Raw genomic sequence first — 72089 nt, forward strand, 5'->3', positions numbered from 1 at the left:
TTTATAGTTTAAAAACTCTTTTCCCATAATTTAGTTTTCACTTGGTCATTAGTTTTCTTTTCCTTTTGTGTCATATTAGTTCTTCCCAGTACAATTATACTTCCCTGGTTACTCTTTGTTGCCCACTAGTGTCCTTTCCCCTTTTTTCTTATCTCGCTGCTTCTATCCACACCTGCTCCAAATCAGCTAATTACGCCATTCATTGTTCTTTCTCCCATATGCACGCTTCCTCTGCAGTTCCTCATTGCTAGTCTTTGTAATTTTTTTTATGTGTCTTCCGAGTATCTCAAAATTTTGGTCCCTGAGTTCCTTGCCTATATGCTTCTGTACTGTCTTCTTCATCATAAAATTGCATTGACAGGTCTCTGCTATCTCCTTATTTTACCGAAGGAACAGAATTGACTTTTTTTTATATATCAGATCAGAATCAGAATATGAATCAAGTTTATTGCCAAGTAGGTTTGCACTTGATTTGAATTTGACTAAGTGTTGATGGTGCACTTGGTGTAATTTATACACAGTAGGCTGTGCGTTAATGTAACGCAGGAGGTCTAGATATGCTATATTCGTGTAGCCTCTACGTCCTGAACGGGGGAGCAAGGCAGTATCAGTGGGACGGAGGTCTCTGGACCTTGTTGATAAGGCTGGTAGTGGATGGGAAGAAACTGTTCTTGTGGCCTGAGGTTTTGGTTCTAATGGACTGCAGCCTCCTGCCAGAGGGAAGTGACTGAAATAGTTTGTGGCTGGGGTGCAAGTGATCAGCATCACATCTCTCCTGCATGCCCCAGAGTCCTGAAAGCGAACAGATCCTGGAGAGATGAAAGATTGAAGCCAATCACCTTCTCTGCAGACTGGAGTCTGCCCCTGTCATTGGCGGTGGGACCAGCGTACCAGATGGTGATGGAGGAGGTGAGGATGGACTCAATGATGGAGGAGTAGAAGTGCAACATCATTGCAGCTGACAAAGGAAGTACTTCCTTTGCTGGTTTTCTTGATAAGGGATTAGATGTTCAGCTCCCACTATTGGTCCTTTAAAATGATAGTACAGAGGAAGCGGAAAGACTCCACAGTGTCAATTGTGGAGTCACAGAGAATGATGGGGATAGCCAGGGCTGAGTTGTACCTGAAGTCCAGAGCCATCCACACTGTTTTTAAAGCATTGAGCTCCAGGTTGTTCTGCCTCCACCAGGTCGCCAGATGGTCAACCTTCAACCTGTAAGCGGAATTGTCACCATCAGAGATAAGTCCACAGAGAGCGGTGTTGTCCGCAAACTTCAGCAGCTTGACAGACTGATGACTGGAGGTGCAGCTGTTGGTGTACAGGGAGAAGAGCAGAGGAGAAAGAACACAGCCCTGGGGAAAACCAGTTCTGATGAGCTGTGAGTCAGAGACAGGGCAATATAAAAAATATAACCGCGGATGTCTGGGGGACAGTGATTCGCCTACATGTTATGAATGCTGACGTACCATAACGAATACATTATGAACAGTTTAGTTTGTGCCTTCAACTCGTTGCCCAAAGGAAGACGTTACTTGGTTATAACAAAACCAAATATCTTCGGAACAGCTCCAAATGACACAAAACTCATGTGGGTGAGTAGAACATGATGTAATAACGTAAAATCAAGGGGCCAATGTAAAAAATTGGCATTCCCCTTTAAGCAGGGCCCAGTTATCGTAATAGGTTGAACATTTTTCTAATAGACTCTAGCTGTTGATTAACCATTGTAGTTGAAGAGGATGATTGCTAAAGCAGATACAGTAGTTAAAAAGCTTACTAACTTTCCACCAACTTCAACAATAGTAAGAACATTTTATTTGTTTTCCATTTTTTCACAGAAAGGTCTAACATAACTGAATAAAAAACAGTATTTAGTACAGAATATTACCAGTTGTAATCATAAATACATAAAAGCTCAAGTCCAAATCTTTTAAAATAAAATTTTAGATGAATTTATATTTCCAAGATGACTGTAATTATGATGCAGTCTTTCTAATACAGTTAAGAAAATCATGTTGGATGACTTACAGAAGCTCACTTTAGTAGGTCTGACTTAAGTATTGACTAAGTATTTACAAAGACAAAGTAATACCTTTGCACATGAGCTGTCTCAAAGTATTTTAAAAGTTTTGAGCACGATTTTAGTTCCTATGCCCTTGCTTGAGGCACTAACTGCAGTTATTGTTTTAAGTAATAAACAGGGCTGTTTTGAGCTTAGCAAACAGGCGAATGCAACGAATGACTAAGCATCTGACGCGCGTGACGCGCCGCAAACACGCTGCTGCTCGAGATGGAAAAATTGCTGCACTGCAGGAGCTGGCAGTGAGAGAGACACAGCGCTGATGATCAGATCGCTATGATCACTCCTCTTAAACAGTTTATTAATGCCTAAATTAACTTAAAATGCAGAAATCTGCCGGCAGAATATGTTTGCTTTTATTATCCTGCTGCCTGCAGTTTGGATTATTTAGATGAAAAACACCTACCAGCTGCCGCGGTGAACCGCGAGGAGGCGACCCGGCCAGAGGCTGCTGATGAAGGGATTCCTACTGTCAGCGCACCGCTGGTATGTGGGGGTCTGAGTGGCTCCGACAGAAAAAATATTGTAAGGCAGGATGATAATCTGAATGAACTGACTGCACTGATTACGTTTTCAGGTGTATTTTCTCACTTAAAAACATATTAAAACTACTTTATTCCCACTGATCACAGCAAATATAGCTGCAAGGCAGAGAAAGGATAGTGAAGTTCCGCCCAACGCGCGTCAGACACACTTTTGCACCGCACAGCCAGAGCAGCAAAGCTGCTTCAGCCGTGCGTCAGAACTAACTGGTACTAGCAGTAAAAATGAAGCAGCAGACGCGATTTTGCTGCTTTTGCTACGTCCGGTGTGAAAGCAGCACTGCACAAAGATTGCCACTGTGCTAGCAACGAGCATGCTTTTAACTGGGGGGTGTAGCAGTTCTCGCCGTAAAGCAAGACCGACTCTCGCGAGACTTCTGAGCCTGTGGGTGCGGGTCGGTGCTCCTGCAATTGCAAGTGCGGTATTTCCCCCACAGACCACCAGGGCGGCCGAGAATACCTTTGTTCAACCTGAAATGACTCATTTAATCATCCAAAACGTTATGGAACACATTAATTTTATAATTTTATAAAAGAGATTTACTGTATCTCCGAGCTTCCTGGAGGGTCACAAAACAAGACAAAAATTGTAGCAGAGTAGAAAACCCTCACCAATCTTCTTGTCTTCCAAAAACCTAATATTATTCTTTCTGTTAATAAGATTCAGAGTTACTCCCTCAAAACCAGCACATCACAGCTACCATTTAGGAAAGGACATACTACTGTCTGATTGTAGATGAGTCCGTGTGAAATGTGGAATAAATGATATTAGCTGTGAAGTGTACTATCAAAGTGTGACTTATATTAAGAGAGGACCTAAAGGTGAATTGGTGTAACACCCCTCACTATAAAATTAAATATAGAAACAAAAATAGCCCCTTGTATTCCATGACATAAAGATTTTTAAAATTACACTATAGACTGGACTGTATGGACACTCAATCCCTGTCCTTACAGTCCATGGTCCTACATGTTTTAGGTTTTTCCTTTTCTGCCTGATGATCAGCAGACCTCTGCAGCACTTAACGTCATGCTGAGATATTTGATCATGTGGCGTTCGAGCAGATGCATTGTAAAATCTGCTAGAAAACACTAATCATGGCCAGAAGGGGGAGTTTTGGCCTGGTGGTTAGAGCAGTGTGCTTGTGCTCTGAGAAGGTTGTAAGTACCCGGTTCAATCCCCACAGCCTCTACTCTGGGTTCCTGAGCAAAACCCTTAAGCCCTGATTGCTACCTGGGCACCACACAATGGCAGCCAGCTGTTCCCCAAGGGGATGGGTCAAAATGTAGAGAACGAATGAGGGACAATAAAGAGATTTACAATCTGGCTGGCTCGATGGACTCAGACCTGAATCTTCAGAGACACATAAACGTAGGTACTAGGTCAGCCTTTTAGCACCTGAAGAACATTTCCAGAATTAAAGAACTAATGTTCATGAAAGATTTAGAAATACTCCATCATAGTTTATATTTTAGAGTTGATTACTGCAACATTGGTGTTATAGGTTTGCCAAAAGAATCCATTAGATGGCTGCAGCTGCTCCAAAACAAAGTGGCCCCTGTCCTCACTAGAACTAAGATACTAGAGCACATTAACCTCATTCCAAGAAATTATAATTAAGTTACTCTAGCCCAGCACATCAATCCCTGCTTGTGGTTTTACTGTGTAAGCAGCCAGAGGTGGTTAATGCAGGTCCAGAAAGTAAAAACCCTGTACAGAGATTAGTTCCAAACATTTGCATATCCAATTCTACAACACAGACTCGCAGCTAATCACCTGGTTATTTAAAGGATCAAGAAAAACAAGGCAGTTTTTTTTTTACTTTCTGGGCTGGGATTACCCACCTCTGCAAGCAGTTCAGAAACAGTACAATACAATAATCCATACATACCAAAACAGGTTTTGCAATAATACTTACATTATCTTCAAAATGTTGAAAACCAAGGAAGCATGGTCAGACGTTTAAGATACAACCCTGCCTTTACATAAATGGGATCATGGAGACAAGCTGAAGGAACAGAGCAAACCCCTACCAACATGGTGTGTGTTTCTGTCATGAGATACAAATTTAACAGTCCTTGACAGGCTGCCCTGGGTTTGACACCCAGTCTCGGCCCTTTGCTCCAGGTTGTTCCTTTACCTGCCTAATAAACTGTCAAATACAGGCAGTGAGCTCAGCCAAAACCTTCTTAAAAAGACCAAGATACATGGAAGGGCTCCAATGTTTTAAGCGCCGCAGAGCAAAATGGCTTGTGTTACAATCCTAAAAGGAAAAAAAACAAAAACAAAAAAAAACACCCTAATCCCAAACATTTTTGGGACTTTTGCTTTCTAACTTTTTGAGGTCTGTTTGTCCTTAGAAGGTTAGTAAATATACCAACATAAACAGGTACATACCCCCACACACGCTGTCAGCATGGTTCTCTGTAGATGCAGAAGAGGGCGCTGTGACTCCATGATTCACACACTAAAGTCACTCTAGTACTAACTGACAATTTATTCATAAAGTCATAAGTCTATCTTCAAACCACAGTTCCTCAACAAGCTTTTAGGAAAGCAATGTGATCCCCCCTTTGCTATTTTTTTTAATCCTCATTATAAATTTTACAAATATACAAAATAACGTTTGGATAATAGATACATTAATCTTATGTTTCAATGAAAACAAAATTGTAGTAAATTTAGAAAACAACATTATTTTAGGACGGTCAAACTTCAACTCTCATAGGGATGTGGAGTTTTCTGACTTGTCTTTATTTTCCTTTATCTGATATAGCTTTAATAAAAAAATAATAACACAGGCATATAGAAATACAGTTATAGTAAAGTATTTGTGGCCCTCCACAGGTAGGAGTGTCGCTGAGAACACAAGCCCTACCGAGCTTGATTGACAGCTCTGTTCCCCTGCCTTCCCTTCTCATCTTGTCTTCTGCACACGTTCAACTTGTCCCTCGCTTCTAAAACCCAGGACTCTTTGATCATGATTGTGCTGCACTGCAGAGCACCACTAAAGACGACAGCAGGAGGAGAGGAGGTTTGAAAGAGATGGAAAGTGGAGGACAGAGAGAAAATATTCCACCTCTTTGTTTTCCTTTTTGTGGCATCTTGCCTTCAGGGAGCCTAGTTCTTTGAGCGAAATTCAAGAGCTTAGCATGGGTATGTGTGCGATGGAAAGCATGTTTGTAAGTCTGTGTGTGCGTTTCTGTATGTGCGTGCACTTGCAGGCATGTGGGAGAACCCCGGAGAGCACGACAGCCTCTCTCTTGTTGACTTCTAAAAGTCCTCCAGTGGCCTGAGACATGACGCTGAGCCACATCCTCCAGAAGCCCAAAGGATGTAAAGACAAAAGCACAGAGAAGAAAGAGAAAAAGAAAGGGAAACAGAGGAAGTAAAGAACTAAAGACAGCTGGGAAGGCAAAGAAGTGAGAAACGTATAAGGAAGAATTCATTAGAGCTAAATAAAGAATACAAGGGAGACCCGGTGCAAGAGGAAGAAATGAAGACAAATGAGAACAGAGGTTCAGGGGATAAAGCTGGCAGAAGAATGATGAAAGGAGAGATCTTCAATAGGATAACAAGGAGCAGTGTCATTCATCTGTCAAGGTGACAAGAAGTACAGCTGCCAGTTTCATTCACCTAAAATACCACTGCTGATTTATTTACTTTATGTCATCTGGAGTTCAAATAGAGGTTAAGTGTAAAGTTTGATGTGGTTACAGTTAAAGCCGCAGAGACTAACATCAGAATCAATTCTTTATGCATCTAGAAACACACTGGGACCTGTTTATGCTGTCCCAACCTTTTCGACCACAACAGAACACAGATGATGCCAAGATAGCAAGGCCCTGTGCAGTAGAGCAATGTCAGCTTTACATATTCACAAACATGGTGGCCTACTTTGTCGCCTGCTAGGCAGAGAGGTTTAACCGACAGAAATAGTTGTATGAACAGGTTGTAGGAGGTATGTAGGAGGAATGTAGGAGGAAGATCATCTTGTCCTTTTTTTGGGTTAATTTTTGAATAATGGTCTATAACAAGTGTGGATGTATATTACATTGCATACACATTCCCTTTAATTTGCATTTATTTATGCTGCATATCTATAAAAATAAAATTTTCTGTGAATTCCTGTTTAAATTCCCTGATTGTTTTGTATATGTCTCTGCATCTTTACCCATAAATGCATGGGTAAAGCATTAAAATGGCAGAAATTCAATATGCCAAAGGGGTCTTTCATCCACAATGATAAATTATGTAATGTTAATTTAGGTTGGGAGCAGGACCTTGACTCAACCACATCTCTACTCCCAGCACTCGACTTATAACCGGTTAACAAATCTTTCAGTCTGTCATGTATTTGAAAACCACTCTCTCTTTCCCAAAGCCATATCTCACACTTCAACCTCTTCATCTCATCTCATCACCCTCACTCTTTTCCCTATTTCCAAGTCTCATTCTTCATCTCCAAACCCTCTCTTTATGCCAGGTTGCATCTGGGAGGTTCTACTGTAAGTAGGCTCTGGAAAAGCCATTTCCTGAAAACGGTATCCCCACCCCCAGTCTTCTCATCCTCAAAAGCCTTTATCAACAAGGACCCAGTTGAAGGATCGTCACGCGAAATGCATCCATCTTCTTCACCTCTTCCTTTAATGAACCTCTAAGATCGTATCTTCGCAATAGGGTTCTTACTAATGAAATAATCTGACCTATTTTTGTCTGCTTGCTTGGCTTGCAAAACTACATTAGAGGCCATGTATATTATTTTGTTAATTTAATAACCTTTTTTTTTTTTTGAGAAGCACCACTGTTGTGGCCTAAAATATGATTAATGGCTGGGGACATATGCTTTGATGCATTAATGGGTAAAGTCTTGTAATTCCTTATTTTTCTCTTCTATCCAAACAAATGAGACCATGCCTGCAAAGCTTGCTACGGCAGTGATCTTGAGTTGTGCTGCTGATATATATACTTAATCTTTCAAACGCTGCAGAAAATATCAAGATTATCTAAGCAGCACAGCATCTTACTGCACTCTACATTTCATGCACTGATTCCTGCATGCCTGCTGCTAATGCTGCAAGCTTTAACTAGGTTCTCTACAGCACCTCCACTACCCCAGCATTGCTTTAGGCTCTGAGGTTTGAGACACTCTCCTCACTTTCTAACATACATTGGACAAGTTTAAAGTATGAGGGGATACGTTCACACATTGCGTTAAAAACAACAATTAAGACTTAATAAGCTGCTGCAAAAAAGCTGTTTACAACACTGAGGAAAAACAGCAAAAGCTATACGCAAGGCCAAAGCAGATTTTTCCCTCACTATAATATAACGTGCAAAAGGGGATTCCAAAACAATTTAAATCCAACTGAAAAAAAACTTGTAGGACAGGACACAAAAATTAAACACATTTTAGAAATTAAGATGAATGCACAAATTACAAATAACACAAAAAAATAATATTTTTTTATGAAAATCAATATTTTTTTTATTGAACCTGTATCAACTATTAAATATGTGCTTGACAAATAATTTTGAGCCAATCTTAAACCTACAAAAAGTCACAGAATCTGAAGTCTTATAAACACTTAAAGCTTCCTAAACTCGAGAAATATTTGGCTTAGATGTGTGCATGCTGAAATAACTCAGTTCCACGTTATTGACACCAGTAACTGTCACAGTCTTGGTTTTCCATTTGTTGTCCTCTGCTGCCCTCTTGTGTCCTCTTTCCCTAGCTCTGTTTTCTCCTCTGCCCTCACCTGTTTTCAATCCCCTCGTTAGCCCTCTCTTTGTGTCTGTCCCCTTTAAAAGCCTCCCTCTTCAGTTCCTGTTTGCTGGATCCTCGTCTAACATCTGTCTGCATACCTCGTCTCTCCCTGGCTCCTAGAGTTTGGTTTTCCCCTGATGTCTCCCTGGTTCTGGTTCATCTGTTATTTCTGTTGGATTTTTGATTCCTGCCTCAGTTCCTGTAAACCTCATTAAACCCACCTAAATTCACCTCTGCCTACCTGCCTCTGCATTTGGGTGTTCCAAAACCACACCACATCCTGACAGTAACCAGAATTGTCAATCTTTCCATTATTAAGGCAAAATGTCCAAGTTTGTGGAAGTTAGCTGCTGTTGTTCCATTTTTCAAAATTGGAGATCCATTGTCTGTGGACAATTACAGACCAATCAGCATACAGTGTCAAAAGTTGCAGAAAAACTGATCACCCAACAAATAATAACACATTTAAAAACCACTACATTTCCCCTTCAATCAATGCAATTTGGTTTCAGAACTCAACACTCCACAGAAACTGCAAATATATTTTTCATAAAAAAATATCAAACAATCACTGGATAAAGGTGGTTTGGTTGGACCTGTTTTTCTCTATCTAAAAAAAGCTTTTGACACTGTAAACCATAAAATATTATTAACCAAACCAAGCAAATTTACCTTCTCCTCAGATGCGATAAAATGGATAGAATCATATCTTTCTAATCGCTCAGTCAGTCAGGATCAGTAATTATCCCTTACCGCTTCTCGTCATGTCCACAGGGGTACCTCAAGGTTCTACCTTGGGGCCTCTACTATTTTCTCTCTATATAAACGACCTCCCCTCAGTTTGTTAAGATATCTGGATCCAGATGTATGCAGACAATACTGTAATTTATACCCATGGTAAAAACACAAAACAGGTTGTTGAAAAACTACCACAGTCTATTGTCCATGTCCAATGGCTGAATCAATCCTGCTTAAAACTTAATGTAAATAAAACAGTTTCAATGTACTTTACTAAATCCAACAGATCAAATCCTGTGGAAGATATTAATGTGACAGGGGAAAAAGGAAAAAAGTTGTGTCAGAATTTAAATAAGTAGTCATTCTTATAGACTCTAAACTACCTATTAAATCGCTGATAGAAAGGTGTTTAATAGGGTCAAATTAATTATTAAAAATGTCTGATTTCTAAAATCAGACTTGTCACTCCAGGCAGCTAAAATTTGCATATACAGTTTGGTTCTGTCCCATATCACCTACTGTCTTATAACTTGGTCACAGGCCAATGACACTAAAACATTTAGAATCTCTTCACAAACAGACAATCAATATTTTTGGATGGATAAATGATCAAAATATCACCATTGTGCCATTTTATTAAAACAGAAGCTTTTAAGCCCGGAAAATGTCATCAAGTATTCAAAGCTCGGTCTGTTTTACAAAATAATCCATGATCTGTCATCTCCTCCACTCAGTCAGTTTGTAAAGATCAGGAACACACAGACAGTAACATGAGGGTCGGCCAGAGGAGACTGTGTCGTTCCTCTGCGTAAAAGTGCTTTTAGTCAAAGAGCCTTTGTAGTCACAGCAGATCAGGAGTGGAACTCTTTCCCTCAGAACAACAGAGAACTCACAACATAAACTCTTTCAAAAAGCATCTAAAAACTGGTTCAAAACACATCAGTCATATTGGCATTAAAATTCTGACTGTTGTGTTTTTAGGTGGACAATTTTAAGATTTGTCCAGGGACAACAGATGAAAAATAGCCTTTTGGGTAATTCTGCTGCATTTGTAACAATGCTTATTACTGTACACTGTCCCGAACAAATAAATAAATCTAAATCTAAACCCCCTTGACTTGGTGAGCAGATTGCCTTTGGAGTGACTAGGCAAAAACCTAGAAATCAAATTCAGACTTTCACAATATTTGGTAATATTTTATTTTTTTTCACATAGAAAAGGGAGTATAATGCAAGATTTCCAAGAAACAACCATCACTGTTATGAATAACAAACTATAATTCTTTATTTCTTTGCTTTATAAGTTGCCGTGTCACTAAACTAATTATCATTTTCAACAAGGTAAATCAAAGTTTTGTACTTGAAAAATATTGGAGGAAATCCACATAAATCTAGCGCACAGGCAGAAAAGATTAGAGTGACTTCAGAGACAATGTCTACATCATGCTTTTTGAAAAACTACTAAATTCTCATTAGATAGAACATGATGGAACATGAATAAGATTAAATTCAAAACTCATTATTATGCCTCTAGCATTAAAACTCTGCTCCTATAGATTAAGTCTGGAGACAATATATCCACTTGCATTTCCCATGATTTTATGACTTCTCTTATTGCATTTCTGATATTAACAGTGTCTATCTTTTTTTCCACTCTGTTTCCCATCATGTGGGAGCAGCAGCAAAATAGAGGCTGTGATTAAATTGCAAACTCATCAAGTTTGTACTCCATACAATTTAAATGTGGCCCTAAAGTAGAAACAGCTAATTTCTGTGATTCAGAGAGGATAAAACCCATATTCCCCGGCTTACCAGGGATATTTTAGTGCCACATTTTTTACTCTTTATAATAGATAACCTTAATTTCCCTTTTTTCTTGGATTCCAGTAAGCCTATCTAAACATCAAGGAAATGGCTCTTTAAAGGATGCAAGGCTAGTTTGTGCTGGTAGAAGAAACAGAAGGAGAAGATGGCACTGTCTGGTTATATGCACAGTATGCATTTCAGCATTTAAAGCATTGGTTCCTTAAAGTTTTTTCTTTTTTACTTTTTTGACAGACTTAAATGTACCAGATAGTTAAATATAATTTAATTTGAAAGATTTCTCTGGTTAATATCAATATTTTAAATAATTTAATTAATTGAGGAAAGGGAATTTAGAAATTTACATGTCAACTCAGTCATGTGTTAAAATATGGTAGCCATTTTTGTTAGAGTTCAAGTGTGATCCATTTTTGTTCTGTTTTTTTTTTTTTTTTTTTTTTTTTTTTTTTAACCACATCTAGGCCTCATTAATAACAGACTTTAAAATAATAACAATAATAAAAAAAAAAATTGTCTGAGTATTTAATGTAGGCTTAGAGCCCATCCACACAGAGACGTGATTAGCTGTACCAGCAAAGTACTGTGGAACTAAATGGATCTGGTGTCTTTTGAGATGATAAATTACCATTTTTGAGAGTGAAAAAGTTTTAAAACTCAGTTTTTATGTTTCAGTGTGTGCAAGCAAGCCGTGTCTTTTTTCAAATGATGAAGCTTTAGCTCCATCCCTCTCTGTAACCTGCATTTGTTTCCATACCATGCTGCCGTGTTTACCTTGAATGAATTTTCCATTGATGCCAAATACTTTAGTAACAGAATTTGGTGTGATATTCTGGCAATGTCATAGTGCCACCATAGGACATAGGTGTCACATCTTCTTTATTGATGCTTTGCACATTAAAGTAGGTGTCAATTTTAAATGCAGGAGGTCCCAAAAAGACCCTTAAACATCTAAAACACTGTAGGCCTCATTTTTCACAGTTATGATCAGGATTTATGACTGAACAGTAACAAAGAAAAACTGTGCAAACATGGCATGAGATGGGGAGAGTTCCCAAGCAAAAAAACAAAAGCAAAAAAAAACACTGTTGTGACTGATCAGTTAAAAAAGGTCAAGATTCTACTCATTTATCCTAAAAACATATTGATGATCCTCCAAGGTTTGGGCAAAATGTTCTGTGTATTGACAACATTTTGCATATTAGGAGGTATACATTCCATTACATCTGAATTAAAATTGATACGGCATTTCAAAAAAGAACATTGCACCATCAGTCAAACATTGTGTTGGTAGGGTAATGGTATGTGCTTTTTTGGGCTGCACTGGCCTCTGGACAACTTGATGTTAATGAGGAAACTCCAGAAAATCTTTAGGAACATTTCTGGTCATCAGTGCGGGACAGGAAGACATTAACCACTACAGAGTTCAATCTGGCTCCGGAGGTCCAGTGTCCAGCACCTTTCAAATGTGTCTCTGCTCTCACACACATATATATGTCTGGAAAAACATTTTGAAAACGATTCCATGAGGATGGTATCAGGGCCCGACGTCAACAGATGGGGGTTGTGCTCACAACCCAACACCATGCAGGACGCCCCTCATTTCCCAAAGAACAACAGGATAGACAAACCTGGCAACCCGTGGTCTTCACAGATGAAAGCAGGTACACACTGAGCACATGTGACAGGCTTGACAGAGCCTGGAGACTCTTGGTTCCTCTTAATGCAGGACAATGCTAAATATCAATATATATTGCTGGAGTGTGTCAGCAGTTCCTGCTAAATGAAGGCATTTAAGCTATCGATTCTCCCAGCCGTCACCCAGACCTGAATCCGATTGAACACATCTGGGACATCATATCTCGATCCAGCTAGCAAAATCATGTTGCACCACAGACTGTCCAGGAGTTGGCGGATGCTTAAGTGCAGATCTGGGAGGATATCCCTCAGAAAACCTCTGTCGCCCCATCAGGAGCTTGCCCAGGTATTGTAGGGAGGTCATACAGGCACATGGAGGCCACACACAATACTGAGCCTCATTTTAAACTGTTAAGGATATTTTATCAAATTTGCAGAAGCCTGTAATCTGTTTTCCACGTAAATTTTGTGTGTGACTCACAACGAACGCCTCCTTTGGTTAATAGACTTAATTTCGACTTAGACTCAACTCTAAGTCTAAGTTGAAATTTGTGATGATTTTTGTGTGATTTTGTTGGGAGCACATCAACTTTGTACAGTACAAAGTATTCAATGTGAATATATTTCATCATTGAAATCTAGGATGTGTTATGTGAGTTTTGCCTGTATTTTTTGAACAGTCTATATTTGTCTGATATATGAAATTGGTTTTCATCACCTGAAACATTAAGTGTAAACATAAAAAGCAGAAGAAACATCCAAGGGAGGAAATATTTTTCCATAGCACTTCATAGAGTGTATATATTTGCTTTATGCATGTACCCAAATAAATGCAGAAGCTAAAGACATGCACACATGCAATCACTTTCAAACACAGGAAATTCAAGCAAGTCTTGTGGAAAGAGTTGCAAATGAAGCAAACTCCCTCTTTGAAAACCTCAGTTAGGGCACAGCAGGAGTTGGATAGAGCTTGCCCCTCTATCTATTTATTCACCTTTATCGTCATCCTTTATTTCCTAGGGTTTTTTTCTCTCAATAATGTTCAAAGTGAAAGGAGGCTAACATCCATAGCTTTGTTTGGAGATGAGTCAAGCAGAATAAAAGCAATGAGGCTGTTTGTGAGTGAGTTTTTGTATGCTGTGTTGCTTTGTTGACAGTTGATGCAGAGTTAATGTGATAATGACAAGCAGAGGTGCAATTTGTTTTCTCAGAATATGTGCTATTCAGCTGCTGTGTGGGGTCAAAAGGTCCACAACAAACAACTTTGGCAAATGCTAACATCAGCATTTTCTGCTTTCAGCTAAAACACTTCAACTGAACAAATTATAGCACTTAGTGCATCTATGGATGTCAGACTCCCATGTTACACTCTGTCTAGACCTGTCTATTGATATTTATTTAACCTCCCTTTTTTCCAAAAATGTCAAGTATCTAAGATTTCAGGATTAAGTGCTCACTGCTCATGAAAGTCACAGAAGATAAATCACAAGAAAAGTTTTTGAAATAATACGTTTTTATCAACACTAACTGGAATCAGTAAAATAATGTGCAATGGATGGAGATCAGTCATTCTAAACCTTTTAAAGAAAACATGTGTTCCCCTGCAGCTTTACCTTGGTTTTGCAATGTCACAGCAAAGATTGCTTTCTAAAATACTAATAGAAAATTCTTCTACTTTTGCCCCACCTCAACATAGAGGTTTGTATATTCGGCTCCATCAGTGCTGTAGGCACGTGTCACAAACTGGTGAATGGCTGCAACAAAATTTCATTTAAAAATGAAGGCAATACCTCAAAATGAGAAAAACATGGGAAATATGGTGCCTTGAGAAAGTATTTACTCTCTTTTCATTTTTCCTGTTTCTATATTATGTATCCTATTTTCTGTCAAATGTCACAAAATAAACCAAAATGCTGAATCTTTCCACTCACTTATATTAATGTTTCAGTATTGCAGTACAAAGAGATTTCTTATGTTTTGTCTGTTCTTTTGGTGCTTTCTTTATAAATATGTATTTTTCATTTCATTTTATATTAAAATTGATTTGATGAATATTTGAATAAACATTTAGGGGAAATTTCATGATGTAATAAATCTAAACAGAGACACTTTCATTAAATATAGACATGACATTTACTCACATCTAAATGAGGTTTACATACAGCACTATAGTTTGCACTGTTGCTTGCTCAGTAGGCAATGGTTAAGAAACCATCATATGGACATTTAATGATTTCTCTTATTTGTTCAAGTGTATCCGTAAGACCAGTGAGGTAGTATCAAATCATCTAATTAAAAAGTTGATTTGAATTGAACCATTAACAATTTTTTGTTTATTTCTAGGCCTTCAGGATGTGTCTTTTACAATCAAAAGACAGGGTTGTTTTGCTGTTGTTTTTAACTTGATGAGTGTGGTCCATCATGCCTTGAGTAGAAGTAAAGTTGACCCAGTTTTACGGTTCATTATTTTTCATTTCCAAATGTTTTTTTTTTTTGTGTGTTTGTTTTTTTCTCTTGAGGGTGGAACAGTATTCTAAAGAGGTATACAAAAATATTATGTTGCAAAACTGGCGGTTGTTAACCACTGACAATTTTCAGAGGTATTGAGATCAGGGTCACCACTGAGCAAAACATCTTCACTAATTTTTCTTCATTCTATAGGGATTGTTAGTTGGGGATTTTAAGATATTATCCTTAAATATGAATTATCCTCCTATGCAAAGCAAAAAAAAAAAAAAAAACTTTATCTAATTTTGCTGAACTTGAGGGTGTCAACAATGGGTGATGAGGTTGCTTGAGGACCCAGATGCAGAGACAAGTGAAGCAGAGATGAGTTCTGAGAGGTTTAATGGCAGACCAAAGGTAGCAGAGGCAGAAATCCAAAAATCCAACTTAAAATATTAAATAAACCAAAACCATGGAGACATCAGGGGAAAAAATGAGTCTGAGGAGACGAGCAGAGTAGACAATACAGCAACAAGAAGGAACCCGCACTGAGTGACTGCAGAGGTGGAGTATTTAAGGAGAACCAAACAAAAGGATGGACTAACGAGCTGAATGGGGAGCAGGTGTGGGTGGAACTGGCAAGAGGGAATCCAAGGAGAAAGAAAACAATCACAAGGGGGCAACAGAGAGTAACTAAAGAATGCTTGAAGATCATGGAAAATAAAAACAAAACAACTGATAACAGAAAACTGAAAACTCAGAGTCACAACAAATAAGAACCATAACAGAGGGCACATCTGCTATTATTAGTCAATTTTTGATAAAGGCGAATATAAAATACATCAATGATATATTAGGTCACAATAATTTTTATGAACATATTGTTTAAAAAATTTAAAACACTACTCTGTGTTGCAGCTTCAGGTTGATGGCAATTAAGCTATTATCGTCATTAGTTGGCTTCATCCCAGCTTAAGTTGAAAACAGTCATGATGGATAGAGTGTCACTTTGGGTAATGAATAAGTTAGGTTCCTGATTTTTTTTTTTTTTCTTAAGATTAGACTTTCAAAGGAAACACTGGTCTAAGTTTTATGAATATATTTTCACAGAGCGCTTGCAGTGAATTTAGCTTTTTACTCAGAGAATTGGGCTTCAAGAAGTCTGTTCTTCTGTTCTGCTGACACTGCATGAAAAGTGAGATTTTCGTCCCCGTAAACTCCCGCAGATCTGCCTGATTTTCGTCAGTTTCCGACAATTTGCAACCCGTGCTTGTCCGCGTTTGTCGTGCCACAAATTGTCGGAAACGGACAGTGACGTAGGTGGAGAGCGATCAGCTGTACTAATGGCCCTAATTAGCATATGAATGCAGCAAACCCGCGCGGCTGGCCAGGTCTGGCTTGAATAACCTTCTCAGTATTGGCTGAAACCACTATTCTCAAACAAATGAAATCGCTCGTGATTGGCAGCAAAACCACACGTGGCCACGCCAGGCTTTAATTTTCTTACTGAGTATTGGACGGAACCACTTCTTTTTAAACAAGTGAAGTCGCTCGTGATTGGTTGGCATATATATATATTTACATATATATATTTATTCATATATATTTATTCATTCATATATATATATATATTCATATATTTATTCATTCATATGCTGTGTATTTATGTTATCCTACACTACTACACAATTATTATGCTACCATCAAGGACATGAATGAATTTATACAGGAAATTAACATTTGCCAGGAAGCTGTTTATGCAAAGAAAGAGCTTTATTAAAACACACACAACTATATACAACGCGTATCCAAACACATGCGTATCTAAAAATTACAACTCCGTGAACGGTCCGTTTGCTTCCTCGGGGTTGGAGGTAACAGGCAGCATTCCCTCCGAGGCAGGTCCGATGTGCAGACGCATACTGTGCGTGGCCTTGTACTTCGACATCGCTTCTAACCGGGACTGCAGCTTAACACAGAGTTCAGTGAGATCCGGCCTACGAAATGGCGGCGACCGTACAATCCATCCAGAGACACCGCTGACGACGCCATCTTCTTCGTCGGACATGAGGTCGACGGTGGCGGACTTACAGAGTTCCACTTCCTCATCTGCCAGCACACTCTGCCTCGCCTTCAGCAGCTGAAAAAAAAAACATGAATCAGCGCACTGCATATGGACACAACACATCTATCAATGCACCTGAAAAATAGTCACCAAATAAAGTCTTACCCTCTTTCGTCTGGCCCGACTCCGAGCAGATAGCCTGGCGGCCTCCGCACGCAGCGTGCTGGCTAGCAGCGTGTATCTGAAGCTCCTGCATACCGTCTCATAATACGTCTTACAGGCAGCTGGAAACAATTAAATGAGAGTGGTATGAATAAAAAAATAAAAAAAAATCAAACGCAAGTCACAGTAACAAGGAAGGAGAAAACATTAAAACAAGTCACTTACACACAATGTCGTCTTTATCAACATCGTGCAAATCCAAACAAATAGGAGGTCACCGCCTCATTGTGAGGCGACTGTAGTCTTTGAAAAAAAAAAAAAGTACAGCTATGGTCGGTATCCATCCGTATCCATGTCCTTTTACCGCAGAATGAAAGCATATTCTTTAAACCTTACCCCTGCCGGTTCATAGCGCCTGCAATTAGTCTCCGAGTTGTTAAGACGGCATAATGCTTCCTGTGAATCACAAAAAATACACTTTAGTAAAGCTTTAGGCTAGGCTGCTTTTAGCTTACCTAGCTAGGCTAGGTTGTCTTTAGCTTGCCTAGCTAAGCTAGGCTGCTTTTAGCATAGCTACCAGTAATCGAACATATTTACCGCTAGCGTGGCGTTGTGCACCCGTCTTCTCTTCCTCGAGTTCGTATATATCCCGCAAAGTTGCTCGACTGCAGATAGGGTGGCCAGATGTCCGGCTTTAGGGCGGACAGTCCGGATTTTCATTGCACTGTCCGGCGTCCGGCGCTGCACCCAGCCGGACGTGTATTTGTCCTCCTTTACCCCCAGATTCCACATACTCCGTCAGTGCTCCGCCCCGCTCACGTACGGAGTACTTGTCTGTCTTCTTCTTCTTCTTGTCGAGTTTTATGGCGGTTGGCAACAAACTGTTAGTAGCATTACCGCCACTTACTGGTATGGAGTGTGGTTCGTGATGGTTTAAATATTGATCCTGATACATTCTACCCTAACTTCTTCTAAACATACATTCAAACATTCACACTTAAAAATATAAACATATTTGTGCACAGCTTTGTATATCATTCCTTCACTCACAAACACACTTACTATAATTAAATTCTATGGAATAATTTCGTTTTCTTTAGAAATCGAATAATTATTTGTATGTGTTTACTCCCTAAATTTTTCCTCAGTATATCTAATAAATTAACCTTCTCCTTAATGTCTTCAAACTCTCTTCTCATATATCTTCTCTCTTTTTCATATTTATGACATTCTAATATAACATGTTCTATGGTTTCATATTTATCACAGAAATCACATTTGCCCGTTTTATGTTTTTGTATTTTAAAAAGTGTATGATTAAGTCCTGTATGACCAAATCTTAACCTTGTTATCACTCTTTCATCCTTTCTATTTCTTCTTCCATTTCTTCTTTCTCCTACCATCTTCTGAATTTTATAAAACCATCTTCCTGTTTTATCTTCATCCCACCTTTTTTGCCAAATTTCCATAAGTTTCTCTTTAATAATACTCTTTCCTTCTGATTTACTTATTTTAACTATAAAACTAATAGAATGTTTAATTGCCCTTTTTGCCATTTTATCTGCCCTCTCGTTTCCTTCCGCCCCAATATGTGCTGGAACCCACACAAATGTAACTATCAGCCCCATGTTTCGTATTCTGAACAGTGTATGATTTATTTCTAATAAAATGTCCATCCTACTATCTGTATTACTTGTCTGTCATGTAAATCAATGAGAGCTGTTCCACATCCTCCGCTCGTCACCGCCCACGTACGTCTTCTCCGTCCTTCACCGTCAAAATACGGAGCTGAGCTATTTTTTGCTCCCCTCCGGTCCGTCCAGATCAAGACCCGCTATTGCAATCGCACCAAACAGAAAAAAGAATGTAGAGAAGACCCGGTTTGTCAAATTAAATTATAGTAAAAACAGATCGGTATCTAGAAATTAGAGCATAGTTTGTATATATTCCCAAAAACTAAAACAATAAATTTAGATTTTATTTCCTGGCAAAACATTCAATTCGGTTTATCCATTAAAGAAAAAAAAATTTGGAATTTTTAATCAATATTCTAATAATTGTAACAAAGTATTATATCCATAAATGTCGCTATGCAAAATGCTCCCTCCCAATCTCTGCTCTCAAAAATGAACTTTCCCTTTTCAAAAGATGTCTGAGAAAGATGCAGAATTTAAATGCAATTAAATTGTTTGAGTTAATTGAAGAATTTCAGTTGATAGTCCCCACTGATTAATTTACTTTAACTACTATTATTATTTTATTTATTTTTATTTATTTTATTTTATTTTATACTTTGTTCCAGCCTGTGCATTTAATTTTATTTTTCAAAAGCAGGAGTTGTGATATTTCTTCTTGTATTGAAATATTTGTTATTGACTTGTTATTTGAGATTGTTATTGTTTTCTTATATATTCAATAACAAAAAAAAAAAAAGTGGAAATCTAAAAAAAAAAATTAACCATTACAGCCAACTGATTCTGATTAAAACTAATTTTTGAAGTAAATTATTTTGTGTATTTTTTTTTACATAACATTTGCATACACAGTAATCTAGCGTACTTTAATTAAATAAATCAATTCAAGCTAAAATGTAAGAGTCTATAATTAGGCTATACTGAGCCTGATCTATACTGAGCCTGATCTATTTCTACCATCTATTTGGGGGATATTTATTGCCACACTTTGGGCCACGTACCAATCTTCTGATGGCTTCTTCCAACAGGATAATGCGCCATGTTATAAAGTGAATCATCTCAGAATCATTTCTTGAAACTTTTCCACTTAAGTAATCGTGAATTGAGCATATTGACAGACAACATTTTATTTTTTATCTTAAATGCAAATTTAAAAAAAAATAATTACTGCTCTAAATGTATTGCTCTGTCAGCTAAAGATCTGTTTTGGTCTCTATACTTTAATTAAATAAATCAACTCAAGCTAAAATGTAAGAGGCTATACCTGATCTCTTTGTGTCAGAGATTTTCTTACCCAGGGTTGCAGGGGGGGGGTAAAACCCCCCCTGCAACCCTGGTTTGCATTTGTATAGCTCACAGCATGTTCATTTACATGTTAAAGCCTCCCCTAGAATTCCATGGGGGGGAGGCATGGGGGGAACACTGCCTAAGAAATTCCACGTCAATTTCTGACAATTTACGGGAGTTTTCGTCAAAGCCTGCAAATTGCCGTATACTGCCGCTAACCTGAAGTTCCACGACAATCTACAGTGCCGTATATTGACGAAAATCCCACTTTTCATGCAGTGTGATCTGTGCTATAAACCTTAAAATATAGAATAATGTTTGGGTTATTTTGCATGGATGTTAGCAAGTCCAACACTGTAAACTTTTTTCCCCTCACCAAACATGGATGTTGTCCATTGCAAAATATTCTATTTACAAAGATTAGTATGGCTGCTTCAATCTACTCTCTTTCCCATGTTTCTATCTTACTACCCTGTTTATCTTTCTCCTTATTTCTCTCTAAGTCTGTCATTCTAAGGCTCTAATTTCCTTTTTGTAGTTCAAAGTCTGTCAAACTGAACAGGAATTGCCATTTATTGGGAACATTTCTTTGTGTTACTTGTCTCTCTCGCTTCTTTTTAACTCATGTTCATGTTCATCTAACATTATCCCCCCTCTGCACAAGGCTGTCTTGTTTGGGATTCCATTTTGACTGACTATATTTTTCTTGACTTCTCATAATAAAAAGGGAGGTTTGAGTTTGTTTACTCAATTTACCAGCTTATCCATCAGACTCAAATTGGATTAGCCTGTATTTTTGGGATGGATTTGCTTTTCTCCCATCAATCTCAGTCTTGCTCGCTACATGTCATATTCATGCACATGACTGTCACTCTTTTTGCATTTTCCTTCTGTCTGCCTTATTGCTGTGTTTTTAGGTTATTATTTAGTAAACCACAGATGACTAACCCAAAGCAAGTTCATTGCTCTCGCTTTTATTTATATTTATATAAGCTTTTAACTCCGTATTCATATCAAAATGTTCTTATTGTTGACAGGTACTTTGTCTCTTTGTCCCCCTGGAAGACTGACTGCTGTTAATGCATCAAAAACAGAAGTTAGGTAATTTCAGAAACACATTAGACCTTGAAATTTTGAAAGGCCACATCCCTTACATGAGGAGCCAAGCAAGTGGTGGAATTAGTCGAAACATTGTTGGACTTAATGTAAAGCATAATGCCACCAGGGACAACACATGTAAATGGGTTTTATTTCCATAATAAGTCCATTACCCTACTGCATGCTGTGAGACTTTGCTACAAGCTTTGCTCCTGAGGCTGAAAGATTTATGTATATAAAACTACTCCAGGGTGTTAAGCTTGTTGTTGCTCATGTTTTTATTTCATACTTGTGTTACTTGCTGGTTTTGCAACAGTTGATAAGGCAGCAACAATCCTTACTGTCACAGTTGTGGATAAAAAAAGATAAAAAGGACTACATCAGTTCTATTTTAAAATGGTATCATTTTTTTATTTATTTTATGAACTTTAATGGTCAAACAGAAAGTAAGTATCTACATTTACGTTTCTTACCTTAGCTGTTCATATAACTTAATAGCTATTAAATGTCAGTTTATTTTAACAAAACAAAGTGCGGCTAGAGACAGGTTTTCCAGTCAGAACTATGGGGGCCACCATTTTTGTTGGTTGCTGCTGAGATTTTCCGGTAGCATCTTGTAGAGCATTCTTTGGGGTGTGAGAGGGAGAGTTGGAGATCTAGCAGTTTGCGGTATATGTTCTTGCTTAATATATGAACTCTGTAAAAAACTTTATTTAACCCGTCTTTTAATCCGTCTTCTCCTGCATGACTCTAGCCCAAGTAAAACTCAGTGAAAGAAGTGGGTCACTTGGCCCTGCTAATTTCAGGTGTCATACAGGAGTATTGCGACTTGATTATTTGTTATGTTGGACCCATTTAACATGGATACATGCAACGTCATATACGCAAAAGAGCACAGGAACTTACAAAAAACCGTTCCTCTTTTCTTATTTCGCTCTGACTTCCTTTGAGCTCGAGGGGGGCATGCTCAATATTATTATTGTTTAATTCATGGGAGCAAAAATGCTGTAATCAACGCTTATAATTTAATATGACATAATTGAATAATTAATTTAAACTCACCATCAGCATCAATCTCACACATTTCTGCCCAAACTTTTTGTTGTGGGTCTTTTTAATAGGGATAACTAGGATCATACATAATTGGTTTGTTCTCTACTTCCAGACTCAGCGTCTCTTCATCCATGCCTTCGATAAGAAGTTTCTTTTGAAGTTGTGAGATGCATTCTTGAAAGTTGTTGTGACTGGATTGGATAAAAAATTTTATCTCTTTAATTTATAATCACAGTATAAAATAAATATTTTGATTGAAATGAGAAATCTGCTTCCTGGTATGTTGAAGTACCAATAGTTTGCATCCAATAATTTAATTAAACGATCTTAGTTTTTGGGAATATACTGTATAAGAATTATGCTCTAATTTTTAGTTAGCATAATTTAATTTTAAACCGGATCTTCTCAAAGTTCTTTTTCCTGTTTGGTGTGATTGCAATTGTGGATCTTGACCTGATCAGCTTTCAACGGACTGGAGCAGAGCAAAAAATAGCTTAGCTCCGTAGTTTGATGGTGAAGGCCGGTGGATTTAGAACACCTCTCACTGATTCACATGACTGCGCAAGCGCTCCGCATGACATACATGAGGGGGGCGGAGCGGAGACAGAGGATGTGGAATCTTGAGGTAAAGGCTTATAGATACATTGGCGTTGAACTACAGACGTGTCAGTCTGCCCATCAAACAATGTTTTAGTTGCTTCAAACGTAGTTACTACCTGTATCCCTACTGAGGATCAGGCTTTATCTGTTATGTAAGTTGGATGATCTAAAAGCCTGTCATGAATAGTTTATATCATTTACAATTTTGCCACTACAGCTCTGGATTTACAACTGCATTTTTCTAAAAATATTTTGATATTTGTGGAGAACTGTAGATAATAATTTATCTAGAAAGTCATAACCCCCATCCTCTGCTGCACAAGAGAGTTGTTGTTCCACTTTGTTTAAGAAGCACCAGAAAGACTACCAAAACTACCTTTTTCTTCCATTTGGTGACTTGTCCTGTATTTTTGCATGTTTGTTTACATCCAGTTTTACTTTGAAATGTTGTCAATTAACGAGTCATTCGAAATCTCCTCTTTCTCTTTGCATTTGTGTTGTTTTTGTCCCTTCTCCCATGTCTATTTACTGTAAATAAGTGTCTCTGTTTCTTCTAAATAATGTTTTTTAAATATAAGCTCAATAATTATAGTATAAGCTCAATAATTGCTATAGAAATTTGCTCATAACTAATTTCTTAACTTGATCTTAAATAAAAAATTGCAGGACGGACTTAGGAAACTGTTGTTCATCATGAATACTTGCAGCAACACAATACTTTTAATCCTTTCGTGCAGAAATCAAAATCGTAGGTTAAAAGGTTAAAATCTTCAACCTTTTTTTTTAAATCACTCAGGAATGCAGTATTCAAGGCTTTTAACAACACATTCCTATGGCATTCCCTTCTTCCAGTAACTTAGCATCTCTTCACTTGTATCATTACAATAAGTTTTCCTCCTACATGGTCTGCTGGGTATTAGCATGTATATATTTATGACTGTTTATTTTTGTTGTTTCCTTCTGTGCGAGGGCAAGCCCAGATCGTAAACCTTATCAAACATTCTGTCTGATCAAAATGTATGAATTATGAATACGGAGAGCAAACAAATCCATGTGTGTAACAGTATGTGTGTGTGGGTCGGTGCGTTTGTTTGTCTTTGCATGTCTGTTGGTGTCTACATTTGCCAGTAAGAACAAGAAAAGGAAGGAGGAAAATATACAGTGGAAAAGACAATTGGACAGGGTCTGATCAGGCTTAATAAGTTATTATAATGAGAACAAACAAGTAAACAAGGAAGCCCAGCAGTTATTATCAGCTGTATGCTTCAGAGAGAATACATACAAAAGACAAATGATTTGTGCACATTCTTTCCTTAGCAAGCTAGATGATCCAGCTGTTCTACATGTCTTGCATATTTTTCTTCCCAATTTAGAAATGCACGTATTAAGTTGCAGCCTGTTTATTTTAATTTAGCATTATCTTGGAATAACAATTGCATATGATAGCATTATATTATTGGATTCTTATATTTAGACACAATAATAAATATAATTTTCTCACTATTATAGAAATCTCAAACAAATGTTTAATTTATTATCTTTGAGTGTGTTGAGTTTTGTGAGTACAGCATGCATTATTCAGGATCCTAATAAGTTTATTTTCATATGAAAAGCAAAGTGTCAAATCATAGCATGTGGTTCATTGGGTTGTCATTTATCATGATGCAGTGGGGAGTATATATATATATATATATATATATATATATATATATATATATATATATATATATATATATATATATATATATATATATATATATATATATATATATATATATATATATATATATAAATTGTACTGTGAATTTCAATTAGCTGGAGAAAACTGATTTTCTCTCATTTTGCCTGTGGCCTATTATATAAGAACTCTTAACACTGAAAATATTTACAACAAGGCTGCTGTGTGTCACATCACAGAAGATGCTGTTCACTTAGAAGAGGAACAGACTAGCCTTCTGTTCAGGTTTGATATTGATGCCACCATCATCCGTCTCTCATTTTTCAACATCTCCCTCTTTCTCCCAGCCTTTGCAACCTTGCCCACAAAAAGGTTTCTGTTTCATTTACCTCACTCCCTCAATTATTTCTCAACTATTTTGTATGGGGATTTTTCCTCAAAGTTTAACACATGCTTTTCAAAAGCCAGCAGCAAATTGAAAAGAAGACCATTCATCATGTAACATATTGTGGTCGGTCTTCTAACTTGTGTCCACTAAATCACATCTGTGACTTTTATTCATCTTTTTAAAAGTGAAGAATCTAAGAAAGTTGTTAAAATTAAACCCAGACCACAGCATATTGTGGAAAACAATCTGATTTACCTCTGAGTGGTTCTCACAGTCATTGAAAATCTGTATACTTGAATGAAGATGAATGTTACGAATGTACAGTTTTCTGTTAGTTGCTGGGAAAATGTTTGTCCTGTCCCTTTACAATACAGGAAGCGATCTAAAATTTATATTACATACTTTCCTTTTGACATTCTTAGTTTTGTGCACGATAACAAAGACAAATGTATGTATATTAATAATGTATTAATGAATACATGCTTTTACGGAAGAGGATTAGGGCCACAGAAAAAAAAAAAGTTAACTGATTATAAAATTTTATTTCAGTTCAACATGGTCAGAAATTTTATTTCAGTTCGACATGGTCAGAATTCTGAGATTAAAGTCAAAATTCTGACTTTAAGCTCAGAATTCTGACTTAAATCTCAGAATTCTGACTTTTTTTTCAGAATTCTGACTTTAAAGGTATACTATGCAACCAGTGTTGATTTTCCAGAGAGGCTCCCCCCAGAGGGCGAAAGTAAAAGTGCACTGTCATAAATATGCACTGCTGTTCTCCTGGTTTCTCCGTCAAGCCAGGCGCGGTTGTTTTGAGCTTAGCAGACAGGCGAACGCAATGAATGACTAACACAGTGAAAGTATGAACATGCACACAGAGAGAACCATTCCAATGTTACTTACAATCGCATCAGCAGAAACGCAAGGTCCGCGTCAGCCTTGCAGCCATCTTTTTATTTTAGCTCTCGCCATTCGGAAAAAGCTTGCCCGATGTTCACCGGTGTACGACTCCTCTCTCTGTCCGGAGCCCTTTTCCTCTTTCTTGCCTGCTCCGACATGGGCTTTCACTATTTTCACGCTGGTTCCACCATGATAACTGCACAAACTACACTGTGCTAGCAACGAACATGCTTTTAACTGGGGGCGTGTAGCAGTTCTTGCCGTAAAGCAAGACATACTCTCGCGAGACTTCTGAGCCTGTTGGTGCGGGCCGAGGGCTCCTGCAATTGTAAGTGCGGTATTTCCCCCACAGACCACCAGGGCAACCGAGAATACCTTTGTTCAACCTAAAATGACTCATTTAATCATCCAAAACATTATGGAACACATTAATAAAAAAAAAAAATTTGCATAGTGTGCCTTTAATCTCAGAATTCTCACTTTTTTTTTAGAATTCTGACGGAAGAGGATAAGGGCCACTGGAAAAAAAAAAAAAAAAAAGTTAACTGATTTTTTTTAATTTTATTTCAGTATAGTATGGGAAAAAAGTCAGAATTCTGAGATTAAAGTCAGAATTCTGACAAAAAAAGTCAGAATTCTGAGATTAAAGTCAGAATTCTGAGAAAAAAGTCAGAATTCTGACTTTTTCCCCATACTGAAATAAAATAAAAAAAAATCTGTTAACTTTTTTTTTTTTTCCTGTGGCCCTAATCCTCTTCCGTACTTACTTCAGTTTGTTAGTTATTATGTTTAACCAGGATGCTACAATGAAAGTGAGAGTAGATTCAATCAGTGACCAGCAAGGCATGAACAAACATTTTTGTTGATGTTTAAAAATCTTCACTTCCTGAGAGGATAAGGGTGCTTGGATGACTTGTATTTATTATTGCTTTTTTCTGTTATAACCTTGATATATTCTCTTTACCTCATAAAGGTTTTAACTGTCAAGCTCACCCACATTATTCAGTGCTAAAGACTGTGAAGCTACAATAGAGGATGGATGGATGTCTATTAACACGTTGACTCTTTTTTCCTTTAGGGTAAACTAGATCGTGCCACAGATACAGGAGTTGGAGCTTTGTTTTGTCATTAGAAATGGAACTCAAGTAGCTGACATTTATGAGGCAGCAGCATCCACTAATTTCCAGGTTTGGCATCACAGATGAGGATTTTGTTAGTACACAAGAATCAGTTCAATGTATTTTGTGAGTCAGTTTGCCCTTCTGCCTCAAGACTTTTGCACTGGTCCAAGGTGCAGATAACAGCAGAGGCAGCAAAAACTTCAGCTAATTGATGAATTGTTCATATTTCTGTTCATGTTGCGGCCGGATTTCAGGAGAAAAAATTATCATCCATCACTGAGCTGATTTGGTCCACTGTTAGGCGTACTTCTACTTCAAGGTAACGTGGACAATTTTTATATTAACTTTACCTGGTTCTTGGCTTGATACCCCTGTAGATGCAAAGAGAGCAAGTTCAGGCCACAATGCCTAATACAGGGGTGTCAAAGTCGTTCCAGAAAGGGCCGTGTGGCTGCTGGTTTTCTTTCCACCCAAGCAGTAGCACACCAGAGTCCATTCATCCCATCAAGTCATCAGGTTAAGACTAGACTCACCTTGATGAGATGAATGGAGTCTGGTGTGCTACTGCTTGGGTGGAAAGAAAACCAGCAGCCACACAGCCCTTTCTGGAACGACTTTGACACCTGTGGCCTAATAAGTTCAGACTCTACTGCCCTAAGGTCAGAGTGATAATAGACTGCACTGAGATCCAGTGTAAAACAACATCCTCCCTCACACTACAGTGGGAAACCTTTCTAACTACAAAAATCACACCACCTTTAAAGGTCTGATAGGTTCCATCTGAGATAATCTGTATCTAAATTGTACACATGCTCACTTTCAGATAAAGAAATAACTTGGAAATCAAAGATGTTAGTTACTTCAGCCTGGAGATGGAGTAAAGGTTGACAAGAGAATCCAGTTAAAGAAGATTCTGTCACTCATCAAAGTGCACACTTCACAACAGTCCTCAGTACGACCAATAATATCTAACCTGCGTCTTGGGCCAGCGCCAGGTCTGCAGTGAACACATATCACCCAGTGTAACCTGTTATAGAGGATATACGTATTATTGTTAACATTCTTTTACTTATTTTTTTATACACATTGTTTTGTCCTCAAACTACTGCCTTTTTATCTTTTGATATTTCAGTGTTATTTTAATTATTTTAGAGTTTAGCTTGATACACAGTCATTTATATCAGACTGTTACATATAACTACATCAGGATACCGGAAAGTGCAGAAAAACGAACAAAAAGAAAACATAATCCTCTAATCATAAGGCTATAAAAACAGACATCTTAAAAACTTGAAAGTATCTATCTATCTATCTATCTATCTATCTATCTATCTATCTATCTATCTATCTATCTATCTATCTATCTATCTATCTATCTATCTATCTATCTATCTATCTATCTATCTATCTATCTATCTATCTATCTATCTATGGTGCTCCATGGTGTTAATTAGGGGTGTGCAAAATAATCGTCATATCGATGCGTCGCGATTCTAATTGTTGTGATCTACTGCATCGATTCTTGAAGGCAAGAATCGATTATTAAAAAAAAAAAAAAAAAAAAAAAATTTTTTTTTTTTTTTTTTTTTATCATTTCAGTTTTCAAGTTGAAACATTTTAATGTTTTCGTTTCATTGGTTTGAAGGACCACTGAGGCCATGTAAACGGCACTGATTATCCTTATTTTGTTATTTTAAGTTTGATGAATCCTAAGATCTTTTTGTCAGTGTGTCCACGCCGGTAATAGTAATATTTCTGTCCAGTATTTGTTTTCATGGCAACACCTCCAAAAGTCATTTCAATAAATACAGCTATGTATGAATTCGGTTGCTTTCAGTTATGTATCAATTGAAGACACTATCCAGATCATACCCAGCCAGTCAGCCACTGGTAAGGGCTGTATCCTTTTACTACAGTGTTCAGTGAAAATATTGCAATGCATCGCAATATTTCAAGTATCGTGATGCATCGTGATAGAATCGCATCGTGGCATGTGAATCGTGATTCGAATCGAATCGTGACTTCTTTGCCAATACCCACCCCTAGTGTTAATTCAATCCAAATGTCATGTATTGCATTAACGAACCTTGAAATGCAAAAAGACACAATGGGTGAAAATACCTGTTGTGAAGCGCTCTGAAATAATAAACTCCAGAAACCACAGTAAGAGTTCAGCACAAAACAACTGTTCTGACTGAATTTTCACTTTTCTGCCTCAACTCATGAGGAAAGCCTCCTTGCTGTCTGGCCACTGTCGAAAATGCTTAAGCATATTTGCTAATCAGCATAAAGCAGCCCGCTTTACGACCTGCCCCTTCTCCATAGACCCCCTTAAGAGGTTTAGCTCACAGGAAGTTTTGGTTTTTTGGATTCTTTTCCAATCAGTGCTACTTTCTCCCTGCTTCCCTTAATAGAGGGAGGCTCAAACCTCAACAGGGATTTCTCATGGAGACTTACAGGCAGCTTCCTGCTGCTCCAGAGTGGAGGGGAGATCATGTCCAGGAGCGTGCTCAACAGTTGATTAATGTGCTAAATACTCATGAAATCAGGCACATTTTAGTGCATGTTTAATGCAGTTCAATGACCACATTTTATATTAGTAGTTCGACGATGAATATTTGACTAATAATTTTACCAAAATTTACAGGGGATGTTTGTCCTCCTTACTATCCAATGAGAAATCTCCAGTGATATAAGTACTGTATATATAAGATATGCTCATAAATGTTGTTTGTAAACCAGAAATGCCATGTAATGTTAGCTTAAGCTATGGAGAAAAAAACAAAAACATGTTCCATAAGCGAACACATATTGTTCAATGAAAAATTAGTAACCTTTGTAGAGTTCTGAACGGGTTGTTAGTGAAAATTTGTCAACAAGTTATTGTATATCATCAAACCGTATTCATGAAAGCTGATCAAGTGACCGTGTAAACTCCATCCTCAGGAGGTTAAGAAACCCTGCTTCATAGCAGAATGGGAGTTGAATGACTCCATGTGAAAAGGGCTTATTGCATTTATAGTACAGTACCTAGACTTAGTCGAAGACTGTGCTGCCAAATCATTACCATCATGCTTCACTCCCATACATGTCTATCCACCGTCTGTGTCAGTATACAGTATCTCTACACCACGCTCGCAGACAAAGACAAAGACGACTATTATTCCTTGTAGCAAACACCAACACCCTCTAATTCTAACCCTTTTGTGATAGACTCACCTTCTTCTGTATTTTCTTAACTGGCTGTAAGATCTTATATTAAACTCATTTGACCAATATTTACTGCATACAATTATCAAACATTAAATGGTAGTCACAGTGAGTCACAAGAGTCACAACTCATGCCATTTAAGGTACTTTACAGAGACAATTCAACCAGATCATACAATCATTGATAAAAAAAGTTTCTATGTAATAAAAACCATCTGATTGCATCCAGTCACTAACTTGCAGGAAACGCTCCTCCTATATAATCATGCATTTATTGTTAACTCGACTGTAATTCCTCACACTATACAGTACCTACTCCCTATGTTGCCCTGCAGTTGAGTTCTAGAACAGAGAAGAATTTCCTCCAAAAAATATTTACTACATTCTCTGTTGTCCATAGTTGTTGTAGGCTTAAGAGTATATTTTTCCCACAACATGACCCCGTAAGTTTTCCCCATCACTTATAATTTTTTACATAAGCTTTTGGCTTATGTAAAAAAAACAACACTAAACTGAAAAAAGAAGATCTTTCTTCATTACAAGATTAATGTGTTACTATGGAAATCCCCAGGTTTCAGTCTCTGTGTACCGAAAACAGTTGTAAAAGAACTGGCTCTTCTTAAATTGCACTTGGCAGTACTGCATATTGATCTATAATGCATGATGCTGGCAGAACAAGAGCTGAACTGGAATCAGAAATGCTGATGGAATCAGAGACACAGTTTTTTTTTTTTTCCTTCTGTTTTACACAGCTAAAATCTCAGCCTCTCATTAATAACATGCATGCTTTTATATAGGGATATAGGAACATTTAGACATCCCAGCACAATGGAACACTGGTTGCTAAAGTTAAACTCTTAAAATATTGATGCATTTTAAAGCCTTGCTTCTATGGTTTGTCTTCAGAGTAGATCACTAAATGATGATTTTATAGGTTGGTAATCATATTCAAGTTACGTATACCTGCATTCACAGCTCATTCAGTAGTGGTCACTTAAAAAAAAACTTTATTGTCTGCAATCTTGACAAAATGTTAAAGTTCTCTTTTAAAGACCTCATTAGGATTGTAAAGCATTTGTAAATTTGCCCATGCATTACATGAATCAAGGCCAGCTCTTTGTATATTCTGAACAGCAGGGATGCATTGAGCCAAAGCTAACAGTCTGCTTTGCATTATGAAGAATGCACCACCTAGAAGCCAACAGAGGAAGAACAAATAGCTTTTTGATTTATGTTATTCTTAATGTTTTCTATTGTGCTCTTATCTGTGACATACATCGTAGCTCTAAAGAACACATGTTGGACTCCATGCTATAAAGAAAGCACTAGGTAGACTCCTCTTTCTTTATAAGAATATAAAAAAGCTGCTCTCTCACCCAACCTTCTTACTTCTGGGTGGGATGAATGGCTTCTTTATCCTGAGCTTGGGTCCTCTACCAATGGTATGGTACCTTGATGGTTCTTTTAAAGTTACTGAGTTCTGGGCCAAGGTGTAGGGATGCACCTATCCACAATTTTTAGACTTCCGATTCAATCCTGGTCCCAGATTTTGGGTATTTTCCGATACTGATACTTTTCCAACAGAGCTTTTTTTTCTTTAATTTTATTCTTGTCATATTGTTGCAGCAGTTTAAATTCTGCCGTCTACCGCCTCTCCCCGGTCCTGCTGCTCCTGTCAAGCTCCAGAATGCCATCTCATCTTCTCTCTATTGCCTTGGTCCTTCTTACTAACAGGGTTCGAACTGGGTCAGGAATACTGTAGGCAGAAGTATCTCTGAAAGCAACCATGAATTTTAAGTGTAAATATTACCATTAACCTGGATTTTCTGACCAGAAATAGGTCTCTTCATGAGAAGCAGAGGGAACTCCTTGAAGTGATTTCCGCAGTTAGCAGAAAGCTAGCAGAGCAGCCAACAGTGACTGGAGACATTTAAGCTGAAAATTTGATGTCAAAGGCACAGGTTATGGATCAGCAATGAGCACAGGTTGGATCAGAATTTTGTGATCCATAAAATAGTTGGCTATCGTAGGGCCCTATGATTTCCGGGATGCAAAAACTGTGGACAGAAATTAAGTTAGCAAAAAAATGGAATGTATTACAAAAAGAATAATAATAATAATAATAATAATATATATATATATATATATATATATATATATATATATATATATATATATATATATATATATATATATATATATATATATATATATATATATATATATATATATATATATATGCTCGAGATTGTTGTTGGTTAGTTATTTAAGCACAACACAATGAAAGAAGTTATCTAAAATATATATTTTTTTAATGTAAAATCTTTGCATGTCTTATACAATTTAAATTTTTAGATTAGATTCAACTTTATTGTCATTACACATGTACAGGTGCAAGGCAACGAAATGCAGTTTAGGTCTAACCAGATGTGCAATAGTAGCAAGTGCAGGATAAATAATGGTTCCATAAATACAGGACATGGGTATTTCTACTGAACGAGTATAGAGATGAATACTATTATAAATAAGAATATAACATATAGAGATCTAGTGTTATGAACTAAATTTACAGCTGGATATGTACTGAATATAATATACAGATGGATATTACTATTAAAAAAAGGTTTTTACAGATATGTACAATAGCATAATATACAGATGGGTTTTACTTTACAATGAATAAATAAAGTTTGGCCAGAAGCTATCTAAATTAAAGTGCAGTGGAAGGTAATTGCATATTACAGTTACAGTACGTTATTGCAGATGTAAAAGTAAACAATTGGTGTTTTCAACATATTTATGAGTAATTTTTTGTCAAAATGCTTTTGTAAGGTGAACTGTATGGTTAGTAATTATTCATGGATCATTGGTGATAATCTTTAGTTATTCTGATCCTAATTAAATGGTTAATGAATATAGTTGGAATGAAAACGAAATTGATATTGTTTTAGAATTTATATCTTCTAAAGAGGTACTTTATGTTATCACTCAGTCAGTTAATGCCAAAACTCAAGAAATAAAGCAGAACAATATCGTTTCACCTTCAAGTTAGATATAGGTTTCAAAGTGACAATACTGATCTCAGTAAATACCATGTTTGTGGTGACTCTGATTATCTAATTTTGGTGCATAAAGAATGAGAGATTATTATGATCTTTTAGTACGTTCATCAAACTTGAGATATTCAAACAGTGAATCAAGCATGTTTTGAAGGACTGAAAGAGAGAGAAGTTGGATTTTGGGGAGATAAATGGAAAAGAGAGAAGGAAAATTCTTTAGACAGAGCAGTTCAGGCCACTCTGAGGGAAACATATTTTCAAAGCAGGAAAAAGATGTAAGTTTGAGTCAAACTCAGGCGGTTTGTTTTGTGGTACTGCAAAAGCAAAAAGTGATGCAAGGCAGTGTAATGTAGATATCCACCCACACAGCAGCACACAAAACAATAAATTATTGACTTGTCCATATCTTTGACAAAACATCAAGCTTAAAGATTAGACACAGGAAATGTTTGCAAACTGCTGTAGTTTCTACAATGACATGTCAATATCAGTTTGATGTAGCGGAACACGCACCAAACAGCACAGCCACTGCTATATCACTTTGGCAATTAGCTTGTTTCTCATCCTACACACATGTCAACAATACATAGTGTCAAACTTTCCATTACAAGCTGCTGTGTAGGCCTTAGTGTCATTAGACCTGAACCTAAAGGGTCTTAGAAAAGGCAGGTATTTTTGTGAAGATAAAACTGAAAACTGAAAGATTTTTTATCAGTCGAAATACCTAACTCCTTTCTGTGTGAAAGATAATGGTGTCTGGTAGATATTGATACCCTGATCACATTTTAAATACAAAATAAGAAAAGCAAAATAATGACATTTACAAAACTCTTAGCAATGCATCAGCCTTTCTGTCACTTTAGGTTTATACAAAAAGTATTTTTTTAAAGTGACAAAATAAGAAAATTTCAGATGCATTACAGGTTCTAATACCGTACATCTTGAAACTAAAGAAAAATGTAGGACTGTCAGTAATGTATGTATAGCAAGTTTATTCAACACGCCCCTTCGTAAAGTGAAGAGATGAAAACGAAGGAGAAGGAAGCCTGAAGGCAAATGTCAGACGGGGTCAAAGAAAATCTTCTCAAGCTACTGCAGCAGCATAATAAACTCCACAAAGTTATCCAAATATCATGCTTTAATTATGTCATCAACATAGGCCTCGAACATCAAAGAGAGCTTTTCATTAAAAAGAAAAGTACACGGGTGGCCTTTTTTGCCTGGCTCCAGTTCAAGAGTGGTCTAATCAGCCAACTTTCATGAAAATTTTACTCATGAGGAACTTGGAGCAAAACCAGAACATTTCCATTGTACCTGTTTACCATTAAAACAAGTTATATGTAAAGGGTATTAAATTTGTAACCTTTCATTCAAAGTTCTGCATAAACCCACATATATATATATATATATATATACAGTATATATCTCCAGCAGTCTTGGGATAAAAGGCGGGGCACACCCTAAACAAGTGTACAGTCCATTGCAGAGCAAAACAATGAAATATACTCATACACACTCACAAACACTACCATCTTTGTTCTCATGTCATATATAGACATTTCATTGACTTGCATTAATTTTATATGGCCTAACCCAGACCTTTTCCCCAAACCTAACTATTACCGACGTATACCTAACCCTAACCTTCCCCCAAATTGTAGGTAAAACAAGACCTTTCCTACACACACATATATGCCTAGCTTCACTATTCCTTATCTGCAAGAGAGATATGTCTTGATAATCAAAAACAAAATGAAAAAGTATAATTTTCCTTTTATGTGTATATGGTCTTTAATTGTTCTCGACCTCTATATGTCTTGGCGTTTTCTTAGTCCCATGAAGGTGAAGAATGGGCACACTCCATGCAGAAAGACCCTGGGACCTTCTTGTTGAAATACAACAGTGCTACAACAAACTAAGCCCCTGCACAATTACAAAATGTAAAATAAACCCCTTAATATAAAATTAAACATGTGTGGATGTCCATCTGTCAGTTTAAACATAAATGACTACCACTACAGATGCCATTCAATAAGTATTGCATCAGCAAAATTATGGCCTACCATTAATTATATTGGAATTTACATCTGTTCTTATCTCACCTGGTCTCTCTCTTCACATACACTGCATGTAATTTTAGTCTTATTCCTAAAACAGCTACTTTTATTAACAGATAACAATGCTTTTAGCTTAAAAAAGTAAAAATGAATGTAAAATATTGAATGGTAACTTATCAATTTTAGCTGTTTGTAATTGTTGTCACATTTAAAGCCCTAGGGTTAGTTCTCCACTTGAATTTACTGGCGATCAAGATCTTCTATCTAAGAGAACATCTGTGTTGTTTAAATTACTTACATATATTATCATCTGACTGCAGGTTGAATTACAGTAACTAAATGTAGCTGTAACATCTCTGATAGTTTCTGTTGTATTTCCTGTGCAAAATAGATATAGTGTAGATAAAAAAAAAAAAAAAAAATCATGCTTAGTCTATTAGCTTTGTAAAGGCATGAACCTTGAGTATGGATATAAACAGAATAGAATAGAATAGAATAGAATAGAATATTCCTCAGTTACTCTCACTGGGAAATGTAGCTTTACCAGTAGTAAAGTGAAAGACAGATTCAATATTGGGTAAAATATTCAAGAGGAAATGAGAGCAAACTTACAACACAGAGAAAAAAATGGAAAAATTATATAAATGTACGCAGATTAAATGAAATATGACACAGAGAAAAGTAAATCTGCATATATTTGTGCATAATATAAGTCAAAATTACTTTTACAAGGATAGAAGAAACTGCATCTAAAAGCAGTGATGTAAATACTTTTTGACTTTTTGTTTGCTGAGTTTGCAACTGCTGGGATGAAAAAATGTGATAAAGTTCCTTTAGGCAGCTGCAAAACCACTATGTAACTAAAGGAGAGTTTTAATGTGTGGTTCATGCATACCGTGGACTGTAATGTCATGAGGAATGTCACAAGCAATACTGTTTTTGATAAAGTTCTCCTATCTCCCATCACTTGCACTGTGTATTCTGGCCAACTCAGATTGCTTGACTGGTTATCTTACTGCCTCCAACTAACCATATCAAAAAAGATGGTTGATGTCCCCACAGAGTAAAAAAAAAAGAAAAGAAAAAAAAAAAAAAACCCTCTTGATGAGGACGCTCTGTACTTTAATTAATCTCAGTCTTTTTAGCAGATAGAAACTGCACTGACCCCTTCTTTAAATAAGATTGGTCTTGTTGTATAAGTTTATTTTTAAGCAAACACTCAGACATTTATAAGAGTGCATTATTCTAATGTTGATTGTCTGGATATTTATTTATAAGTGTCTATGAGGTGGGTCTGCACTTGCAGAAATGTACCACCAGCTACTTGGTTTTCTTGGTTTATACAATGACATCACAACACTAGCTGATAGACAATTACGAGGGTGGGGGAGCATATGTCATTTTTTCAATAACATAAAAAAATTAAAAATGATAAAAAAAAATGAGCTCATTGTCTTAACTGCAGGCAGTCTCCTTGGGAGTTAAATGTCTAGAATGTCACTTGTTATTACTCACAAAAAAAAAGCCAGATAGTATTTTCCTTCATACTGAAGAAAGTAGATGAAAATCATTCACACTACATATGTCCAAAGCTATAAAGCTCTTTACAGACATATAAGCATAAATGGTAGCAAGCTTTTTAAATCTGCGGGGGATGCTGTTGATCTTTTGGTGGGCAAGAACTTGAATTGAGATTCTCAATAGCTTTGTATTTTGAATGTTGTGTAGTGGGTGGGGCGCCATTAACTTGGCAAACTGGAACGATACAGAGTAGCACTTAGGATTTGTTCAACACATTGTTTTTCTTGAAAAAGGTGGGACCTTCTTCAGAACATTTCCAGCTGATTTGGCAATGCGACACCTGGTGCCTTCCTTCCAAATTGTAGTTTAAAGCCCAGGTCACATGGTTGTGTTCAACTTTTTAATCTCCAATCCAATTTCTGTCCATGACACAATATGGTAGTAGCCATTTAAAATTTCTTAGCTTTCCTTGATGGGTCCTTGGCTGGACATTGTGTCCTTGTGTGGACATTAAGATCTAAAGAGAAGCGTCATCTCCTGGTCAGACCCTTTAATCCAGTGAAATGGTGGAATCAGAGTAAAAGAAATATGCACGCCCAGGAGAAGGCCAGTGGATGGAAGTTGATGAAGTGCTTATAGAGAAGCTCCTACGCCTAGAGCAGATCATATGCAGCATACCCTTAAACCAGAACAGATAGAGGATTTGAATATAAAAACAATTTCAGAACCTATTTTTATAGAAAAAAAAAAGTGCAGCAAAAAAGGGGTCTGAGGCGTTTTATATGTAGGCTGGATGAGGCAGTGAGAGGTAATTCTCAAATAGCAAACTTTACTACAGATTGCTCTTTGAAAAGTATTTTTTTTTATACAGGAAGAGTGACAAGCTGAGCTTTTCTATAGTGTCTCTTGTTTATGCAAGATTATGAAAGAGGATCACTATCTTACTTTATCCATTTTCTATCCTACTGAGCTCCTAACTTCGCTGAAGTATTCTGTTTTTAAAATATTTCATTGATTGCATGAGGCTGACCCTCCTGCTACAATGAAGAAAATTCACAATGCATGATTTTTTAACTATTTATTTGTATGATACAGCTGCAAATACGTATTTAAAAACCAGAGAAATTTAATGTTAATATTAGATACAGTAGCCTTTGTTTGCTATTACAGAAGTCAAATGTTTCCTGTAGTTTTTCACCAGGTTTGCTCACACTTCAAGAGGGATTTTGGCCCTCTACTCCAACAGATTAGGTCTGGAGACAGGCTAGGCCACATCAGAACCTTGATATGCTTCTTCCAGAGCCACTCATTGGTTATCATGGCTGTGTGCTTCGGGTCATTGTCATGTTGGAACCCCCAGCCTCGACCCATCTTCAATGCTCTAACTGAGGAAATTAGGTTTTTCCCCAAAAATCTCACCATACATGGCCCTGGTCATCTTCTCCTTAAGGGGTTCTCTGCCCTGAGGTGAGCAGCAATGATAACCCCCCCAAAAAAAGAATAAATTAAAAGAAAAAGAAAGAATGAAGAATGAAGGTTTGCAGTCGCAGCATATTCAGCGATATCTCTGCTAGGAAGATTGTTGATCGTGGCAGTGGAGGGTTCATTGTACTCACCTTCTCGCTCACCCTATGATGGGGATACAGTCTGGAGGAGAAGTCACACATAGGTTTTGGATTTTTGGATGCCACGACTTATGAGTAACTTACACTTAGCGTTTGTCAACGATCAGATAACTTACCTGTAACCTTTGCCCCATGTATGGCATGCGCTGGTATATGTCGGGATATTTTGAGCCTGCTCAAAGTTTCACGACTTACTTGCCATATGTCAACGTGTGTGAGCGTGTTTCAGTGTGCTTCAGCTTACTGCAGCAAGCTCATAACTTATAGAAAACTTAACCATTACTTATCCAACATATGCAGGCTTTTTGACCGTATGTCAGGAATATGCTGATTTAAATCGTCAAGGTTTGACAGGGGCTTTGGTAGCAGCTCTTGCTTTCATCAGAGATATACATCCTACCCTAAACTGTAATACTGCAACTTGATTGGCTGGACTCAAGCAATTAAAGCAGGGGTTGTTTTGTTGCACACAACTGCCTAGATGCTTACAGCCAGAACCTGCTGAATTTCTTCTAAGGCTGAATGGCCCTAACACAGGGGTGTGCATTTCCCAGTTCTTGAGGGCTGGTATCCTGCAATTTTTAGATGTGCCTTTGGTTTAACACCTGAATCAAGTAATAAGATGATTGGGAGGACTTTGGAGGAACTGACTGCATACTAAGGAGGTAATTCAGCCATTTGATTCAGGTGTTGGACCAAGGATGGACCTAAAAGTATTAGGATACTGGCCCACCCCTCAGAATAGTAACTTTTATGAAGAGTGATTTGTTTGCATAATGGCAGCAAGTGGAGAGTTAGTAAGGTATCTAAAGAGATTGCAACAGGTGCAAAGAATTTGGACAACTAATGACAGCAACTAGAACTAGTTATGGTGCTGACTGGTGGCTGGGGAGTGACTAAAGGAAATGCACCATAGGTGTCTAACCCCATTCCTCAAGGGATGGTGGAGTGGTATAAAGGCCTGTACTTGTTTATCAATTAATCAAATTTTAGTATTCCAAAGCCCTTGACACTGCATTCAGTTATTCACTCATTGATGCACACCTTTACATGTGAATAGTGGTAAGCTTCATTTTAGCCACGTGCCAGAAATACTATTGGAACTGCCTGGCCCTTTACCACTAAAAGAAGAGAAGGCATTGGAAGTGTCTTCCCCAAGAATGCAACCACTGAGACAAAGAGACCTTGCAACCTTCTGGCAACCTACTTTCTACAAAATAAAACTACTGCTACTAGATTAGGTTTGTTAAGTTGTTTAGTGCAGTTTTTAGATGTGGCTCTGCCTTAATCTACTTGAATCAAATATTTCTGTCTATATCAGGACTCTGGAGTACTTGACTTTATACTGAGGAGCAAAGACCATGGATACATCTAAATGTTACATGAAATACACACCCAAAGACAAGGAGTTCACTGATGTATGCAGGGGCAGTTCCACATAGTGTATGCACTCATTGGAGAGAAGACAGAGTTTGTACTGGATTTTCTGTCAAATGGTTAGATCATGCCCCCCTAGATTGTGCAAATATGATCCTATTTGAACCTCCTCATCAGGACCCCAGCAGCACAGTTCTGAATATGCTGGAGTATGTGCGGGCATATGTAAGGAGGTCATTACAGTAATACAACCTGTAGGACAGGGGTGTCAAACTGATTCAAAACAGGGCCATGTGGCTGCAGGTTTCTTTCCAACCAAAAAATCGCACACAACGCTCCATTCATCTCATCAAGTCATCATGTTCAGATTGGACTCACTTAATGAGATGACTGGAGTCTGGTGTGCCACTGATTAGTTGGAAAGAAAACCTGCAGCCACATGTTGGGACAGGGAGTGGTGAAGTTTGGTAATGTTTTTGAGGTGGAGGAAGGATACCTTACAGAGGAGGTACAAAAAATAACAATTTCTTACCCTGTCATGTGGTAGTTTTCAGCAGATCAGCTGAAGAGCAATTTGGTGTCAAAGATGGCTTAATTGGAATATAATTTACAGGCCCAAACAGAAAAATGAATATGTGTAGAAACTATAGAATTACCATAACATTAGGTGGCAAAATCTTTTTTATTTTAATCTGATTAATCACTTTACCGCCTTTTTAAAGTTGTCATTCCACCTTTCCAGGATCATTGCATCAACACCGCCATGAGAACTTCAATGCACTTTGACTTTGGTTATAAAGTCTGAATGTTAAGTTTCATATTAAAAGGTCAGTTATAGATCTTTTGTGCAGCGAACAAAACTCACATGACAACTTTCCTTTGAGTTTCCTTCGTGGCAAGGTTAGGCTTTTGATTTATAATTCACCCCGTCCCTCCCTCCATACATCCAAATAAGGAGGCTTACTGATTATGTGACATGTTTATTAATGAGGCATGTTTGTCAGTATCTGCGCATGGGTGTGTCACTGTCTTATGCAGGAGGCTGTTAGACAGAGGACAGGCTTCCTCGCAGACAGAGAGAATCTGTGACAGTGACTGAGAGGAACGTCTTTAGGCATTCAGCTCTCATTCTCCTGTCAGATTGCTGAAAAAAGTATTCCCCCACACGTCCTGTAGAGGTCCCTGTTGCACTATCTCAATAAAGGATCCATTAGATTGTATTCAGATACTTTCATTGAACAGGGCTGTTGTGGCAAGGTGATTATTTTCCTTTTTTTGCAAAAAAAACTAAAGGAGGTATTTGCCTTGAGGAGATAAATAAACTATGAGTACAGTGTTAAATAACTTAACTGACCCAGACCTCTGAATTTCAAATTCATGAGTGTTGTCAGAGATGAGTGGTTTAATGAGTCAAATGTCAGCTTTTTTCTTTTGCTTTTTTGGACTGATCTTTTTTCAGTCAAATAGTTGTTTCTACTCTTCAAATTCTTTTAAAACTTTTTTAATGCAAAGCAGCATAGTAATATGCTTTATTTATTAGGCCTGAGTATAACGATAAAAAAAAAAATAGAATTTAAATAGAAGTGCCGAAAAATAGGTCTATATTCATGGCTTCTTAAGAATTTATACTCTTTGCTGTATCTTAACTAAATTGTTGTGTTGAAAGCTGCCCAGTCTTGATAGGCAATAAAAAAATAGAAAAATGTATCAGCAAAAAATAGGGATATACTGTATGTGAAAAATATTATATCCTTAAAGTAGTACCTTTTTCTAACCATCAAAGATTTTTCTTAATTTCATCAAAACGTAAAGAGGGGTGACCTGTCAGACCTTTTCAGGTTTGACAAAATGTTATGACCTACAATTGTGAAAAAAAAAGGTCTATAAAAATGGTAAGCAATTTGCAAATGGATATTAATGCTAATTATGTCTGGTCTGTTTTTTAAGCTGGGTTTTTATTCTTTCTCACAATGCCAATGCAAAAAAAATGACCTTGAGCAAAAAATACTTGTTTTGTACAGACTCTGTATTTACTTTTTAATGGGGGTAAATAAACAAGTATATAAAAAAAGGCACATCACATATAAAGTTGATGTGTGCAAGTATTTTGGCTTCAAACCACATCTTGTGGAGAAGTCAGAGTATCTCAAAGTGCCTGAGTCATTTTGGGACTTTTTTCCCTTGGTCTTTTTGATCCTTTCTTGACTTTCACAGTTTCCTTTCTCAGGCATTTCTTAATGATTTGTTAGACCGTGGAAATTACAAGCAAGAGGTGCTTTGATATCTTTTCACAGCCGCATAGCCTCTATTTCCTTCAGATCTGCAGTTACTGGCTCATACCAGGCCAGTTTTTTAGTGAGGTATGAAAAAGAAGAGAAGTTAGCTGTCTTATAACAATCAACGCAGAAACAATTAATTGGTTTATTTTGGTTTATGCTGTTTTAAAATCTGCCGTTTTGTATTTTAAAGACATACTGAATAAAAAAAAATCCAGTTTTTCAATTAAAGATTCATTAGAGATATATTTATTACATCACTGAGGCTTGTATGAAGCAAGTCTTAATAAATATTGGGGGGATGCTCATGATAAACCTGAATATAAAACAATCTTGTGGATGAGATAATTAGGAAAATGTAGAATTTGTTCAGCTTTGAGGTTAGGCGTCATGGGCTTTGACCTGGCTTAGAAAACAGGATGCTCAGCAAAGATAAGATATGAAAGGAATAATCCTATCTTCCTTAAGGACAGGGAAAGCTCATAGCCTAAAGGTGTTTGCAGGACTGGCTTGTAAAATACAAAATATAAACTGGAAAAAGTGCAGAAATGTATTATCTGTATTTTTTATCACAGGAATATTTTTCAATTCAGCATTCTCAAATTAGAAACCTGAAGTAACCAACATCTCATCAGACCATCATATACTAATTTTCCAAGATTGCACTCATGAAGAACTCCTAAACATGTATGGCGAACTTTGATGGCGCAGTTGCTCTGTTTTGGATTTACCAGATGCAGACATGGTAAATGGCATGTACTTATATAGCGCCTTTTTTCAAGTCAGGAGACTTGACCAAAGCGCCTTACACTACATTCAGTCATTCACGCACACACTCATACACTGATGGTGGCAAGCTACATTGCAGCACAGCTGCCCTGGGGCTCACTGACAGAAGCGGGGCTGCCGTACACTGACCACCATCAGTACACAATGCAGGTGAAGTGTCTTGCCCAAGGACACAATGACAAGTTGGAGCAGGGTAGAAGCCGGGACTTGAACGGTCAATCCTTCGATTTCAGGGCAAACTCCTACATCCGACGCCACTGTCGCAATTGGCAGTCTCACCTGTAGAGCTTTCATAATAGAGACTCCCCACGTCTTTGGCATCAGTTCACTTGGCTACTGCCTGCACGCAGGCAAACGAATTAGACAAACTGCTGCTTCTCACTTTAAAAAAAAAGTTGTCATGTGGATTTGTTGTCTCTCTGCTTCACTGAAATTTGACTTAAGGAGTACAATCTGAAGTGTGCACTAGGTGAGCTGGTGAAGATCCTCAGTCATCCAGGTACACTGCATGAAAAGTGGGATTTTCGTCAATATACGGCACTGTAGATTGTCGTGGAACTTCAGGTTAGCGGCAGTATACGGCAATTTGCAGGCTTCGACGAAAACTCCCGTAAATTGTCAGAAATTGACGTGGAATTTCTTAGGCAGTGTTCCCCCCATGCCTCCCCCCCATGGAATTCTAGGGGAGGCTTTAACATGTAAATGAACATGCTGTGAGCTATACAAATGCAAATCAGGGTTGCAGGGGGGGTTTTACTCCAAGTGACATTTTTCTAAAAGGTAAGAAAATCTCTGATACAAAGAGATCAGGTATAGCCTCTTACATTTTAGCTTGAATTGATTTATTTAATTAAAGTATAGAGACCAAAACAGATCTTTAGCTGACAGAGCAATACATTTAGAGCAGTAATTATTTTTTTTAAATTTGCATTTAAGATAAAAAATAAAATGTTGTCTGTCAATATGCTCAATTCACAATTACTTAAGTGGAAAAGTTTCAAGAAATGATTCTGAGATGATTCACTTTATAACATGGAGCATTATCCTGTTGGAAGTAGCCATCAGAAGATTGGTACACTGTGGTCATAAGGACATAGGTCAGCATGCTAAATTGGTTTTAAGTGGCCCAAACAGTGGCAATAAATATCCCCCAAATAGATGGTAGAAATAGATCAGGCTCAGTATAGCCTAATTATAGACTCTTACATTTGAGCTTGAATTGATTTATTTAATTAAAGTACGCTAGATTACTGTGTATGCAAATGTTATGTAAAAAAAAAAAACAAAATAATTTACTTCAAAAATTAGTTTTAATCAGAATCAGTTGGCTGTAATGGTTAATTTTTTTTTTTAGATTTCCACTTTTTTTTTTTTGTTATTGAATATATAAGAAAACAATAACAATCTCAAATAACAAGTCAATAACAAATATTTCAATACAAGAAGAAATATCACAACTCCTGCTTTTGAAAAATAAAATTAAATGCACAGGCTGGAACAAAGTATAAAATAAAATAAAATAAATAAAAATAAATAAAATAATAATAGTAGTTAAAGTAAATTAATCAGTGGGGACTACCAACTGAAATTCTTCAATTAACTCAAACAATTTAATTGCATTTAAATTCTGCATCTTTCTCAGACATCTTTTGAAAAGGGAAAGTTCATTTTTGAGAGCAGAGATTGAGAGGGAGCATTTTGCATAGCGACATTTATGGATATAATACTTTGTTACAATTATTAGAATATTGATTAAAAATTCCAAATTTTTTTTTCTTTAATGGATAAACCGAATTGAATGTTTTGCCAGGAAATAAAATCTAAATTTATTGTTTTAGTTTTTGGGAATATATACAAACTATGCTCTAATTTCTAGATACCGATCTGTTTTTACTATAATTTAATTTGACAAACCGGGTCTTCTCTACATTCTTTTTTCTGTTTGGTGCGATTGCAATAGCGGGTCTTGATCTGGACGGACCGGAGGGGAGCAAAAAATAGCTCAGCTCCGTATTTTGACGGTGAAGGACGGAGAAGACGTACGTGGGCGGTGACGAGCGGAGGATGTGGAACAGCTCTCATTGATTTACATGACAGACAAGTAATACAGATAGTAGGATGGACATTTTATTAGAAATAAATCATACACTGTTCAGAATACGAAACATGGGGCTGATAGTTACATTTGTGTGGGTTCCAGCACATATTGGGGCGGAAGGAAACGAGAGGGCAGATAAAATGGCAAAAAGGGCAATTAAACATTCTATTAGTTTTATAGTTAAAATAAGTAAATCAGAAGGAAAGAGTATTATTAAAGAGAAACTTATGGAAATTTGGCAAAAAAGGTGGGATGAAGATAAAACAGGAAGATGGTTTTATAAAATTCAGAAGATGGTAGGAGAAAGAAGAAATGGAAGAAGAAATAGAAAGGATGAAAGAGTGATAACAAGGTTAAGATTTGGTCATACAGGACTTAATCATACACTTTTTAAAATACAAAAACATAAAACGGGCAAATGTGATTTCTGTGATAAATATGAAACCATAGAACATGTTATATTAGAATGTCATAAATATGAAAAAGAGAGAAGATATATGAGAAGAGAGTTTGAAGACATTAAGGAGAAGGTTAATTTATTAGATATACTGAGGAAAAATTTAGGGAGTAAACACATACAAATAATTATTCGATTTCTAAAGAAAACGAAATTATTCCATAGAATTTAATTATAGTAAGTGTGTTTGTGAGTGAAGGAATGATATACAAAGCTGTGCACAAATATGTTTATATTTTTAAGTGTGAATGTTTGAATGTATGTTTAGAAGAAGTTAGGGTAGAATGTATCAGGATCAATATTTAAACCATCACGAACCACACTCCATACCAGTAAGTGGCGGTAATGCTACTAACAGTTTGTTGCCAACCGCCATAAAACTCGACAAGAAGAAGAAGAAGACAGACAAGTACTCCGTACGTGAGCGGGGCGGAGCACTGACGGAGTATGTGGAATCTGGGGGTAAAGGAGGACAAATACACGTCCGGCTGGGTGCAGCGCCGGACGCCGGACAGTGCAATGAAAATCCGGACTGTCCGCCCTAAAGCCGGACATCTGGCCACCCTATCTGCAGTCGAGCAACTTTGCGGGATATATACGAACTCGAGGAAGAGAAGACGGGTGCACAACGCCACGCTAGCGGTAAATATGTTCGATTACTGGTAGCTATGCTAAAAGCAGCCTAGCTTAGCTAGGCAAGCTAAAGACAACCTAGCCTAGCTAGGTAAGCTAAAAGCAGCCTAGCCTAAAGCTTTACTAAAGTGTATTTTTTGTGATTCACAGGAAGCATTATGCCGTCTTAACAACTCGGAGACTAATTGCAGGCGCTATGAACCGGCAGGGGTAAGGTTTAAAGAATATGCTTTCATTCTGCGGTAAAAGGACATGGATACGGATGGATACCGACCATAGCTGTACTTTTTTTTTTTTTTCACAGACTACAGTCGCCTCACAATGAGGCGGTGACCTCCTATTTGTTTGGATTTGCACGATGTTGATAAAGACGACATTGTGTGTAAGTGACTTGTTTTAATGTTTTCTCCTTCCTTGTTACTGTGACTTGCGTTTGATTTTTTTTTATTTTTTTATTCATACCACTCTCATTTAATTGTTTTCCAGCTGCCTGTAAGACGTATTATGAGACGGTATGCAGGAGCTTCAGATACACGTTGCTAGCCAGCACGCTGCGTGCGGAGGCCGCCAGGCTATCTGCTCGGAGTCGGGCCAGACGAAAGAGGGTAAGACTTTATTTGGTGACTATTTTTCAGGTGCATTGATAGATGTGTTGTGTCCATATGCAGTGCGCTGATTCATGTTTTTTTTTTCAGCTGCTGAAGGCGAGGCAGAGTGTGCTGGCAGATGAGGAAGTGGAACTCTGTAAGTCCGCCACCGTCGACCTCATGTCCGACGAAGAAGATGGCGTCGTCGGCGGTGTCTCTGGATGGATTGTACGGTCGCCGCCATTTCGTAGGCCGGATCTCACTGAACTCTGTGTTAAGCTGCAGTCCCGGTTAGAAGCGATGCCTTAGTACAGGGCCACACACAGTAGGCGTCTGCACATCGGACCTGCCTCGGAGGGAATGCTGCCTGTTACCTCCAACCCCGAGGAAGCAAACGGACCGTTCACGGAGTTGTAATTTTTAGATACGCATGTGTTTGGATACGCGTTGTATATAGTTGTGTGTGTTTTAATAAAGCTCTTTCTTTGCATAAACAGCTTCCTGGCAAATGTTCATTTCCTGTATAAATTCATTCATGTCCTTGATGGTAGCATAATAATTGTGTAGTAGTGTAGGATAACATAAATACACAGCATATGAATGAATAAATATATGAATATATATATATATATGAATGAATAAATATATATATATGAATAAATATATATATGTAAATATATATATATGCCAACCAATCACGAGCGACTTCACTTGTTTAAAAAGAAGTGGTTCCGTCCAATACTCAGTAAGAAAATTAAAGCCTGGCGTGGCCACGTGTGGTTTTGCTGCCAATCACGAGCGATTTCATTTGTTTGAGAATAGTGGTTTCAGCCAATACTGAGAAGGTTATTCAAGCCAGACCTGGCCAGCCGCGCGGGTTTGCTGCATTCATATGCTAATTAGGGCCATTAGTACAGCTGATCGCTCTCCACCTACGTCACTGTCCGTTTCCGACAATTTGTGGCACGACAAACGCGGACAAGCACGGGTTGCAAATTGTCGGAAACTGACGAAAATCAGGCAGATCTGCGGGAGTTTACGGGGGTTTACGGGGACGAAAATCTCACTTTTCATGCAGTGGTAATAGTCATTCCAAAAAAAGGAAACAAAGTCCATTGGTTTGTTTCTTAAAGGAGAAGTTCGGTTTTTTACACTTTAAGCCCATTTTCTGTAGTGTCCAGGATGAAATCGGATGATCGACACCAAAAGTTTGACAATTGCTCCTGTCTCTGCTTTTTGGCTCATTTAGAATCACCCCCTGGCTGCTTTAGAATGGCTAGCATAGAGCATGTCCGATAGTGTCCTTAAAACAACCTTAAACGTGCTTTTTTTAAAATATGCTACTCACCGTGTCGTCAGCGCTGTTCAATGACGTTCCAAAAAAAGTTTCGTAAAGAAAAAACGTTCCTGTAGTGTTTTATTTAGCATTTTGTAAATCCCATTGAGTTCTGTAGGAATAGTCAATATTCCGCTGCCACCGGAAACGGAAATGGGGCCTGTTTACACAGTTGTAGTCTTTTCGCTTCACTCTGTGTACTCCGACGTCGAGGTGCTAACGTCTCTGTTAAACACTTAAAAAAGCTCTGAAAATGGAATACGAAAGGTGGATTCTTGATTCTCGACGTCGGAGTACACAGAGTGAAGCGAAAAGACTACAACTGTGTAAACAGGCCCCATTTCCGTTTCCGGTGGCAGCGGAATATTGACTATTCCTACAGAACTCAATGGGATTTACAAAATGCTAAATAAAACACTACAGGAACGTTTTTTCTTCACGAAACTTTTTTTGGAACGTCATTGAACAGCGCTGACGACACGGTGAGTAGCATATTTAAAAAAAAGAACGTTTAAGGTTGTTTTAAGGACATTATCGGACATGCTCTATGCAAGTCATTCTAAAGCAGCCAGGGGTTGATTCTAAATGAGCCAAAAAGCAGAGACAGTACCAATTGTCAAACTTTTGGTGTCGATCATTCAATTTCATCCTGGACACTACAGAAAATGGGCTTAAAGTGTAAAAAACCGAACTTCTCCTTTAACTTTTTTGGAATGTGCAGTAGGTGCAAACCTACATAAAAACAATAAACCATTGTTTACTACATCTCTAAAAAAAATGGTTGCCCTTCGATGGCAGGTGACCTGTCTAGGATGTACCCCTGAGCCCCTGCCCACTGCCCTAGAAACTGGGCCCTGAGAAGGCCAGAAACAAACTGACCAGGGTAATTGGGGACCATGAAACCACATTTTTGTATTATGGTTGACAATTTCTCGTCAGTTTTTGCTCCTACCGTGGGCTCTTATGAATGCGCCACACCAGCTGTTGTGAGGGTCTGTGGGGGCAGGTTGGCTTGTCTCATCCTCTGCACTTCTTTGCCCTTTTGACCTGTGAGGTGGTGTTTACAGTCAAGGTAAGATTGTCTGAGGTGTCACGCAGCCCTGAGGGGAGCCTGTGCCTAGGGTGATGACATCAGAGGTGTTCTGTCCAACCCAGACTGACTGAGGTCTGGAGCACAAAATTTGATCACACCTTAGAGAATAAGGGACGACCCTTAACATACCACAGGTGACCTCCATGGCTCATCCAGTAGGAGGGATCAGAGCTACCTTCCATTTATTCCCCTAACACACATTACAATTTGTTGGTTAGTCAATCAACTTTGCAGAAATTGTCAATTAAGGACATCATTTTATGTAACTAAACATTTTGAAGATGAGACCTTTTAAGCTCTAAAGTTTGAAAATTTGTTTGAAAATGATTAGAAAAAGACTACTTAAGTTTACCGAGAAACTTGTATTTTAGTCAGTTTGCTGTAATAACAGCAGTCTTTTTCCACAAGTGTTTTTTTTTTTTTTTACCATACTGTATCTGCACGAACCCACTGACTGGTCTAAAATAGGTCTGCCTCCACATGATACACCATGTGGGTGATGCATGCCCAACTAAGCACACTGGGTGCCAGAAACCTCACTCACCACTTCAGATGCACGCCTAAGAACAAGAACCCAGAAGTGGTAGTCATGATCATGATCTAATCTTGAGGAGGGACAAATATTTTTTATAGTTTATTACCAAACTTATTGTGATCGATATTCAATTTTGGCTTGTAAATGAAACAATTCTTATTCAAATTTTTGTTTGCCTCAGAAAAATTAAAACAAACAGGTCCTCAGAATGTCTGTGATGTTCTGCTTGTTCTTTGCATGTTTTCATTTAAGATAAATGTTTTAATTACATGTTCTGATAACATACAGAACATACATAAAATATAAAATTCTCCATATTCTTCCTAAAATGATAGACCTTTTTTTTAAAATAACATATAAGGTCAGCCTTGTATTTGTAGTGTGGCTTTATTACTATTTGGAATTACTACACCAGGCTACCTTTCAAGGAGGTTTTCTAGCCATTTAATAAATGTAAAACATGAAATATATATATTTGTCTTTTTATGTGTGTCCAAGTACATAGCAACCATAAAATAGCATTGGATGCAATATTTAAATATATTTCTCAGATCTCCTGAACAACGCATTTCATAATTATGTTGTTGAAAGATATTGGTGGGTATTTTTTTGTGTTGCACCGATACCGATACCAGTATTGGACGGGGCCCCGATACTGCCCTAAAATGGTGGTATCGGTATCGGCGAGTACCAACAAATAGGGCACCGATACCATTTTGAGAGCCATAAGTTTATTCAACTATTGTCACCCACTCCTGGTAGGCAATAAAAAGTTCTACTGGATTCACTTTGTATTCGATTTTTTCCTGCTTCACAAAGGTAGGCAGCAGCTTGACAAAGCCATGATGGCAATTATTTTACATTATTATGATATCGATATTGGCCGATACTGCACAGCCAGGTATCGGGTATCGGTATCGGGGCCAAAAAATGGCATCGGCGCAACACTAGTATTTTTAAGTTTTGTTTACCAATACAAATCTGACAAGTTTGCATCCAAGATATGGAACCCATGGATAAAAGTAGAGAAATTAAAAAGAAATTAGGTCATGAAACAGAAACTCAAAGCTTTGAAGATCTTTGACAGTGGAACATTTAAGTCACAACTACAAACCGGACAAAACATGGCTGTTCACCTGAAGTGATGGGTCAGGAAGTCAAGCAACAATCAGTGAAGCAGCTAAGATGCCCACAGTAACTTCTTTCCTTTGAAGTGGGAGATCCAACAGCTTGCATGGCATTGCGGAAAATTAAGTGTTATAGACTGATCAGGAGGGCTACTTACTAACTAACTTTATGTATGAGTGCAGTGAACTGGCAGCATACATAATTAAGAGCATTGAAAATTCTGAGCATAAACTTTACACTTATGTGTGTTTTCATCTGAACCTGCTTTATTAATGGTGGTAGTATGTAACTGTAAGGTTGAATTCCAGTGGAACTTTTAGGGATGGGTGATTTACAAACTAGCAGTCTTTTGGCTTTAAGATGCTAACCAATGAGTATTTATCATTGGGGCGGATAATAACATATGCCCACCCATTGTCTAATGGAAAGACAGTTAGACTGGACATTAAAAATGGGAATACGGGGTCAGTGAATGACTACCGAATAGAATCACATTAGAGTGGAGATGAGCAAAGAATCCTGGAAGTAGCCGAAGAAGGGAAGAGTGATTGACAACATTATGGCATATATGTAAATGACAGAGAAAAGCAATGCTGAGTGGAGGCTTGTGATAGTGGAAGGGAAAAGTCTATCTGATGACATGTGCATTAGCATCTTGTCAGTGGCAGAGGGCTATGACATTGAGGGAAAGAGACAAACTGGGAGGGGGTATGGCTGAGTAAACCACTATAAGGTTATTTCCTATCTTTTACCCTCTGATTTCTTTATATAGTTTGTCAGCCTTCCTCTCCTCATGATGCCCTATTTTTTCTGTCTGAGATTTTTCCTTCTGTTGATCCTTAAACTATTTATAATGTACCTTTAAAGCAACATACTCCATTTTATTACCCAGTGGAAAGTTTCTACTTTAAATCCCTAAATTGATCAGTTTTTAATGGCCAAACAATGATTTAAAACAGGGGTCTTCAATGTTTTCCAGGCCAAGGACTCCCAAACTGATGGCGAGATGGAGCAGGGACCCCCTAATTATATATATTGTATGAAATTCTGTCATATCAAACTGGTCCTATAGTCACTCTATTACAGATGGAGTAATGTAATGAAAGTAATTTCGCCCTGGCATTATTTAAGTATTTCTGATTCCTGGTTGATTGGACAGGTGTTGTGATAAAACGGTGCCAAGCTTGAAAGAGCTCCTGTTTGTGGCTGAATGTGTGTATTGATGAATTAAGACATCTTCTGCCTCCATTTATTTGTTTACTACAATGTGTTGAATTCATGTTAATGTGTATTTAAAGGCACTTCAATTAGTGAGCAAGTCTAATGAACCAAAACTTTCGTGACCCCCATGCAGTACCTCCATGGACCCCCTAGGGGTTGCGGACCTCCTGTTGAAGACCTCCTTAAATTAACAATGGCAAGTGCAAGTGTGTTTTCTTGGAAGATCTGTCCATCTGTCTTTATTTTACCCAGGTTTTAGGTCTTAAAGCTACAGTGTGTAATAATTACAGGGATATACAGTCAGAAATGTAATATATTATACATAACTATGTTATTTATCATCATCTACGAGCTCAGCCTCTTAACCTTAATATTTGCGTTGCCTTAGAATTTGTTATTTATAATTACATAGGAGCGGGTCTCGCAGCCATGGAGGCAGACATCTTTGCGCTACGGCAGGGCAGAGCCAACAAACTAGCGATTGCAAAGCAAAGCAGCTCACCAAAACGTCACAACGATGTAGAAAAAATAACGGGTATATTTATTATCTTAAGTCTACATGAAATCTATACCCTACACAGACTAATGAAACACTATCTGTAAAATTATCTATGTAAACAAACCTCATCACTTGAGAAGGTAGGTGATTCCGACGTCGTGGAAGACATTTTGTCCCGTAACGCTCGCCGTACTGTTGGGGGGGAGAAGCGGTGGGGGGGAGACGTTCATGTTGCTGCGGTCTGCAGTCTGACCGCTAGATGTCGCTGAAAATTACACACTGTAGCTTTAATGCTTGCATACCATGCATTGAGGCATTTCAAGTAATTGCTCATGCAGCATAGCACTGCCTTTTTGCAACCCAGTCTCATGGGAAAATGTACCCCCACTACGTTGGTCCACACTGCAAAACGTAGTGGAGGTACATTAATGGCCATTTTTTTGTGGTACTGTTACGTTTCTTCTGCCTATACGCTTTCTATTGTTTTACGTCCTAGTCACGTGACTTTCAAGATTCCAGCTGGGAGAAGAAAAAAAATAAATATATGGCCGACATTCGCTCATTTTTTTGTGAAAAGATTAATGACTTGAGTTTGTTTTTGCATTAAAATGAGTTTTGATTATATTTCTAGTGAGAAATGTATAGTTTGTTGCCAGAATATTTACTCAGGGAATGTACATATTCACTTGCTTGTTCGTTTCTTGCAAAGATTTTTCAAGATAATGTGAAACTGTAACATTTTGGTATAAACATGGCTGAGATTTCTCTAACTTTTAGTGGGAAAATCAATAATTTCAATCAGTTTCTGCATTTAAATGGGTTTTTGATTACATTTATAGCGAGAAGTGTAGGGTTTATTTACATAATATTTACTTAGTGAGCATACATAATCACCCGCTTGCTAGTTTTTGCTTTTGCTACGTTTTTCGGATCTCGTCAGGATTATGTGAAATTGCAACGTTTTGGCTGCTACACATCGCCTAGCATTTAGCTGCCGCCCCGATTCAACATTGAATCCTTTGTGATTTAACTCCATCTGACGGATCAAACCCTCGCCACTGCGTGCGTTGCGTCTGAGGTTGATTTTCAGATCAATGCATTACGTCGTGGCATACGGGAGAAACTAATTAAACTAGTGAAAAAAAGGATCATGGGTTAAGATCGGATGTGTTTAATTTGGAAATCTACCGGATCCTTTGTGCATTTCACTTCCTGTTTGGTGCGATCTCATTGATGGGTTTTGACCAAAGAGGAACTAAAAAAAAAACAAAAAAACAATTTAAATACACAACCAGCATATCTGGAATCAATGACAGAGAGCATACATAATCACCCGCTTGCTAGTTTTTGCTACGGTTTTTCGGATCTCGTCAGGATTATGTGAAATTGCAACATTTTGGCTGCTAGCCATCGCCTAGCATTTAGCTGCCGCCCCGATTCAACATTGAATTCTTTGTGATTTAACTCCATCTGACGGATCAAACCCTCGCCACTGCGTGCGTTGCGTCTGAGGTGGATTTTCAGATCAATGCATTACGTCGTGGCATACGGGAGAAACTAATTAAACTAGTTAAAAAAAAGGATCATGGGTTAAGATCGGATGTGTTTTATTTGGAAATCTACCGGATCCTTTGTGCAATTAACTTCCTGTTTGGTGCGATCTCATTGATGGGTTTTGACCAGATTTTGAACAAAGAGGAACTAAAAAAAAAAAAAAACAATTTGAATACACAACCAGCATATCTGGAATCAGTGACAGAGAGCGACTGGGACCAAAAGTTTATTAATTTCTCCCCACTGATTTCCATTCAAAATGTTTTCGATCCCACCGGGCTCTAGTGAAGGGGCGGGCATACCGCCACCTACTGTTCATGAGTGTGTAGCAACATTGTTTTACATCTATTAAATTCTATTTTTTTATTTTGTATTCTGAAGATAAATAAATAATGCTTTCCTTAATCTATAAATATCTTTTATATTTCCTTTATTTCCTAATAATCCTTTAAGACTCCATTCTTGGCCTGTCCTCTTTTCAATTTCTTCCTTTCAGGTTCATATGTTTTGCAGTTCATCAATACATCTGCATTTTCTATCTCTCCACATCCTTCACATTTATCATTATTTTTCCTCCCTATTAAGTATAAATTGTCATTTAAATAAGTATGACCTACTCTTAATCTGATCATTATTATTTCTTCCCTTCGGTTTCTCTCATTAATATTTATATTTAATACTGACTTTTGTACTTTATATAACCTTCTTCCTTTTTATCTTCATTCCACCTTTTTTTGCCATTTTTCAATTTCTTTCCTCTTAATAAATTATTTTCCTTTCCCTAAAGGAATTGTAATTGTTATTGCCTCCTCTAATTGCTAATTTGTCTACTACTACTACATTTTCCCACTTTGACCTTTTAAGGTTAGCATATTGACCAAAAGCTGACACCAAAAATAAAGCAATCGATTATGTACAACAATAGGCTACATTTCATGAAGACTAATACAGATTTTACTCTCTTATAAGAATTAGTTTCAGGTTTTATAGGGGAGAGTTTGTATCGGCAGTCATCTGGGAATCTTTTATCTATTTACTGGTAAAGAACAACCTCTCAACCCATTTAATGTAAATGTTGCGTCGAACCAGAAAGTTATTTGAAGAGCATAGATGCATACATATATGCATAGCTTTAACAAGGGCCTCATGAAGGTCTGTTCTGTTATTCTCTTTTGGAGAATATAGACATTGTGGGCATTCATTTCCCTGATAAGCTGGTGAAGATTCTCAGACATCCAGGTCATAATCATTCCAAAAAAAAAAAAAAAAAAAAAAAAAAACTTTGGACTTTGTTTTTCAAGTTTGAAGACTTCCCATTCAGGACGTTTTTCAATTCAAAATTACAGTAGCCCAACAAATCCTTGTTTTGGCTAAGAAAATATGCAAATTGAACCTGATGCCTGATCCCAATAGCTTGACTCTGAACCGAATTTGATCCCTATTACTTTTTGGCCACATGCACATTATTGTGCTGCCTGGTCAACCCTAAGAAAATGTTCTGGAACTGCCACTGAACTGACACCCAATGCATGGAGGGTAACCCAAAAAGGGCCATTGTTAGAGAAACTGGGTGCCTAAAAAGTGCTGTTTTCAAGCTAATTAATGGAAAGTTAGCTGGAATATAAAGTAGACAAATAACAATTACAATTCCTTTAGGGAAAGGGGAAGGAAAATCATTTATTAAGAGGAAAGAAATTGAAAAATGGCAAAAAAAAGGTGGAATGAAGATAAAAAGGAAGAAGGTTATATAAAGTACAAAAGTCAGTATTAAATATAAATATTAATGAGAGAAACCGAAGGGAAGAAATAATAATGATCAGATTAAGAGTAGGTCATACTTATTTAAATGACAATTTATACTTAATAGGTAGGAAAAATAATGATAAATGTGAAGGATGTGGAGAGATAGAAAATGTATAACATGTATTGATGAACTTTAAAACATCTGGACCTGAAAGGAAGAAATTGAAAAGAGTTGAAAGGACAGGCCAAGAATGGAGTCTTAAAGGATTATTGGGAAATAAAGGAAATATAAAAGATATTTATAGATTAAGGAAAGCATTATTTATTTATCTTCAGAATACAAAATTAAAAAATAGACTTTAATAGATGTAAAACAATGTTGCTACACACTCATGAACAGTAGGTGGCGGTATGCCCGCCCCTTCCCTAGAGCCCGGTGGGATCGAAAACATTTTGAATGGAAATCAGTGGGGAGAAATTAATAAACTTTTGGTCCCAGTCGCTCTCTGTCACTGATTCCAGATATGCTGGTTGTGTATTCAAATTGTTTTTTTTTTTTTTTTAGTTCCTCTTTGTTCAAAATCTGGTCAAAACCCATCAATGAGATCGCACCAAACAGGAAGTTAATTGCACAAAGGATCCGGTAGATTTCCAAATAAAACACATCCGATCTTAACCCATGATCCTTTTTTTTAACTAGTTTAATTAGTTTCTCCCGTATGCCACGACGTAATGCATTGATCTGAAAATCCACCTCAGACGCAACGCACGCAGTGGCGAGGGTTTGATCCGTCAGATGGAGTTAAATCACAAAGAATTCAATGTTGAATCGGGGCGGCAGCTAAATGCTAGGCGATGGCTAGCAGCCAAAACGTTGCAATTTCACATAATCCTGACGAGATCCGAAAAACCGTAGCAAAAACTAGCAAGCGGGTGATTATGTATGCTCTCTGTCATTGATTCCAGATATGCTGGTTGTGTATTTAAATTGTTTTTTTGTTTTTTTTTAGTTCCTCTTTGGTCAAAACCCATCAATGAGATCGCACCAAACAGGAAGTGAAATGCACAAAGGATCCGGTAGATTTCCAAATTAAACACATCCGATCTTAACCCATGATCCTTTTTTTCACTAGTTTAATTAGTTTCTCCCGTATGCCACACCGTAATGCATTGATCTGAAAATCAACCTCAGACGCAACGCACGCAGTGGCGAGGGTTTGATCCGTCAGATGGGGTTAAATCACAAAGAATTCAATGTTGAATCGGGGCGGCAGCTAAATGCTAGGCGATGGGTAGCAGCCAAAACGTTGCAATTTCACATAATCCTGACGAGATCCGAAAAACGTAGCAAAAACTAGCAAGCGGGTGATTATGTATGTTCACTAAGTAAATATTATGTAAATAAACCCTACACTTCTCGCTATAAATGTGATCAAAACCCATTTAAATGCAGAAACTGATTGAAATTATTGATTTTCCCACTAAAAGTTAGAGAAATCTCAGCCATGTTTATACCAAAATGTTACAGTTTCACATTATCTTGAAAAATCTTTGCAATAAACGAACAAGCAAGTGAATATGTACATTCCCTGAGTAAATATTCTGGCAACAAACTATACATTTCTCACTAGAAATGTAATCAAAACTCATTTTAATGCAAAAACAAACTCAAGTCATTAATCTTTCCACAAAAAAATGAGCGAATGTCGGCCATATATTTATTTTTTTTCTTCTCCCAGCTGGAATCTTGAAAGTCACGTGACTAGGACGTAAAACAATAGAAAGCGAATAGGCAGAAGAAACGTAACAGTACCACAAAAAAATGGCCATTAATGTACCTCCACTACGTTTTGCAGTGTGGACCAACGTAGTGGGGGTACATTTTCCCATGAGACTGGGTTGCTTTTTGTGTACCCACAAAACAGGAACCATATTAACACCTCAATTTAGCACTCGTGTAGTCATGATGATTCAATATGAAATTTTTAATGAATAATAAAATAGATTTATCTCATAGTAATGTACGTCTTTATTTGCTCACTAAGCTTTGTGTGAGTCTAAGAACTAATTTGTGACTGGAAATTGACTACAATATGTTTGTTACTAAGAGTTGAAACATGTGAGGTCATTTGGAAAGAAGTTAGAGCACAGTTAGTCACTAAGCCACTGAGGATGGAAGCCTTGTGTGGTTATCATGAATGGATTGCATTCAGTTCTTTTCTCCTGTAGCCCTTATTCCCTCCACCACAGCTGGAGAAGCAAATGTCAGTGAGGTGTTAATTGCTACCTCTCTGTCTCTTAAGCCCCTATGTAACCTAAAAACCACACATGTGTCAGTTTTAGATTTTTTCATGAATGATAATCTTGGCTTTGGGTATGTAAAACTTAGTGGTGAGTAATTGCATGTTGTTATGTAAGTAAAGTCAATATGACTCAGAGCTCTGAAAGACCATGTGTGCTTTTAGCTTATGACTGCTCCAAGACTCAGCTAAGGGTTATAGTTTTCATGTCAGCTTTTAAGATTGATTTAGTGTTTTTGATCCAAGCACATTTGTTGCAAAATTAAAAAGCAAATTAAAAAGAGGGATTACATGACTAGGTGGACTTAAACCTCAAGGAAAATCACTGTCAAATCACACCATCTGTCGTTTGAGCTAAATTGGACTTAATGCAAGACAACCAAAGAGGACACCACTGTTAAAAAGTAATAATAACACGACATGACTTCACATTGCCCAACTACACTCTAGGAATCTGGTCAAATGTATTTGTCCTCCAGAAGCCTGACAGCGTAGGGTGCAGACCAGGAAATAGAGTTGTAGTTTAATATACTACTCTGTAGTTTCTCTCCTGTTACCCACCATACTGTTACCTGCTACCCATTACTCAATCAAGACAGTGTATTTGCTCAAATCCAAAATCAATATATTAGAAAAGAAACCTAAAAGAGTAAATCCTTATAATCTAATTAAAATTAAAATGACCCCAACCCGAGGGGTAACTTGCAGCTCTCTGGAGTGCATATGATTGGCACGCAACAGTTTTACCAGTTCAAGGATAAAATCTCTACATGAGACGCTGAACAAAAAAAAAAAACGCCTTTATAGCTGTTATGTCCAGGAGATTGTAAAAGACAACCACAGACCGCCTTGGAATTGGAGCTTTTACAAAATACTTTCTAATCATCTGATCCAACACATCCAGCCAACCTTTGTGTGATTATAGTAGACCACTGGCTATGGTTTGGCTTTTGAGTCGCTGAGTGTACCGGCTGAGATGTGTGCTATGCTATCCAAACCTTGAACAAAAGTTTCGCTATTGTCTGATGGGTCACTGATACATCTAATTTCTCCAGAAGTGGTTGATCATCCTCAGACTCGAAGCAGTCCAGCATCTGAGCTGCTTCCTACTGACCAGTTGTCGTAATCCGTCTTTCCATTTATGCTTGAATCGCTATAATCTATATTTTGATTATAGCCTTTTTTGCTGTTAGATTTCTTCTGAAAGCTATTTTAGCTATTAGCGAAAAAGTTTTCTTGGAAGAAGGTAGGTTGTGGTTCAATCAACTGCAGGAAGAATTTAGAATGCAACTACTGTAATAGAGCGGTGAAATGATGGCTGTGGGATATCAAGGTAAAATTAACCATATTTATTTTTTAGGTTTTTATTTTCTTTTTAAACAACAACACAACCAATATAAGATGAATGTAAATAAAGTTCTTTCACTTCAAAATCTCAGATCCATCAAAATAACAGCCTAGGGAGTTCTAGTATTAAGAAAGCCATCTTTGTTAACCTGGAAAAAACATTTCTCAACAGAGGAGGTGGTCTTAGACATAACTTTTCACCTACTTACAAAGTACTCTTAGCATCTGACTTAGCATATCCAGAAGATTCACCTCTCATGTGCCCTCACCTGCCCCACATCTAAATGAGACATGTCACCAAAACCACTCTGAGAAGGGGTTTAACGACCCATCAGAACCCCAGAACAAACCTAAACCCCCCAGCTGACCTCCATGGCCAATACAGTAGGAGGGATTAGAGCCACCTTTTGTTACCTATAATTCTTTGTTTTCGGAAGGATTTCTAGACTTTTGAATGTTCCAGTGACCACTGTTGGGGCCATAATCCAGAAGTGGAGAGGACCTAATTTCACAATAAAACCGGCGAGTACCAGGTGCTCCTCTTAAGATTTTGACAGAGGAGTGAAAAGAATTATTAGAAGAGATGTCCAAGAATCAAAGACCACTTGTGGAAAGCTTAATAAACACCTGGAATAAGGAGGTACAATTGTTTCAAAGAGAACAATAAGTAATACACTAAACAGCCATGGCTTCTATGCAGGCTCACCATGCAAGACTCTATTGCTAAAGCATGTTGAAGCTTGTTTCAAGTTTGCTGAACAGCATTTAGAGAAGCCTGGGAAATACTGGGAGAATATAGTCTTGTCAAATGAGACCAAAGTTGATCTTTTTAGATGCTATAATACACATCATTGACACTGTAGATCACCCAAAAAACACCATACCAACAGTGAAACTTGGAGGTGGGAATATCATGTTGTGGGGCTGTTTTTCACATTTGGTAGTGGCAAACTTTAAATAATAGCCTTGTAGCCTCTCCAGGCCTCCTGCACAATTAATGCACAATCTACTATTTATATAGTTGATAGCCATATACTTTATATTGTATGTAGTATACTGTATACGTTATATTGTATATAGCTATATTCTATATATATATATTAGTGCTGTCAATCGATTAAATTTTTTAATCGCGATTAATCGCATCAATGCCTGAGTTAACTCGCGATTAATCACATTTTAATCGCACATTTTTTTCCTGATTGAAAATCATTTAAATACTCTCGATGACATACAAAAAAATACATACAGGCTAGGTTTGTGCCAATGTTCTTTTTTTAAAATGAAAACAGGTCACATATACTGATTTATGCCATAGAAACATATGGCAAGAAGATGGGGAGGCATGTAGCAAAAAATAACAAATATGTAGGCAAAAAAAAGGCCCTGAAAACAGGCTGATGTAAAAGACAGTCTTTACAGTTAATACAGTCTTTTGAACAAAGACAAGCATTTTACCCTACTGCTATAAAATTTAGTAGAGTTAACATTAGATGTTAATTAACCAAGGTAATAATGAACAATTTTCAATCAATACATCAAAATCAATAGACCGACATCACTAGATGAAGGTAGTCTATGCTCTCTAGAAAGTTACTTTTCAGCCTCTTAACAAAAATGAGAACACACACACACCCACCCACCCACACACAGACACACCCACCCACACACACACACACGCGATACCGACCTGTTGCGTACAGAGACGGCAAGAGTGCTGCTACGAGATTCCATTTCACCTCAGTAATCAGTTTTCTCAGCGTATTTCAGGTTGCTACTAGTTACCAGACACTCAACTTGTTTGTTGGTGGTGGGGCTTAAAGAAAAGGCACTAGCGTCACCCAGTGTATGAGCGTCTTTTTCCCTTGAGGAGCTCCGCTCTTGAAGCCTATGAGAAATGCATACACTGGGGGAAAATAGCCCCGCCTTCCCGCAGGCTGCAGCGGGATGTACTTGGAAAAATTGTACCATAAAACCACATAGCGTTAATCTCACGTTAAAAAAATTATCGCCGTTAAAATGGCCTCGCGTTAACGCGTTAATAACGCGATAATTTTGACAGCACTAATATATATCTAGTATGTAAGTTAACCGAGTTCACTATTAAATCCACTGTACAGTCCCCACTGTATATAGTGACTGAGAGATCAAGGGGTTAAGGTGGACGTTTGGACACAGTCAATAATGACCAGAATTACAGGAGCTGTTAGGATGAGGGTGGGACCCATCGTTAATCGAGAATGACATCAGGAGCTGAAAGATGCTTAGCCGCTAGATCTTCTGACCTATAAAACTCCTGTGAGAATGTCCTGTGAAGAGATAAGACCAGGCATCCCCAAAGTCGGTCCTCAAGGGCTGCTGTCCTGCAGGATTTAAGGGTTTCCTTGCTCCAGCACAGCTGATTTTAATTGAAAGCTGATTAACAGGCTTTTGCTCAACTGCAATTATCTTAATCAGCTGTGCTAAAGCAGGGAAACCTCTAAAACCTGCAGGACAGCGGCCCTCAAGGACCAACTTTTGGGATGCCGGAATTAGACCAATATTAACCTTTTTGTCAAGGCAAATCAGCTCTATGTTCACGGAGAGAAATAATGAATCATATCAAGAAAAGCACACTGTCCCAGCTGTGAAGCATGGCAGAGTCTCTGTTGTGCTCTGGGGGTGTTTTGCTTCATCTTGTACAGCATGTCCATTACCCCTGCTGGGGAGAAAGCAATCTCAAGACCAACAAAGGATTCTAAAGAGTAATGTTCTGCCCAGTGTCAGATACTTATGTCTTAGTTACATGTTGTGGGTCTTGAAACAACATAAAGACCCAACAAACACAGCTAAAAACACCCACGACCAAGAGGAACATATTGGATTGTTTGAAGTTGCCTTCTATGAGACCTGATCTTAGTCCAATTGAGCATCTACTGTAGTTATATAGAAAAAGTGCTCATCAAACCTGAGACAACTGTAAGAGTTTAATCACGAGGAGTCGACTAAACAACAAAATATTCAAACACAACAAAACGAAAACAAAATATTTAATCACTTTGGCTGTTTTAAACATATTTTATTTAAAAAGTAATTCTTCTGAAGCATGGGGTACCAACAATTTTGTCCATGTTTTTATATTTGTTTTGTGCACATTCTTTTAGTCACTGCTTTTGCTCTAGAACACATTAGTTTTGCTATACCATATTATCCCTTACAGATAATTTTTCTTATTGGTTTTTTTGCAACCTACTTTTAAAAAAGTCAAACCCTAGGAACACATTTTAATTGCAATCATCATATCAAGTGGAAGGGTAGCTTGCAATAAATCTGTTTTTTAAAACTCACTGAAACCTTATTTAATTCTAGGCAGAACTATGAGGTATTTTTTTTTAAGAGGAGTGAAGGGGTATTTCTACTTGTATTTCCACTTGTTTATCAGTGGTAGAATGTGTACTGTTCCCTCTCACTCTCTTGTCTCAGGGGTTAACATGAGTTAGGTTGAAAACTTACAAACTTCTGCAGCTACTCTTCACCCGTCTTCTTGTTAGTCAAGTTAAGCATTAGGGATGACAATCAGTAAAAGAAAATTAAATGAACGTTTTGTCATATCATTTCATCTTTAGGCATCATTATACTTTTTGAACCAATTTTGAGGGGGACCTTTGACAGGCAAACTAACAAATGTTCACCTTTCTTTTTATATACAGTACTTTGCAAAAGTTTTTTTTACCTTTTGCCACAGTTCAGGCTTCAAATATAAAGATATAAAATTGTAATTCTCTCATACATTATTGAATCAACAAAAAGTGGGACAAAATCATGAAGTGGAACAACATTTATTAAATATTTTAAACTTTTTTAAATAAATAGAGAATGAAAAATCCCTTGAGTTGATATTTTGTAGTGCCACTGTTGGCAGTGTAGGCTCAGTGAGGTCTGATGGAGGGTGTTTGTGAACAGCAGTGTTCAGTTCTTTCCACAGATTTCTCGATTAGATTCAGGTCTGGATTTTGCCCTGGCCATTCTAAAACCTGGATATGCTAATTTGTGAACCTTCCCATGGAATATTTTGCTTCACGTTTGAATCATTTGTGTTGGAAGATAAATCTTTTGCCGGGCTCAGGTCTTTTGCTGACTCCAACAGGTTTTCTTCCAGAATGGTCCAGCATTTGGTTCCATCCATCTTCACATCAATTTGAGCCATCCTCCCAGCTGAAGAAAAGCAGACCCAAACCATGATGCTGCCACTAACATGTTTAACAGTGGGGATGGTGTGTTCAGGGTGATGAGCTGCGTTGCTTTTACTGCAAAGATAACGTTTTGCATTGTTGCCAAAAAGTTAGATTTTGATTTAATCTGAGCAGAACGCCTTCTTCCACATGTTTGCTGTGTCTCTGACATGGCTTTAATCAAGACTTTTAATGGACATTTTAAAGAAATGGCTTTCTTCCATAAAAGCCAAATTTGTGCAGTATACGACTGATTGTTGTCCTATGGACAGAGTCCCCCACCTCAGCTGTAGTTCTTTGCATTTCATCCAGAATAATAATCAGTCTTCTCCTTGTTTAAGCTGAAAGTTCCATGTTCTTCATGATGCTCTATGAGCTTTAAACAGAACTTTGAGACTATCACAGAGAAGATGCATTTATACCTGATTACCTACAGACTTCATTACACACAGGTGGATTCTATTTATCATTATCAGTCATTTAGATCAACACTGGATTATTCAAAGGTCCTCACTGAACTTTAGGGGAGAGTTTGCTGCAGTGAAAGTAAAGGGGCCAGTCAATTTTGTACACTCCACTCCTTTGTTTTTTTTTTTTTTTATTTCTTTAAAAAGGATTAAAATATTCAACAAATTTCGTTTCACTTCATGATTCTGCAAAAAAAAAATTATCTATCTTTATGTTTTAAACCTGAAATATCACCAAAGGTCAAAAATTTAACGGGGGCAGGATACTTTCATAAGGCACTGTACCAATAAGTATTATCATATTCAACTTAATTAGATCAATAAGCAGAAATTGTCTATTCAATAAAAATCCTTTGACTCTCAAGGAAACACTACCACTGAATTAATTTTGAGAAATGACATCAGTTTCTGAGTGACATTGCTTTCCGAGATTGAAATATAACCTTGACTGGCTGCGACATTTGGACTGATTCATATGCCAAGAGGTATGCCTCCATGTTTGTGCCTTCATGTTATTTTATAGGCGATAGATCCTGATTATGTTTTTCACATTACACAAACAGATAAGATCCTTTCTCTCCTTTTTTGCCTGAATTTTCTTATCATACTGTAAAAAACATACATACTGTACCATCTGTGTGTAGTCCTGTTGCAAATTCTTGCTTCATTTTGGATACCCAAAGCACTCACAATGCCGAGACACAAAATGGACACAATAGCAGACACAAAATCCTCGTTCAAATATGGCGTTCCACACCACTTTGGCACCTGTTATGAAGTGCTCACATCAGAGATGATCACCCAGAACCCATCTTCTTATAACATATGTCACTTTTTTTTTTATCTAAATATGCAATCTGACACATTATTTTGAATCTTGAAATACTAGGACCAATAATTTGGTTTTATTTTAAGTATAGAGATGCAGAACAGCAAATGATTTGATTAGAGTTCCATACTTATTATTGCTTGTGTTTCATTTTCCTTTCCTCTCACCAGGCACATCTTCATTTTCTCTGAACCTGCGCATGTCTGTTTAACCGAGAATAGCAGCTCTTTCCACATGACCCTGTGTGACATCAGCATAACAGCTTGAGGTGATTACTTTTCCGAGGGACTGAGATGTAACTCACTCTAGAATATCATGCACCGCAGGCTGATTAACAGTCTGTCTGGGATGTGTTGTACAACGGCTGCTTTACTTGAGCAGTTATGGCTGTTCCCTTGGAGGACAGAAAAGGGACAATAATGAAGGTCCCAGCATTCAGATGAGAGAAAAGAGACAGCCAGATGCTATGTGTTGCATACTGAAATGGGGAAACCTGAAAAATCTACTTTCAAACTTAAATAAATACTTATTTTTCTCTCTAGCTAATGTTGTTGTTGTTTTTGTCTTTGTGACTCAAATGGTTTATCTCTGTTGTTGTTGTAGAAGTGTCAGCTTACACTGTTTATGTTTGTATGAGTGACAGTAAGTAAGGCCTGATGTGTTTCAGTCTCAGGTTTAAAAGCAAAAGGTGACAGCATCCCTCACAGTAAAAAGCGTAACACACATTCTGACAAACATTCCTCCCAAATTCCTTCCAAAAGTTCAAGACTCAAAAAAAAAAAAAAAAAAAAGATAAGATGGATTTTGTGGTGATATTGTCTGAGAAAGCTTTGCTTCTGCTGAGGAATTCAGGATGAGGAGAGGGAAGTATGCACAACATAGACAGAGACAGACAGAAACAAAAAGCAGACAAATCGAGGCAAACACAGGTAGACAGGGTACAGGCAAAGACTGAGCATGAAAGAAGATCTGTCTCTACAACCTTCCCCATAAGAGAGAGTGATAGTGAAGACAGAGAGATGGAGAAAAAGAGGCCAAAAGTGGAAGCATTCTTCTTCCTCTAGGTTAAGCGGTGTGCTTATCTATGGTTACTCTTCAGACTCTGAGCCTGAAGGAGAGTAATTTCTCACCGGCTTGTCCCAGTGACTGGGTGAAACAGATGCAACTTATCCTGTTTGTTGAGGGAATGCTAATTCCTTGTCACTGCTTCTTGTTCAGTTTTCTCTGGGTTTGTGTTGTTTAATGTTTATCCAAAACAGCCATAATGGGAACTTCCCCCCTCCGGTACTGTTCCATTTTTATATTCTCAGTTTGCTTCTCAGTTTGTGCATTTTTTATGTTTTTTGTATTGATTTAAATGCATATTCAATTCATATAATGTGTTTGAGGGGGTATATTATTCGAAATGTGTGGATATCAGTGAAAATAGAGTTCGCAATTAGTAATGGTTGTCATCATCAAAGGTTGCATCCAAAGCAGTGCAAGATTAAGATCATTTGAATTATTTGGAAAAACAACTGTAGGCATTGGTGTCATGCCTTATAGAATTATTTCTTTTTGGTAGAATTTTGCTGTATCTTCTTTTAAGTCATGTCATATTCATTATAGACAGAGACTCACTGGCACCTTAAGTAAATAGTTCTAAATCAAATTATGATTCAGGCTTTAACATGAGTGTAAACTAACACACATAGGCATCTAGTTGTGGTAAAGACAGCTTGTTGAAGTTTAAATAAAGCACCAAAACGGAGAAGATGAGAAGTTTTAAACATGACAGATTACAGTGAGCTTTGTGTCACTAATCTATACATGTCTCTATACAACATACACATCTCTGACGGACAGAAAGACAGATGTTTTCCCTTCATTCTAATTATAATTTATGAATTTGAAAAAGATAAGAGGAAAGGAGAGAAGGAGGAGAAAACGCTGTACTCTTACGATGTTTCTGATAAAATGACCATGTCATGAACATTGCACGTTATTCCTCCAAATCATTGACGCTAACAGGGAAACTTTAAGAGAAGCCTGAAAGACACATGTCCAATGCCATAGACATTATTCTTATGTAAAACAAAGCAACAATGATGCAAAATCAACAGCAAAATTATGAAGATCATGTCAAAACGGTCTTGAATGGTTCGAAACTGAAAATCTGAAAACCATTTTAACACAGTAGGTTAGGGATAACAAGTATTGGTCTGCAGATGGAATTGTAACTCATTTTACATCTAAAGGGTAAACATTTTATACCACTTTATCCTCTGTGCAATCACAGCATTTTCATTGAAAAAACAAACAGAACACAGCACAAATGATTAGAGAGCAGCACTAACAGGCCATGTCTACAGTTAAATGTCCTCTCAACCAAGGTGAAATTGGAAATTAGCTATTGTTGCTGCCCACAGCCTATTCCTGGCCACTCGGTTGGTGCTGTCACCTGGTGGGCACTGAATGAGCAGTCCCCGCCAAAAAAAAAATGTGAAAAGCATCCAGGTAGGATTTGGAGGCTGTTGTGGCTTAAATGTGTCAGTTAGCTCACTGTCTTTGCTGTTGTCTGTTTTTGACCTTTAAGCCATCATCTGGCTGGCTGTTCCACTTTATAAGCCTCGTCTTTTCTGCAGCTTGAATGCATAATCACACAAAAAAGGTGGGAAGATCCAATTTCCTGGGAGGATATTGAGCCAAATTATCCATTTTTGTTGTTGTTTCTATTTGACTGTTTTTCAAAACAGTTTGAAATAAAAAAAAAAAATGTCAAAAATGTAATACCACTTTGACATCTCACCAAGCTGTAACTGATTTATACACCCACAGCTTTTCCAGCAATCCATTTGCAACCTGAAAACCCACAACAGTCCATCCATAAATAAGTGTGTCTGAGTGGGTGTGTGTACTTACCTGTTTGTGCTTATGTGACTGTACCAATTGTCCCCATTGAAGAACATTTTTACGTCTTTCAGAAAAAAAAAATCATTAAGCTTTAGTATCTATACACAAAGGTGTCTGTGCTGATCCTCAAGAAGAAGAGTGTAAAAATATGAACCATGTTTATAATTATAGATATGTGTATATATTTACATTTATATTATCTTGTGTGGTTGGTTGTGTATATATATATATATATATATATATATATATAAATGTTTGTATCTGGAGCGTGTAACAAACATAATTTCCCTCTGGGATTATTAAAGTATTTCTGATTCTGAATACACTTATTCATGTAATCTCTCACTTCTTGTAAGGTATTGGATTGTATCATATGTGATTGATCACTCTGAGCCATGTCGTTAATCTTCAGTAATAAAAAGTATCTGTTGCATATTATTTTTATATAAGTAATAAGATAATCCACTTTTTGACAGAGATTATGTTTTCTTTTTTGGGGGGGCGGAGCAAAGAAATAGTTCGTTTTTTTCTCCAAAAATTAAAAAAAGAGTAATGTTGTTCTAGGATATCTTGTTCTGATCTAAAACACAAAAGATTTGTCATTTTGAGAGTATCAAGTTAAAGTTTAAAACTTTTTTAAGTGAATGCTTCTGTAGCTTATATATATTCTTACGGATTGGTTTAATTGGATGTGTAAGCAGCGGGTGTAATCTGAGGTGTTACGCCATATTCTGTGATACATTATATATTTTGCCCCAAATGAGTGCTACATGTATTTCACCATAGACTTCTTCAGATTGATTTTAGATTTAGGTGTTAATTTTGCTGTCTTGCTTCAAATATGCAGAATATTATTTTAAATTACCTTAAAGCTACTGTGTGTAATTTTTAGCGACATCTAACGTCCAGACTGCAGACCGCAGCAACATGAACATCCCCCCCCCCCCCCCCCCCCCCCCCCCCCCCCCCCCCACCGCTTCTCCCCCCCAACAGTACGGCGAGCGTTACGGGACAAAATGTCTTCCACGATATCCGCATCACCTACCTTCTCAAGTGATGAGGTTTGTTTACATAGATAATTTTACAGATAGTATTCTCAGGCATAATACTGCCATCTATTGTTCAGTGCCGTCTCAGTTCATCTCTCTCAACTTGCCGTAGTTACTTTCGAGCGTAATTGGCGATCTCGCAATCGCTAGTTTGTTGGCTCTGCGCTGCCGTAGCGCAAAGATGTCTGCCTCCGTGGCTGCGAGACCCGCTCCTATGTAATTATAAATAACGAATTCTAAGGCAACGCAAATATTAAGGTTAAGAGGCTGAGCTCGTAGATGATGATAAATAACATAGTTATGTATAATATATTACATTTCTGACTGTATATCCCTGTAATTATTACACACTGTAGCTTTAAATTACAAGCCTATAAAATATTAATTATGCTATTTTTCTTTTAACTGCTTAGCATCTTTAACTTGTGATTTTTTTTTTTTTCGTCAATTCACTTTTTGCTTAGCTCAGAAAAAAGTTTTTTCAGAGTAAAAATGTGCATCCCATGCAAAGAAAATCTTCACAGCTTGAATTTCATAACAGGCGTATCGAATAGCAACAGATACAGCATGTCCAAAGATTAAAGTGTAAAGATAAATTAATTAAAACAAAAGAAAAAAAAACAACAACAAAGTATTGTAAAAAAAAAAAATAATAAAAATACAATCAGAATATTTAAATATTGTGAATCTTTAATGTTTCCATAATAGATACTTATAGTACTTTAGATTCATTAGGTAGAAAAGGGTTTCTGGTGAACGCAAAAAGGTACTTTGTGTTTCATTCAGTGCACTGTTTAGAAAAACGATTGAATATGAACAAAGAGACGCCACATTTATCATCATGGAACTATCCTTGAATTTCGGGTGGAATCACCATAAGCCATTGTGTAATCTTTGAGGCATACATATGCAAAGTGCTGCGAAGGACACAGGGAAATTAAAAAGGCTACACAATACCTATAGGAAACTTTTCATGAACTATTTTCATGTTTGCAAGGTGAAGGAAGCAATAAATAAGTTAGTGAGTAAGTAAGTAAGTTAGGCCAGTGATATTACAGTAATTCTGGTTATTTTAACCGTTATAAAAGAAATATAAATAAAAATTTATATAAACTGCTTAATTTCAACACTGCATGTATAGGACTGGATGAATGGGTTTAAATCTTAAACCAAATACATGTTTTCTCAGTAATTTCATTAATGTATATATCCCTTAGCTTAAAAGGCATTGATTTTATTTCGCCTAACAGTTGAAACAAAATCCAGGTTACCTTTTGTTAAAATTTTGCAAAAGACTCTTTCTTGGATCAAGGTCAAATTACAATGAGGTTATTAATGAGGGATTAAAGGTTTTGTTGTGCATTTTCACTTCCCCAGTGTAGCTGAGCAGACCACCGAAACCTTTTAAGGAGAAAAGCAAATGCAACAAATAAAATCTGATGTATTTTATTTGAGATTGCAAGCAGCTAGAAAAAATGAGTGGATGAACTTATGAAGCAGCTGGATCTTTATTCTACTAAATCATTTAATTCCTTTCTCTCTGTAACACAAAAGGAAACCAGGTTAAAAAAAAAAGATTGTGTTCCTTTAAATATTAGCCAATCTAAGAGGCAATGGGTAGAAACATGACACAGCTAGAGGCCCGCTACGCTTGAGGACCTGCTTAAATCTGCTCTTGAGATGTGAAGGCTGCTCTCTGCTCCCTTGAGTATTTATACAACCTTCATTCTGTCAAAAGATGGCACTAGCACCACACCTGCCATTTTGTTTAACTATAAAGTGGGAGATAAGGTAGAGGGAAAGAAGAACACACAATAATGGAGAAACTGAGCCGTAAAAATTACAAAGTATGCAAGGAATAATGGATAAAAGTGCTGTATGAGAAATGAACATAGTAACGGAAAAGGAAAGCTGGAAGTAGCATAACAGTTCTATCTCGCTAGCAGTATAATTTATTTAGCACAGCAGATCGGTTCTAAACCTGGATATGTTTTTTTATGCAGGAACAAATCAGGCATTGCTAGAGGTAAAATATAGTAATTTTAGGCTGCTGATCCCCTTGCTCTCAGCCTGAAAATCTGATGTGACTAACTTGTAAATACAGACAAAGCAGTGGTGTAAGAAAGCACATTTTAACACAGCAGAAGTGCTTGTCACAGTCACTTAGCATGCGATTGTTGCAGGACTGTAAGTGGAGGAGGAGAAGATGCTCTTTCTGACAGATGGAGTCCCTGATTGCTTTCACTTATCATATTTGATAGAATGACAACCTCCAGAATACCAAAAACATGCAAATATATAAAAGTGGGGAAATCAATTTGACTTCCAAACATGTTTGTTTTCTATTCTATTTAAGTAATGATCTGTCCTACATCAATAAATCATGTTAATTTATTAGTTTGACACTATAAAGTGTTAAGAGTTATTGTAGAAATATTTTGATGTACAAGAAATAATAATTCAGGAAATAATAATAATAATTCAGTCAAACAATGCATAAAAAAGCTGCAATATAATAGAAAGAAATTTAGCCACTTATTTATGTGACTCTTTTACACACATCCGCCCATTTCATGTACTTAGATATTGCATAATGTTAGATTTACTCAACCGTAAATATGTATAATGGAAACCATCTATTTAAAAAACTATTTAGTGTGATTTAGTTTGCATACTGGCACAATTTTTAGGACTTATGTCTCGTAGCAAAGATGGGGAAACAGTGGCTCAGGAGGTATGGTTTTGTCCTGCAGGTTTGAGCCAGGCTCCATCAGTCACAATCTCTGTCCCTGGGGGGAAAAAAACACTTCACTGCCTTGCCTTCTGTTCTTGGTCAGAGGGTGGCGCAGGTTGTTTGGAAGACTCACTCCTCTTAGCCTGCCCTGGAGCAACTGTGGCTACAAAAAAACTTATAACCTTCAGCATGTAAATGTGTGTGTTTTAATGATTCAACAATTGAAAGTAGTTTTAGGTGGTTAGGGGTCCTCAGACTTGATAAAGAGCTATACAAATACAAGACATTTACCATGTTCAGGGTTTAGGTCCCTACTGAGTTCCCTGTGTTTTTGGTTTGTGTGTTTTTTTTTACATGTTTGTAGATGTAGGCTCTGCTCGAAT

Source organism: Cyprinodon tularosa, unplaced genomic scaffold (genome assembly GCF_016077235.1).
Source record: "Cyprinodon tularosa strain WSP-4 unplaced genomic scaffold, ASM1607723v1 ctg86, whole genome shotgun sequence".
Lineage (NCBI taxonomy): Eukaryota > Metazoa > Chordata > Actinopteri > Cyprinodontiformes > Cyprinodontidae > Cyprinodon > Cyprinodon tularosa.